Raw genomic sequence first — 72,089 nt, forward strand, 5'->3', positions numbered from 1 at the left:
ATCACGAGTGAGGAAGGTAGACTTGCATATTCGCATCTTGAATGAATATGCACCTATCAGAGAAAAGAATGTCTAAACGCACAGAAGAAGCAAGAAAGAAGACAGCAGGGTCATTGTAATGTGGATCTTTGGGTTGATGGGTATTTATATCCTAATGATCCTTCTTCAAATTTCTCTCCACCTTTCACAGACCTATCCTCATTCATTCATTTTGTTGGAGAGGGTGAGAATGGGCTCCTTGGATATTGCAAATGCTTAATTATATGTGATGCATGGAAGGTTCAATTTCTAAACTCACAAATTCATAGCTTGCAAGTCACTTTGAGTAGTGTGCAACAAGCTCTCAAAATTGCACATAATAATATTTTACAGTACTACAGAGAGAGGGCAAAGAGAAAGAGGACCACATCCTCAAGTTACAAGATACAATCTCACGTATGAAGAGCACACCCATGGGAGCCAGAGAGCGAAAGAGGACAATGAACAACATTTAGACACTTGAAATTGGTGGTGGTGCTCTCAAGCGTTTGATTTTTGGTTATAAGTTATTCTTATTAGAGTGTATCTATTGTTTGATTTTTTTCATTAACTATTAATTCATTATATAATATTGCTACTATAAGTAATATTTGTTAGTTCATTACAGGACCTTTCTTAAAGATGCGTGTGGTGATAATGGTCCTCAAGATATTGGAGATATGCTATGTAGCTGCGTGAGAAAACATGACATTCTTTCCATAGTTTGAGATCCATGCTACAAGAAGATACGACAGATACTTGAGATAATGAAAAATATAACTAACATTTTAGGCATTGAGGAAGTTCAGAATGCATGCGATGAAGTGGGCATAAGCACAAAAGGATACCAGGATCTCCGTCAATTATTGCAAGATACACTTCGTACGAAATATTTTTCCTACCCCAAGAAGATTGAGATTAGCAAAGAGGACATGCAATGAAGATGTGCAACGTAAGATTGGAGAGTACCACTGCGTCAATGATGTGCTGACCACTAGAGCTTGGGGAAAAAAGTGAGGCAACAATGGTAATATTGTAACAAGTTCAACTATATATTTGTTGATCTGCAACGTCTTCAGAAAGTTATGATCTTATTCTATGGATTACCTAATAAAGTAACTTTTATCTCTTGCAAAGTGGTTGAAAAAGTCTATGAAAAATCAAAGCTTATTTAATTTTGTTTGTTATGCAAGGTTTGCTTTGTGTTAAAAATGGACGAGTGTCAGATTGTGAAAGGAAAGCGAATAGAGCGAATGAGTATCACACTCATGAATGAGGCTATAGTATATGCAAAAAGTTCAGAGTTATCATCTTTTCTCAGTGAAGACACATTTGAGGGGAATACTGAGATCAATTAAACTCTTGATAGGGAGAGGATTTGCAAGCTAGACCTTCCCTCATATAGTGTCTAATTTAAGAAAGAGATATGGTGGCTTCGCTTGGATGTTTGATAGGATACCCTGGATTACCACTGTCATCAAAGCATAGATTCAGGGAGAAAAACTTGAGGTAGAGGGCAAGGGCAATTATACAATAGATTGGCATTTGGGGAGTGACCTGAAGACAATAAAGTGCTTGCTTGGGTGTCCAGAAGATGCCAACACCCCAAATCCTTGTCCGTGGTGCATGAGAATGTGGTGAGGGAAAACAAAAAAAAGTCAGGAAAGAAGAGGATGCTTGAGAATCAAGATATTGAGCACGACCCCATGGACGATGTTGCTGGCAACTGGGAGGTGTCTTGCCTGCCAACATGCTAGCTGTGCCAAACATGCATTTGAGAGACCTAGAATGGAATCCTATAATTCCATTTGACCTGAAGAATGTCCACTTCTATACACTGCATGCATTCATGCATGTGTTTGACCGTTTGCTCAAGAGTCACATAGATTATGCATTTACCATGCAAGGCAAAGAATGACAAGAAGAAGCTCTTCATAAAGTAGAGCAACTACTCAACTCAATTGGGTGCCATGGTGGCAATGTGCAGATTACTGCTAACAAAAAGACCTCTGGCATGAATCATGAGGTTGCACAACAAGTGTCCATGAGTGGAAATAAAGCAAGGCGTTTGTTGGAGAAGCCAAAAAATGTCAAGGACTCAACCAAGCCTTGGAACTTGTGGAAGGATTTATGCAAATGTATAACATTTGATTGCACCAATTCAAGCCTTGTAATTCTACGTGAGAAGGTTTGGTCAGACTTCAATAAGATGGTGAAACTTTTGACCAAAAGCAGGACAACCACAAAGGAGCAACAAAAATTTCAAGACGAGCTTTCTAATTTTACAAAGTCCATGGGGTGAAACCAACATTACGCACTACATGGGGTGAAACCAACATTACGCACTACATGGTAAACACATTTGCTCCTTCCTACTAGATATTAAGAAATGAGTATGAATAAATACTGACTCTCTTAATTTTTTTGCAGCACATTCTTTATGCTCATGTTGCATACTTCATGATGAGTATGGTTTTCTGGACATGTGGAGCACACAAGGAATGGAGAAATCTCACTATCAAACTAGAGGAGTATATTTCAAAAACACCCAGCATGGACGAGGGAAGACTCGTACAAATTACCTCAAGGAGATGTTTAACTAGCTTTACTGATACACTTTTGGGCAAAAATTATCCATGGAAAGGGCACGTATGAGTAATCTAGCAAGGGCAACACAAAATAATGCCAAACAGAGAAGATCACTAAAGTGGAAAGCTGGCACAGGACCAGCACGTCATGCAGCATAGAGATCTTCACGAAGACACATAGGAAGAATTTGGAAGTAGAAACAGCACTTTGAAATTGAAAGTATTTGGAATAAAGTTGTAAAATTTTTTGACTTAGGAAGTAAACATTTAGAAGAAAGTTGTAAAGCTTTTTGACTTGAAAATAGTAAATAATTGCACCATTCCATTATATTGAAGATTTACAGCAGTGAAAATATTTACAACAAAAAGAGCTAATTGCTCTTGAGTCTCTTCTTTTCTTGCTCCCCCTCTTCGGTAGGCATTTTTTCTCTATAATGCAAAAACCTCTACGACTATAGCCCTTGAGTGACTTTATATCCTCCACTCCTGCACCTAGGACATAGCTTGAATAACATAGAAAGTAACCTGCTCGCGAGAAGGCCAAAAATCAGGGCCGTATCCAAAGATACGGATGGTAGTACACTTCTCTATAAGCATGACTTTATGTATATTAAAAGGTATAAATGCATACCCTGTATACCTAGATAGGGCTTTTAGTGTAAGGATTGTAATCTTTGCATCTGTGGAGTACTTGCTATGATATATAATAAATATATTTTTGTCGATAGAAGAGACGTAGTGTGCAAGAGCGGCATCTTGCCCAACTCTTACGCACGACCAGCACCACCTCGTCCAAGAAATCCATCGGCACCGTCAAGGTCTATCTGCATTGACAAAGAATCAGGAGGGATCAAACTAAAGTAAGAAATAATTCAAACAGACTGAAGCAATAAGAATTAAACCAGACAAACTAAAGAAATAATTAATTTAGGTAACAGATGCAATAATTTACCTTCTGGTTCTCATCCTCCTTCAAATTTGCCGCATCCCAAAGGTTGATGGAGCCCTCTTCATTTTCTTGGTCAAGTTCGGGAACAGGTTCCTTACCAAACTCAGAAATGCCCATATCCTTCTGAAGGGCTTGAACTTCTTCCTTTGAAGGAAGAGAAGCTTCATTCTCCTTGGCTTTTTTAAAGCACAAGGACATTGCTTCCGAGGCCTCTAAGAAGTTTTCTGTCACTTCTATGTCCAATGCAAGAAATCATCCTTATGCTCATTCTGTACATCGAGAATACCGGATGCAGCTTCACAGACGTCTGCTATTATAGCAAGACAATAATCTTTCTCCCTAAAATTGTAGAGTTTTTGAATGTGGGAGAGGAGGAGGTAATACTTCCCATTAATAATGAAGGACAATAGCCCAAGCATGACAAAATTGGACGTCAATCGCTCCCCATGGACGGACGACGTTCCTTCATCAATGATGGTGGAGGCCTTAAACTCTACCACATCAAAATTTGTGCTGAGAAGTTCCTCCTCCTTCTTGGACACAAGGTCCAGGACCTCTTCTTCTGCAGACTGAGCACTTGAAATAAAGGACTGTTCTGATTTATCAGTCCTTCCTTTGAGCTCCTCTTTTGTGTAATCCTCTCCTTATCAGCATGAAGAAAGAGATAGGCAACAAACCCAAAATGATATTCTAGCAACCTGCATTTCTTGCCATGCACTGGGCACATGTCAACATAAATATTGATACGTTGATCATCTGAGTAAGTGTCTCACCTCTTCGACATGCTTGAATTTTGAGACGAGGTGACTGTGAGGCTTGACATGTGGACATACATAATGGACCCACTGACCAACCTGCAATAGTCTGTCCACTCTCGCTCCAGAGATGTCCTTGCCATGTCCTTGATAATCTCCTCTAGACTGAAAGGAACGTTGAACATAGGCTCTACATGGCAAAGGGATTTCTCCTACCCAGCCCTCCTCAGTAGATCAAAGAGATGCTCTGTGGCGCTAGGCTCATCCTTAATCTTCTCCAGGAATAAATCATCCACATCATCTGTAGCATTGTACAAGTGAGAACCCTTAACCTCCATCGCTTCTCTGATCCGGGTGGAATCCATTCACCGTTCGATAAGGGGAAAGTAACGCCGCAGGAATGCACATATCGCACCATGGACAGTATGGCCGTGGAAAAAGTTGACTCGCACCGTGGACAGTATGGAAAGCGAGAAAATTTCGAGCGTAGAGAAAAGCAGAAAAAAAACTCGCACCATCTTTATATAGGTCAAATAATAGGGCTAATGTCACATGATTGAGGATTGAATGCCACGTGTTGAAGCGCTTATGTCATCGTTGATTCACAAATTGGCACGTGTAGGGCTACGCAGTCAACGCATGATTGCGTTTTGCTCTATAAAAAGGAGGAATATTTTCTTTTCCACACTTTTTCTTCCATGATTTTTTTTCAATTGCGTTTCTCCTGGGTAATTACTATGCCTTCTCTTTTCTAGTGCTGTAATGGCACGCACAAAACAGACCGTCAGGAGAGTTTCAGTGCCAGAGCTAGATCCAGCGCGCGATCCAGTGCCCGATCCAGTGCCAAATCTAGTTCCAGTTCCAGATATTCCAGAGAAAATTTCAAAGGACGTCTTAAGTGAACCTATGCTTCCTGATGTCAAACCCAGCACCAGTGCAGGAACATTTCAAAGGCTAGGGTCACTTTGCAAAGGCAAAGAAAAATGTTTGCGGAGATAAGGAAGGTGCAGGCGACTGTGAGATCCCACTACCCCCTCCGCGCACCGGATTCCTGGTAGAGCTGATAGCGGAAGTAATCCCCTCATGCGCGGGGCAGGGTTTCTCACTCGGGGCCTCGCTCACGAATGTTCAGGCACGAGACTAGGCTGGTGGTCACTCCGAAAATCGAAAACAAGAAAATTTCCCATGCCCGAAAAGCCGGGACGATTCCACCTTTTTGAATTTTTCTTAACGAGTTTTCTAACGAGATCAAAATCTAAACTATCCTCCACCTGAATAAACCAGATAGAAGGAAACTATCACTGATGTAATTTGATCATCTGAGCAATTCAATGCTTTTTTCCTAATCAAGATTCGGCACAACCGTTGATCCACTCAATCGAGAAATTTATCAGGGAATTAACTATCTACTCGAATCCTAGTGTAATCCTAAGATTTTTCAGTTTGATTATTAAAGCTCCACTGATTCCAGCCTACCCATGGGTTAGCCACCACCCTGCCACTGGAATCGGCAGATCAAAACAAGTACTCACCCACCCATAATTGAATTGCCTTTCTTAACTTTAGCTTTAGAAAACAGATACGCACACACTCCTCTTTAGAACTTTAATATAAAAATAATTCATTGATAAAACAGATATGATCACAGATTTCATAACTCAAAATTTCCATTCAATCCCTTATTTCACAAAAACAGTACCACTCTGGGCTCTCCGTTGGGACCAACTGGTCAGCAAACGAGATCCAGTAACAGATTATAATAATCACTTCATCATCATACATATATATATCTTCCTCGACATACGAATGGGTGTCCTAAGCACCGCGAGCCTGTGCATTGCCTGGTCAGAACCCTCCAGGATCCTCCTTAGGTGTCGTGGTACTTCACTCAGGGACCGCTTTGTTGGCCCTCGCCCATCGTACCGGAAGCACACCATTTTTTACCATACCCAGGCTGGTCAAGACTTGGGCACGTTTTTGTCGCGTGAGCTGTCCCTCGAACACTCCCCACCAGCTGTTGCAACCAAACTTCCCTTAGATAAACATATATGCCAAATGCTCCCTCCAGCATTCTGGCGTCAGACAGTCCTTTAAGAAAACAGGGTTTCTATGCAAGTTTACAGTTTTGATTTTGTTTAAATACCATGAATAAATCTTAAATCCGTATCCCAATACTTCTAGATCCAGGTCTGAATTCCAAACAGAATTCCTCGAATTCTGTTAACTTGATCCTCAGATCAAAATCAAAAGTCTTAACTTAGTTTTAGATTCGGTGGGTGTTTTGAGTGCATTTTTCCTGAACTAAGCACATCGTCATTGACGAAGGAATTAGGTCTTGGTCAATAGTCTGAATCAGAGTTTGGGTCTGGAAAGGTTCTCCTAAACTATCTTTCTCGAAAGGTTCTTTTTCTAAATTTCGTTCGACGAATATTTGTTTACAGATTTCTAAATAATTTCTTATGAGGAATAAAATAATCATTTATCTCGATCTCTGACTTCGATAGTTTAATTGAATTTTCTCATTACCATCTTAGTGAATATGAAACGGTAGAATTTCCTCTCACATATTATCTACTTATTCATTTTTTCAATTTTTACGAAAATCAATAGCAGAGGATTAAAGAGAACCCTTATTTAATTATAAAGATTATATATGCATCTAATTATGCATAAAATCTAATTCTGATGAAAAGCACACTTTTATCATCATAGAAATCATTTATGATGAAAATCACTCTTTTTTAAAAAAAATTCTTTTATACAACCATTTATGCATAAAAATCATTTATGATGAAAATCACTCTTTTAATATAAAAAAAATATCTTTTATGCATATGTTTATGCATACAAATCATTTATGATAAAAATCACTCTTTTAATATAAAAGAATTTCTTTTATGCATCCATTTATGCATAAAAATTCATTTATGATGAAAATCACTCTTTTAATATAAAAAAATATCTTTTATGCATAGGTGAATGCATACAAATCATTTATGATAAAAATCACTCTTTTAATATAAAAGAATTTCTTTAATGCATCCATTTATGCATAAAAATTCATTTATGATGAAAATCACTCTTTTAATATAAAAAATATCTTTTATGCATATGTTTATGCATACAAATCATTCATGATAAAAATCACTCTTTTAATATAAAAGAATTTCTTTTATGCATAAAAATTTATTTATGATAAAAATCACACTTTTAATATAAAAAAATATCTTTTATGCATATGTTTATGCATAAAAATCATTTATGATGAAAATCACACTTTCAATATAAAAAATTATCTTTTATGCATATGTTCATGCATAAAAATCATTTATGATGAAAATCACACTTTTAATATAAAAATATCTTTTATGCATATGTTCATGCATAAAAATTATTTATGATGAAAATCACACTTTTAATATAAGAAAATATCTTTTATGCATATGTTCATGCATAAAAATCATTTATGATGAAAATCACACTTTTAATATAAAAAAATATCTTTTATGCATATGTTCATGCATAAAAATCATTTATGATGAAAATCACACTTTTAATATAAAAAAATATCTTCTATGCATATGTTTATGCATAAGAATCATTTATGATAAAAATCACACTTTTAATATAAAAATCTTCTATGCATATGTTTATGCATAAAAATCTTTTATGATGAAAATCACACTTTTAATAAAAAAATATATCTTCTATGCATATGTTTATGCATAAAAATCAATAATGATAAAAGTAACACTTTTAAAATAAAAAAAAATATTCTTTTATGCATACTTTTATGCATGAAAATCAATATGATGAAAGTAACTCTTTTAAAATTAAAAAAACAATCTTTTATGCATTATTTTATGCATAAAAATCAATATGATAAAAGTAACACTTTTAAAATAAAAATAAATTTCTTTTATACAAATAATCAAAATACATCTTCTATGCAAGAAAGTGACACTTTTAGAATATAGAAATCATAAGGATTACTCTTTTAGAATAATAAAAGATAATACTTATTTCCAATTTTTTGAAAAATTTTACCATAACCTCCTTTGTATGGCTGACCATTTTTGAATTTTTAAGTCTCTAAAATTAATTAGAAATGCACCAAGAGTATTTAAATCATTCTAAAGTAAACATTTTTCACAGAGAAACATTGAAAAACTTGAGTTTATTCATTAATCATTCATCTAGGATAAAAAATGGTTAGATTTACTAGAGAAGAGAGGGGAATGCCTTTTTGTAATGAGGCATAACATTATTTTTAATTTAGAGAAGACAAAAATCATAAAAATCCATAAAAACCATAAAAAGAATAGAAAAGAGAAGAATCTCCAACTTACATAGATAATTTGAGAGCTTTCCTTTGGCTTGATAGTTTGAGGGTTCAACTCTTGTTTGAAACAAGAGTGGCCACCAATCTTTTGGAAGAGGGAAGGTCAAAAACTAATGAATTATGAGTAAAATTCACTGTTTTTGGCACTTGGGAGAGGCAGGGTAACAGAGCAAAACACTATTAAGTTTCAACAAAGGAGAGGGCTTCTATTTATAGGAAAAATTGAGCTTCTAACCAAGCCAACTGATTCTAGAATTTTTCAGATCAGTTTGGTCAATTTTTGACCATTTTTGGGTCAGTTTTGCTCACTTTTTGGATCTAGTTCAAACAGGAGAGAGGAGAGATAAAAATATCTCATTATTTGGGAGTTTAAAAATCATTCAAGCATGTGAAATAGGCGCCTCCTTCATGAGGGGAATTCCCCCATATTGAGGTGTCAAAAATGCATCATTTCACCTAAATATCGCTCTTTTTTAACTATTAATCTTGTCCTTAGTCAACTCTTCATCTTATGTGAGTATTTACTCATTTTTGGGGGATTTTTTTTTATTCTTCTATTTATCTCCTCCCTACATTTGGATGAATCTTATTGGTCCATAGGAACCTTAATTTAAAATTTCAAAAAAATCTTGACCTTCAGGATAATGCCTCTTGAACAGATTATACTTAATTTCTAATGCACCTTCTGAAAATCTTTTTGAACTTCTATTTCAGGGGAACTTATTTTAATAAGATGAGATATTTTTCTATCCAAAAATATTTAAAAATTGAATTACCACTCTCTAGAAGATTTTCTCTCTCTAGGCCAAAACTGGTAGAAATAAGATCTTTTATATTTCTGAAGAGGGATTTGATTACAAGGGAAGATGCTGGACATGTTGAGAGGTTGGGGAGGAATCTTACATTCTCTCCTACTTGAAAAACGCGAGATGTCCTCATCTCGCAAATTGGGGGTAATCCCGCAACAAATTAGCTTCATTCTCCCAGGTGGCATCTTCAAAAGGATAGAACTTCCATTTTACCAATAATTCTTTGAGAATTCTGTTCCTAAGAATCTTTTCTCAAACATCAAGAATTTCTTCAGGTTGGAGTTCCATCTGCCCTTGGGTTGAAGAGGTTAGGATTTCATCATCAAGTACATGATTTGGGCTTGGCACATATTTCTTTAGAAGGCTTACATGAAATACACTATGAACTTTGAGATGAGGAGGCAGAAGAAGCTCATAGGCTAAGTCACCTACTTTCTTTATAATCAGATATGGCCCACAATATCTGGGGGATAACTTCTTGTACTTCCCAAGAGTTTCATGGGCAAGGTGTGTCACTCACCTCGTGAATGCTTGTGCTTGGATTCTTGTCGGAGACGATGTTCCTGCACGCCACATGACAAAGCTCCACTCCAACGACACCGCCACCACACTCCAATAGAAGATCGACCCTCCTCGCACCACTCAATATCCCTCTCTCTCACATGCACTCACACATACACAATGAGCATATAGTAGCTCTACATTAGGGGGCATTTGGATATATTTTGGGCCTTTTACTAATGAAAGTAATTAGCAACGGACCAATAGGAATAAAGGATTGTGCACATTTGGTCTCCTTTGAATATAGGGAGGGAGACTAGGCTATAGGGAGGGGAACTAGGCTTTCAGTACTAATAATTACACTTGTCCCTTTAAAAAAGTAGGGGGTTTAGGGTAGGTATGGTCCCACCATTTTTCGTGGCTTAAAAAATCCTTAAAATTTTGAAATTCTCGAGATCCCCCAAAACTTACATTTCTCCCCAAAAACCCATCTCAAATTTCATTGTAATCAAAAATTCCATTTTCAAGTCCGCTTTCCCTCTTGAATGTCCAAATTAAACTCTTCCTCCCTTTCTCTTCCATCTCTATCTCATTTGCCTAACCCTAATGAAACCATCAAAGCCCAAAATCCTAAACTTTCTCCTCCATCTTAATCTCCCTCCCTTCTCGGAGCTCCATCTCTTTCATCTTCAAGGCTCCCGTAAAACCCTAGCTTGCACATCTCTTTCCTTTTTACTCTAAACCTAACCTTTCTACTCTAGCTTCCAAGAAGATATGGCCACACTAAGAAGACCAAAATACAAGATTGAGGAGATATCCTTGCACAACAAGAAGGACGATGATGGTGCTTGGGTGGGAGAAGCATTTCGTAAGAGCGCTTGGGTTTATCTACAGCCTACTGCAATCGGGCCTCACCGAGTTCAACGGCGAAATGTACTGGAGCACCATTGGAAAGGTCATTTACAAGGCTTCAAGAAGGCAAGCAATGGAAAACTAGTGGCCATGGTACAACATGTTTACACAGCACAAGATATCCATCTTCGCCAACAAACTCGATTTTCATACAATTGTAAGTATCGCAGGTAGGTAAGCACAATACTGTCATTGATCTCTCTATTCTTTTCAACGAGCATATAAACATCCATTGGAGTGATATGGAGGTACTCCTCCTGCTCGACGCCGTACGAGACATTGCATATAATCTGCCCAGGCATCGCCTTAAGTCTTTCGTTATTCTCTGCCCAGGCACCGCCTTAAGTCTTTCGTTATTCTCTCCCTCCAACTTTAGAAGGTTTTCTGCCAAATCATCCCTATCAACATTCTCTTCTAATAATGTCTCCTTTCCCTTCAGATCTGTCCCCTTTACAAGCCTCTTAAGACCTTGTGGACCCTGGTGTTGTCACCTCTTCAATAACCACCTTGTCACAGAAGCCCTGTTCCTCTTCAAAGCAGGAGGAATGGAGAGGATTTCTGCTGCCTTCCTCTCCCTGAATGGTAGAGGTCGCATGAACTTATCATACCTATACCTAACTTTGCTTACTAATGTCATGTCCTTGTCCATTAGTGTGACCCTCCTGGCATGGGCAGCACAAATGTTACTATCATTTAATAAGTCTATAAGGAAATCCTCGTATGACTCTTGAAGACATGCGAGGGCGCTACTCTGCCATTTAAAGTAACCTTTCCACTTTATTATGTCGCTTATGGATCTAACAATCCTCAAGAAAGGAGCTTTGGGGAGATTGACAGCCGCTGTAAGATTGACAGCCGCTGTAAGATTCCTCCCCAACCTCTCAAGATGTCCAACAGCTTCCCTTGTAATCAAATCCCTCTTCAGAAATATAAAAGAGCTTGTTTCTACCAGTTTTGGCCTAGAGATAGAAAATCTTCTAGAGAGTGGTAATTCAATTTTTAAATATTTTTGGATAGAAAAATATCTCGTCTTATTAAAATAAGTTCCCTTGAAACAGAAGTTCAAAAAGATTTTCAGAAGGTGCATTAGAAATTAAGTATAATCTGTTTAAGAGGCATTATCCTGAGGATCAAGATTTTTTCAAAATTTTAAATTAAGGTTCCTATGGACCAATAAGATTCATCCAAATGTAGGGAGGAGATAAATAGAAGAATAAAAGAAAAATCCCCCAAAAATGAGTAAATACTCACATAAGATGAAGAGTTGACCAAGTACAAGGTTAATAGTTAAAAAAGAGAGATATTTAGGTGAAATGATGCATTTTTGACACCTCAGTATGGGGGAATTTCCCTCATGAAGGAGGCACCTATTTCACATGCTTAAATGAGTTTTAAACTCCCAAATAATGAGATATTTTTATCTCTCCTCTCTATTGTTTCAACTAGAGCCAAAAAGTGAGCAAAACTGACCCAAAAATGGTCAAAAATTGACCAAAATGATCTGGAAAATTCTAGAATCAATTGGCTTGGTTAGAAGCTCAATTTTTCCTATAAATAGAAGCCCTTCCCTTTGTTGAAACTTAATAGTGTTTTGTACTGTTACCCTGCCTCTCCCAAGTGCCAAAAACAGTGAATTTTACAAATAGTTTTTGACCTTCCCTCTTCCAAAAGATTGGTGGCCACTCCGGTTTCAAACAAGAGTTGAACCCTCAAACCATCAAGCCAAAGGAAAGCTCTCAGATTATCTATGTAAGTTGGAGATTCTTCTCTTTTCTATTCTTTTTATGGTTTTTACGGTTTTTTATGATTTTTGTCTTCTCTAAATTAAAAATAATGTTATGCCTCATTACAAAAAGGCATTCCCCTCTCTTCGCTAGTAAATCCAACCATTCTTTATCCTAGATGAATGATTAATGAATAAAATCAAGTTTTTCATAATGTTTCTCTTAAATAAGTAGAAAAATGTTTACTTTAGAATAATTTAAATACTCTTGGTGTATTTCTAATTAATTTTAGAGACTTAAAAATTAAAAAATGGTTAGCCATACAAAGGAGGTTATGGCAAAAAATTTTAAAAATTTAGAAATAAGTATTATCTTTTATTATTCTAAAAGAGTAATCCTTATGATTTCTATATTTTGAAAGTGTCATTTTCCTGCATAGAAGATGTATTTTGATTATTTGTATAAAAGAAATTTATTTTTATTTTAAAAGTGTTACTTTTATCATATTGATTTTTATGCATAAAATAATGCATAAAAGATTATTTTTTTATTTTAAAAGAGTTACTTTCATCATATTGATTTTCATGCATAAAAATATGCATAAAAGAATTTTTTTTAAATTATAAAAGTGTTACTTTTACCATTATTGATTTTTATGCATAAACATATGCATAGAAGATATTTTCTTTATTAAAAGTGTGATTTTCATCATAAAAGATTTTTATGCATAAACATATGCATAGAAGATTTTTGTTTTATATTAAAAGTGTGATTTTCATCATAAATGATTCTTATGCATAGAAGATATTTTTTATATTAAAAGTGTGATTTTCATCATAAATGATTTTTATGCATGAACATATGCATAAAAGATATTTTTTTATATTAAAAGTGTGATTTTCATCATAAATGATTTTTATGCATGAACATATGTATAAAAGATATTTTTTTATATTAAAAGTGTGATTTTCATCATAAATGATTTTTATGCATGAACATATGCATAAAAGATATTTTTATATTGAAAGTGTGATTTTCATCATAAATGATTTTTATGCATAAACATATGCATAAAAGATATTTTTTTTATATTAAAAGTGTGATTTTTATCATAAATAAATTTTTATGCATAAATGGATGCATAAAAGAAATTCTTTTATATTAAAAGAGTTATTTTTATCATAAATGATTTGTATGCATAAACATATGCATAAAAGATAATTTTTATATTAAAAGAGTGATTTTCATCATAAATGAATTTTTATGCATAAATGGATGCATAAAAGAAATTCTTTTATATTAAAAGAGTGATTTTTATCATAAATGATTTGTATGCATTAACATATGCATAAAAGATATTTTTTTTAATATTAAAAGAGTGATTTTCATCATAAATAAATTTTTATGCATAAATGGATGCATAAAAGAAGTTCTTTTATATTAAAAGAGTGATTTTTATCATAAATGATTTGTATGCATAAAAGATTTTTTTTATATTAAAAGAGTGATTTTCATCATAAATGATTTTTATGCATAAATGGTTGCATAAAAGAATTTTTTTAAAAAAAGAATAATTTTCATCATAAATGATTTCTATGATGATAAAAGTGCGACTTTCATCAGAATTAGATTTTATGCATAATTAGATGCATATAGAATCTTTATAATTAAATAAGGGTTCTCTTTAATCCTCTGCTGTTAATTTTCGTAAAAATTGGAAAAATAAATAAGTAGATAATATGTGAGGAAATTCTACCGTTTCATATTCACTAAGATGGTAATGAGAAAATTCAATTAAACTATCGAAGTCAGAGATCGAGATAAATGATTATTTTATTCCTCATAAGAAATTCATGTTTTAGAAATCTGTAAACAAATATTCGTCGAACGAAATTTAGAAAAAGAGAAATTGAAATAGTACCTTTCGAGAAAGATAGTTTAGGAAGAACCTTTCCAGACCCAAACTCTAATTCAGACTATTGACCAAGACCTAATTCCTTCGTCAATGACGATGTGCTCAGTTCAGGAAAAATGCACTCAAAACACCCACCGAATTTGAAACTAAGTTAAGACTTTTGATTTTGATCTAAGGATAAAGTTAACAGCATTCGAGGAATTCTGTTTGGAATTCAGACCTGGATCTAGAAGTATTGGGATACGGATTTAAGATTTATTCATGGTATTCAAACAAAATCAAAACTGTAAACTTGCATAGAAACCTTGTTTTCTTAAAGGACTGTCTTACGCCAGAATGCTGGAGGGAGCATTTGGCATATATGTTTATCTAAGGGAAGTTCGGTTGCAACAGCTGGTGGGGAGTGTTCGAGGGACAGCTCACGTGGCAAAAGCAGCCTGCCCAGGTCTTGACCAGCCTGGGTATGGTGAAAAATGGTGTGCTTTCGGTACGATGGGCGAGGGCCGACGAAGCGGTCCCTGAGTGAAGTACCACGACACCTAAGGAGGATCCTGGAGGGTTCTGACCAGGGGATGCACGGGCTCGTGATGCTTAGGACACCCATTCGTATGTTGAGGAAGATATATATATATATGATGACGAAGTGATTATTGTAATCTGTTACTGGATCTCGTTGCTGACTAGCTGGTCCCAACGGAGAACCCAGAGTGGTACTGTTTTTGTGAGAAGGGATTGAATGGAAATTTTGAGTTATGAAATCTGTGATCATATCTGTTTTATCAATGGATTATTTTTATATTAAAGTTTTAAAAAGGAGTGTGTGCGTATTTGTTTTCTAAAGCTAAAGTTAAGAAAGGCAATTGAATTATGGGTGGGTGAGTACTTGTTTGGATCTACCGATTCCAGCGGCAAGGTGGTGGCTAACCCATGGGCCGGCTGGAATCAGTGGAGTTTTAATAATCAAACTGAAAAATCTTAGGATTACGCTAGGATTCGAGTAGATAGTTAATTCCTTGATAAATTTCTCAATTGAGTGGATCAATGGCTATGCCTAATCTTGATTAGGAAAACAACGTTGAATTGCTCAGATGATCAAATTACATCAGTGAAAGTTTCCTTCTATCTCGTTTATTCAGGTGGAGGATAGTTTAGATTTTGATCTCGTTAGAAAACTCGTTAAGAAAAATTCAAAAAGGTGGAATCGTCCCCGATTTTCGGGTATGGGAAATTTTCCCGGTTTCAGTTTTCGGAGTGACCACCAGCCTAGTCTCGTGCCCGGATATTCGTGGGTGAGGCCCCGAGTGAGAAACCCTGTCCCGCGCATGAGGGGGCTACTTCCGCTGTCAGCTAACCGGGAATCCGATGCGCGGAAGGGGCAGTGGGATCTCACAGTTGGTATCAGAGCAGAAATTGCCTAATTTTTTTAAAACAAAAATCTAGGAAAGAAATGTTTTTTCACTTGTTAATACTATGTGAATGAACTTCAAAAATTGAAAACTTATAAATTGAATTGGAAATTTATAAATGGACACCCCAAACCTATCTGGAATTCCTGGACTCTCTCAGAGTCAGGATATGATAGCTTTTGTGTTTGATCACCTCATCAACTCTGCTACGACCCGAATGAGCAGAGTGAGACTCGCTCGCCATTTTGAGAGTCTTTACTTTCCTGATCCTCTTGAGCGACGTCGGTATATGTGGTTCAATGGAGGACGGTGTATTAACATCAGTACCAGTCAGCGTCAGAGGCTCAGGCAAAATATCTCCTTGGCCATGATTCTGATAAGACTAGGGCTTGTTCAGCATGTTCAACTCTTTGATCATTCACCCAGGAACTTTAGAACTTCATGCCGATTTTTTAGACTTCTTAGCCGCTTTATCCTGAGAAATAGAATTTCAACACCTCTTTGTGTAATGAATCGTGTGTACCATGGTATGTCTTCTTCACAGTTTCACTTCTTTATGCGATTACGACTGAGGCGGTGATTCTGGAGCTGAGCTACTCTATGTACATATTGTAACTTTTATATAAATAAAGAAATGTTTTCTGGAGAAAAATTCCCTATTGTATAAGTGATTGTTTACGGACGATCTGATAAAGAAAAATCTATTATCGGACATATGTAATAGATCTCCAATAAGATCATTGTCTTGTTTAAGAAATTGTTTTCCGAACCTCTTAAGTCTTAGGATCTCGTGGATGATATCAAAATAAAAAGTTAATAATATATAATTTTTTGGCAGAATCATGAGACAAGGAAACCGTTGGCCATCAGCCAGACCCTCTCTCTAAAGATGACGAGCTTGACCCTGATGTTCGCAAGGCTCTTCATAGGACTTAGCCAAGACCCTTCAAGGGAGAAGGGGAGAACCTGGGCGAGGCTGTGGAGAAATGGGTGGAAGCCATGGAAGAATATTTTGATGTCAGAGGCTACAATGAGCGGAGCAAAATGGCTCTTGCCCGGCTGAAAATAGTGGAAACAGCCAGGGTAGCATGGAGGAACCACTGTGACACCAACCGTCTGGATAGAAATACTTAGTCCTGGAACGACCTAAAAACCTATCTAAGAAAGAGATTTTGTCCCCCTGAATTTTTGGAAACCAAAATGAACGAATTTTTAGAGCTAAATTAGGAGAGAAAAACCATCGAGGAATATCACCAGGCCTTTGCTCTTCTACTCAAATATTTACCACCTCTAGATGAAGAACAACTCATGGCCAGGTTCATTTGGGGAATGAATGAATCCTTGGACACATTGGTCAAAAATGCCAAGCCAATGTCCATGGGTGAAGCAATAAGAATGGCAAAAGATTTTGCCAAAGCCTTTGTAGTAAAGGTCCCGCCAAAGCCTGCACCCTCTAACTTTAAGGAAGTACTTCAAACTTTCCACCCCCAAAGAGGCAGCAAGGCCCAAATCAAAATCAAGATGCAGGAAGATTCTGAAGTGAAGGAAGACCCTTTCCCCAGAATACTTTCTCAGGAGACCCACCTCTTTCAAGAAATCAGAGGGATGAGCTCAGAAGTGAAAACCGATGTTTTGGGTGCCAAGGTTTTGGTCACCAACTAAAAGACTGCCCGACTCCTGCCATGACAAGGGGACAGGGAAGTCAAGGACCCCGAGTTCAGAGACCAACCCCTTCATACCAGTCTAATCAAGGTCCATCTCGCCCAAGCCAGGGAAACCCTAGAAGAACTCGAGCATCTGCCTCTGTCCAGAGTAACCTCAGAACTCCTTCCCAGAACTAGGGCAACCAAAGAGAAAGAGTTCTGCCTCAGACTGCAGCAGCCAGAGTAGTCACAATTTCAGATGTAATAGAAGAGGAAAGAGGGCAGATCTATGCTGCAATTGAAAATCAAGGGCCTAACCATCAGTTCTCAGTCATCCATACTCCAGCAGAGTATCAGGGTAAGCCCTTTAAGCTTTTGATTGATTCAGGTAGTTCTCATTCATTCATTTCCCCTGGATGCTTGCGTAAGCTAGTCTTAGAACAGAAATCAAGGAAACCTATGCAAGTTGAATTGGCCAGTGGGAAGACTCTTTTCACTCACCATGAGACAGATCTTATCCAGTTCAATCTAGATGGTAATGTAACCGACTGTCAGTTTAAAGTCTTACCTCTGGGAGTTTTTGACGGGATCCTTGGAATGGATTGGCTCCACAAAAATCAAGCTGACATACACTGTCACAATGGAACCATTTCCTTCCATGACCTTCACGCGAACAAAGTTCAAGGAACTGGAGTTTCCGGATCCCCAGACCTTCAATTAGTAAAAGCTTCCAGGTTGCTGAAAGGACTTAGGAAGAAGCAGCAAATTTATGTTGTCAAAATGAACCTAGTAGACTCAAAGCTTAAGGCTAAAGACCCAGAATGGTTAAGTGAATTTGATGATCTATTCCCAGCAGAGCTAACTGAAATGCCTCCAATCTGGGAAGTAGATCATGTGATTGAATTGACCCCCGGAGCTCAGCCAGTAGCCCTATGCACGTACAAAATGCCAGTTCTTGAAGCCATCAAACTCAAGGAACAGCTTAGGTAGCTATTAGAACAAGGGTTTGTAAGACCCAATGTTTCACCTTGGGGAGCGCCAATTCTCTTTCAGAAAAAGAAAGATGGAACGCTTAGACTCTGTGTGGACTACAGAGGTCTAAATCAACTGACAGTTAAGAATAAGTATCCTATCCCAAGAATTGATGAGCTTCTGGACAAGCTAAATGGAGCCCATATCTTCACAAAGATAGATCTCAAATCCGGGTATTACCAGATCAGGATCGATGATCAAGATATACCAAAAACAGCCATCAATACTCGCTATGGGCATTATGAGTTTACTGTCATGCCGTTTGGATTAACCAATGCCCCAGCTACATTCAATCGCCTAATGCAGGACATCCTCAGAGAATACTTGGATGATTTTGTTCTAATTTTCTTTGATGACATTCTGATTTACTCAAGGAATGCAGCTGACCATGAGACTCATGTCTGAAAAGTTCTTGAGATTCTAAGGAAGCATCAACTCTTTGCCAAAAAGAGCAAATGCACTTTCTCTTCCGACCACGTTGAATACTTGGGCTTTCTGGTATCCAAAGATGGAATTTCTCCAGATTCCGCAAAAGTCCAAGCAGTCATAGATTGGCCGGAACCAAAGGCAATGAAAGAAGTCAGAGGATTCTTGGGATTGACTGGTTGGTATAGAATTTTTATACCAAAGTATGCTCTCATAGCTTCCCCCCTAACTAACCTTCTCAAAAAGAATACCCCATTTCAATGGTCTGCCAGGTGCCAGAGCGCTTTTGATAAGCTGAAGAATGCCTTGGTAACCAGTCTCGTTTCTGAAGCTGCCAGATTTCTCTCTACCCTTTGAGGTAGTACTGATGCAAGTGGTTTTCCCATGGGAGGTACACTCATGCAGGAAGGTCATGCAGTGGCCTATGAATCCCGAAAGCTCAGAACGCATGAGAGGAATTATGCTGTCCGACCTAGAATTACTTTCAGTAGTCTATGCCTTAAAGTTGTGGAGACATTACCTACTGGGAAAAAGATTCACTTTGATGACAGATCATCAGAGCTTAAAGTGGATCTTTACTCAGAAGGACCTCAACATGCGCCAAAGAAGGTGGATGGAGACCCTGCAGGAATTTGATTTTGAAATCAAGTACCGCCTAGGCAAAGAAAATGTGGTAGCAGATGCCCTCAACAGAAAAGCCTCCTTGCTTGCAATTACTGTAATATCAAATCCTTTGATTATTGAAGCAAGAGAGAAGATCATGCAGGATAGATTCTTTGGCCCTATTGCTAACCTACTTATGCAGCAGGAAAGCAAAACTCCTTAGGAGTTGAAAAGAGTTCAAGGGTACAGCCTGGATGATGGCATTATGTATTATAATCGCAGGCTATGCATTCCCAATGATGAGGGAACCAAGGATCAAATCCTGAATGAAGCCCATGACAGCCTTATAGCAGGACGTCCAGGTTTCATCAAAACCTACATGTCTGTAAAGAAAAGCTTCTTTTGGCCTGGTCTGAAAAAGGATGTACTGAATCATGTACGTCTGACATTTTCAGAAAGTCAAAGCTGAAAGAGTAAAAATGTCTGGGAAGTTACATCCATTAGACATTCCCCAGATGAAGTGGGAATGTATCAGTATGGATTTTATTACTGGATTACCTTCAGTGCAACCAGGTTACAACTCCATTTTCATGGTAGTTGACAGACTAACCAAAGTTACCCATCTAATCCCAATAACAGAAACCTACACTACAGTGGATGTGGCCAGAGTGTTCCTCAAAGAAATCTTCAGATTGCATGGCCTACCCAGAAGAATAGTAAGTGATCGAGATCCCAAGTTTACTTCAAGGTTCTGGACTACATTTTTCGAAGCCGTGGGAACTTTTTTGGATCTCAGCACAGCTTATCACCCTGAGACCGATGGTCAAACTGAAAGGGTAAACCAAGTAATCGAAGATATACTTCGGTCATGCTGTGGTGGCAGGGAACCCAAGAAGTGGCTAAGCTATCTGCACCTAGTCGAGTTCACCTACAATGCTTCTTATCACCGAAGTATCGGGATGAGCCCTTTTAAAGCTCTCTATGGACAGGATTGCTTAACTCCATTAACTTGGTTCGACCCATTGATTAGGGTCGAGATGTCCAGACAGATGCTTGACGACATGGAGCAGCAGATGCAAGTAATTCATAAAGATATAAAAGCTGCCCAAGATAGACAGAAGCAGTATGCAGATAAGAAGAGGACAGACAGAGAATTCAAAGAAGCAGATATGGTCTTCATTCGTGTGCGCCCCAAAGTTACCACTAGATATTGTGAACTTTTTATATATAGCTTCATAAGGCTAGAACAAATCTAATCTTATAGATTTAAGTTTTTTAAGAAACTTAAAATTAAACAAAAACCAAATTACATAACGAAGAAAAAACAAAACAACATTTTTAAAACAAAAACCAAATTACATAACGAAGAAAAAACAAAACAACATTTTTAAAAAAAGAACCTCAACAATTATAAGTGTAGCAACACTTATGTTCTCATTAGTGTCCAAGCATCTCTGGGTTTCTTGCTCTTGAAAAAGGCTAGTGAGGTTGCTTATAGAATAGAATTACCTCCCCTTTATGTCAAAATATGTTTGGGGCTGGAAACAAATGTTGTTTCACTTGGTGAAATAGTGTACATCGAGGATTTGACCTACATTCCACATGAACTAGAAAGAGATGCTAGTTTTAGGGAGAGAGTACTTAGGAACAAATTGATTCCTAAGTTTAAACTTAAGTGGAAGGATACAAACAAATAGAATTCAACTTGGGAATTGATTGCTAAATTGCAAAGGGCCTTCCTCTCTTTTGTCTTAAGAGTAAACCTTTGAAGAGGGGAGGAATGTTATGTACCTAGATGCTAATCCTCGGATTAGTGGACTTGAGCCAATGGGGCTTGGGAGCCTTGGGATCCAGAGTCAAGACTGGTAGGGTATTGGAGCCATGAGCACTAACATAGGGTTGACTGACTATATTTGGCTAGGGATTCTATTTATGGCAAGGTGCCTACTCTGTATATAAGAGCGTGGCTATAGATTATTGCCGGAGTTTAGTGTATTGACACCACTAGATGGTTTGGCTTGGACTGAGGGTTGACATGTGTGTGGTGGTTTTAGGATGATCCTTGGGGATGGAATGGTATGCTAGAGTTATATAGGAACATGCTTGTGGGAGCCTCAACTCTAGCAAGGCCCGGGTGGATCGTGGTAGCTTGCATATGTTCTCAACTTGTTTTTGTTCATGTTCGTGTTACTACTAACTAAGTTCTAGTTTGTCCAGGGTTTGATTGGGCTGGGATTCAACAGCAAGTACAAGCAATAATGGTCAGCTGGAATAGCAGAGTTGTCACCAAGTGCAGTAGGGAATTATGTCAGGTAGTAGAGCAGGGCTTGGTTGAGCATATGACTAGCAGAAAGGGCATATTCTAGGCCATAGAATTGGAGTAGTAGGCTGCCTACAGACTGGTATGGTAATCCCAATGCTCTTCATTCAAGTGTGTATATTTGCAGGCTGAGTAGTCTATTGTGTCCTCTTCAGGCTGCTCTAGGTGCAGCCTAGTCCAAGGTAATTGAATTTCTATTTTGGCCCCTACTTGTGGCTCTTTCTATAGGTCAATAAGCCCCCAACCAGTAGGTTCCAAGGGTGAGACTACAATTGACATGGGTAAGGTTTAGATCCAATGTATGAGACCTAATCCATGAAAGGAAAAGCTCAATTTAGCAATTTTGGGAAAAGCATGGCTTAAAAGGAAAAGCAGAGGCCTTTGTTGAAGTCTCAAGGTTAATCAATCGCTAGAGATAGCTAAGGACACGCTTATAAATACAAGCCTATAACTTCATATTGAAGGGTCTTTGAGGATTCTAGAGTTGGTTGTCTTATGTGGAAGAGATGTGTGGTATGGGGTGCATGTTTGCTGTGGCTAGCTCTCCTAGTGTTCTATACCTCATGCTCAAAGGTTGTTTTACATATTGAGCCTATAGCTCAAGGATGAGCTGATTGTGTTTCATTAGAATATGATTCTTACTCAAGGGCTACACCCTAATGAGGTCACTTGGTTGGCAATGTTTCACATGTGATGACCCATCTGAATTTCAGCCTGTTGGGTTGCCAGTAGAGCCCATCAGAAGCTACAGTTGCCCACCAACATTGCTGGCCCATAAGGGGCTACGGTGGGGAGTTAGCTGCGACAGATGGGACAGGACGGGCAATGCCATATAGGTCAACAAGATGAGGAGTCCCTGAAGCACTGCCTTTGGGGTTGTACACACACCCAGGCAGTGTGGAAGGGTGCAATGGGGATCCTAGCACGGGCTACACCTGAGGTAGGACCGATCACCGAGGGGGCCTTCTGTTGGTGCAACACAGAGGTGGGGCATCACCTAGCCTACGAGTCTTCGCCACAGGACCCGGTTTTCCTCATTACCCAGGGTACATGGGCATACATGGAGAGCTTCCCGTGGTAGCTTGATAGAGACAGATGCAGGTGCGATGACCCGGCACCCAGTTTGGGAGATCATTGGGAGCATTGTGGGCTGGCACGTTTGGACCTCCCGCCGATGTTCATAGATTCTAGGAGACCAGGCACCATCTGTGACTCAGATCTTTGCTGACACCTGGAGCACGATCATTCACACACTCAAGGGTCAGTGGGATTGGGCAGGGAAGCAAAAGAGACATCGTTTCCTTCACGATCATCAAGAGCTCTTCTTCCAGCACTCCGCTCAGAGTCTTTAGTGGCGATATTTGCCCCCGCTGTGGCTGTTTGTCCAGACATAGCTGATTACGCCTTGAGAGGCTTGTATATCTGTTTTTGGGTTTCTCTCGGGCTGCATCCATTTTGTGACAGCAGCCCGCCGACTATAAGGCCTTCTTGTATTCTCGTCTTCAAAGTAATATAGTCAACACTACTTTTTGCCAAAAAAAAAAACAAGTATGTATATAGTTAGTATCTAATTGCTCTAGCAATTAGAATAGTGGATCATTAGAACAATAGATCTACTGGCTAGAATCTGGTCTCTAGTTAGTAGTTAGTGTCTAGGTCTACCACTTAGTATGTAGATCTAGTTAGTAGCATTGTTGTTGTTTCTAGCTAGTAATATCTAGTTACCAATACTAGTAGTATCTAGTGGTAGTAGTAGATAGCAGTATCTAGAAGTACTACTAGTTAGTAGTATCCAATTACTATTTCTAGTACTAACAGTGTCTCATAGTACTAGTATCTAGTAGGACTTGCAACTAATAGTATCTAGCATCTTATTACTAGTGGTTAGTAGTATCTTGTTACAACAGTTGTAGTTATAGTAGAATTAGTAAGTAGTATTTACTAGTAGATACTAGATAGGAGCATCAGTAGAGTTAGTAGTGTTAGCATTGAGTTACTAACTACTAATGACTGAAGGAACTGTAAACATGGTGGGGATTCAAGGAGGTTGGAATGGTAGAAGCGTATTGACAAGAAGATGGGAAATTGAGTTATCATTCCATGAACAAATTGTTACATATATAGACTTCCAGTCTTGTCCATATGTCAGTCACCACATGATAATCACATGGGTACACATGGTGTGTCCACATGTCCAGGCACATGTCCATTCCATACTACAAAGAAACCTGACATCTCATAGGATAAGATGCCTTTCAAAAAGTCAACATCTTCTAGAATTCAGGAGAATCTCTCCCTAATCACACACACCTCTAGCATATGAACAATACAAAGGATAATGCTTACTCCAACATACCCCCCCTCAAGCGTTATCCTAATTCATGCTCCAAGATAAATCTAGGTTTATGGTTTCTCATGCCTTTCCACTTAGGTCAAGGATAAATCCATGGCTCTAGTTTCATAGGATGTCATGACTGGTTCAGTCCTTGGGGTATTAATAGGTGTTAGTAACTACTAATGTGACTACTAATGTTCCAACTATTGAACACTTTTCTAATTACTAACCACTGATCAACTAGGTCTACTATTGACAATCCATTACTGACTAATTACTAGTTTGAATATTAACACTTTGAGTACTATCAAGTGCTAATGTTCTAACTATACTAGTTCAAATACTAATACTAGATACTAGATAGTAGTTCAAATACTTTGAATACTAGTTTGAATGCTAATTGTTTGAATACTAATTCAAATACTAATACTTAATACTAGAATAGTAATAGTTTGTACTCATCATTTTCAACTAGTATTTAGTATCTATATATACATTATATATATATATATATATATATATATATATATATATATATATATATATATACGCTGACTAACATATAATTGCTTGTTTCTTCAATCAGTTTGTGTCCATCTCATGTCAGAGAACTCAAACAGGGAGTGCGACACCAACATTTTTTGGACTTGGGTGCAACTCTTATTCTAATTGAATGCGGTCTGCAATCTTTGGACATATAGTTGTTTACAGGTGTGTGCTGTGTAGCCCTGTGTCCCAATCAAATGTAGCCTACCCCAATGTGTCTCATCCTTGCAAACGGTCAATTCACCTTCTTTTTGCATGCGTGGACAATTTGAGTAACACACTGTCCTGTTTTGAGCATGTAGTGTACGCTTGTCATGAATGTGGCAAGTTAAGGTTTTTAAGTCAGCAAAATTTTGTACTTGATGATGTCTGCTACATTTTGTAGGCTCTCACGATTTCTTGAAATTTGGGAAGCATGTGCACTGATAAAGCACTTGACTTTATCAAGTACATATTTGTTGTGGCTTTAATTCTTGAATGTAAGCGAGGTTACTGTTCCAGCTTTTTCAAGCTGGGTCTAGAAATTTGATGTGTCAATCTTATTGTATTCTGCAAGAGTATCACATTTTATTTTACAGATGAGCTCCTAGAAAATGCATCTGTTTTTTTGGAAGACCTTGCTGTATACAGTTATTGTATATCAATTACTGATTGTAGACAGTATATCAGTCATCACTAATAGATATACAGCTAGCTAGATTTATATTCTAACTATATACAGTTAGTATGTATAATATATACTAACCATATACACACAAAAAAAGAAACATTAGCAAGTTGTTAGCTCGATGTGAGCTCCTCCTTTGCCCTTGTTACTGACCCACAGGCTTCACATCGATGTTGTGCGCCATTGCCTAACCAGCCCTGTGCCATTTTTTCACAAGACTTGTGCATTAGTCCAGCCAGCCACATTGCCACATATTCAGCCACATTGCCACATATTCAGCCACATATTCAGTGCCAGATATTCAGCCAAGAGCATTGCCACATTGAAATTCTGCCTACCATTTTCAGCTATTGTTCACGTAGAAAAGCATGCCACATTTGTGCTCAACTAGCAAGGACAACAATGTCAAATTTATGCTCATTTAGCCAACACAGAAGTGCGCATTTTTCGGCTCTTAATATCCTATAGTCTTCCTGTGTGTGGAGGTCAATGGCTACCGTTCTATGTATTCAAGCTATGTGTTCTAGCATGCATTGAAAGAATGTTTTGAACCTTCAAAGCTGAGAGAGAGAGAGAGAGAGAGAGAGAGAGAGAGAGAGAGAGAGAGAGAGTGCTCTAATCATTGTAAATTTGTAATTGGGAATTTTCAGCTCCAGGTTTATTTTCATGTACATATGGCTCCAAAAAAGAAGAGTGTTGGAACAAGTGCTAGATGTTTAACACAATATTTTAATAGCATGGCAGAATCCTCAATGGGTTCAAGTAAGTCAACAAGACTTGAGCAAGCTGATAATGGTCCAGATTGTTTATCTAAGGAAAGCCTTAGTAGCAATGAAATGTTACACTCATTGAAATCAACTAAAGTTGTTGCATCAACACCATCACAAGATGTCCAAAGTGTAGGAGTGGATGCAACACAGTCAATTACAAGGAGCAACCACTCATCTCCAACAAATCCAAGAGAAGGAGAGTCAATTAGAAAGGAAAGTAAGAGGAAGAGAGGTCAATGGGATATCGGGAGGACATTCCAAGCTGATTGGGTTTCAAAGTATCCAATCATATAGCCTTTGGAGTCAGAAAATGAGGAGTCATCAAAGTTTTCTACTTGTATAGCTTGTAGTTGGAGGGTCGATCAATCAAGCTGCAATTAAAGCTTGACACAATAGAGAAACACCTTGGAAAAGTTTATGAGAAAGAGATGGTTGATGGAAATACAAAAATTGTTGCTCGTTGGAAGAGTAGTGGGTGAATGCAGGCATATACAAAACATGGCTAAATATGAAGCTCACTTATTGCAATTTTAAGAGGGTTTGAAGAGGATAGAAAGGCTGGAGCAAGCATTCAACACTTGTATGAGAAAAGGGTCTTGAAGGATTTGTTGAAATTTGAGCATAATGATGAGCTATGGTAGATCAAACACTAGAATCAACATCATTAACAAAGTGATTAGCAAATGATTAAGATGTAATTAGTGAATAATTAGCAAGTAGATTAATGTAGGCATGGATACTCAAAAACCAGCAAATTCTCATTAGGGCTATGTCTCAATTTATAGAGTTTACATCAAGCATCTAATCCCATTGATTTCTCCATGATTTACTCCCTGAATATCTCCACCTCTTGCCTGATTTCTCCACCTCTTCTCTTTTCCCTGAATATCTCCCAGAATAACTCCACACTCCTAAATTCCCTCATGCTACCCATTATTCTCTCCCAGTAGATTCTTCTAACCTTTTCACAGGTTCTTTCATAATTACATCTCCTCTTTTACAGCCTCTATCCAAGAGCTTGTTCCCACACACACCCTATTCACTTGTATTTTTCAACACCTCCCCTCAAGTGAATACTCCTAGTACACCTAGACCCTATACCAAGTTTGCCTCCCCTTACTTGGTAGTCCGCGACCAGTGTCTACTCCTCCCCTAAACTCCATAGTCCTTGACACTCTCTCTCTCTATGTGTCCAAGGCTACTATAAGTGCCCGCGACCTTGACTAAAGTGCTCACACATACATCTACCACGTGGCCTACATCATCGGTGGCTCAGAGGTGGTTTTACTTTATTGGGGCAGGTTACATTGGGTTGTGGGGTCTCTCTCTCTCTCTCTCAGAGATTTTCACATGGCTCCTCACTCTTTGGAGCCTCACATCTTCTCTTGTCTTCAGTCTTCTTGTCGTGGCAGCTTCTCTCCACGCGTCCGTCTCTTCTTTCAGTCTTCTTGGGGCAGCTTCTCTTCTTGTGGTAGCTTCTCTTCTCGTGTCCATGTCTTCCTTTAGATCTTCTTGGTGTGGATCTTCCTCTTGGAAAGAGATATTCTTCTTCTTTCATGGCTGGGGCCATGAGCTCGTCCGTCAGGTCATTTTGCTCCATGTGAGCAACATGTTTCAATGTTTTACTGAAAGTTCCTTTGGGCTTTTTATGTTTATTTTGTATCATTATGCAATGCAAACCCAAATTTATGTGGGAGGTCTTACCTCTTGCCTTATTCTGGACAAGGGCAGTGTCTGTTCCCATTTTTACACTGATGTAATGTGCCCAATACATAATGTGTATAGCATTCATTCTTATGCACATTCCCAAATGCAACTCTGGTTGTGAATAATCTTGATTTTGAGTGTAATTTATAGGCATTAACCAAGGGTTAAATGCAAAATGATGATTATCACAAATTTATCAGCACAATTTTCCCAGAAATTACATTAAATCAAGGGTAACCAATTTGTACGAGATGGTTGGAGTATCAAACCAACTCCGATTTGCAATCTAAAGTTATAGGGATCTGTACCAGATACCTAATGGTTAATTTGAACCCTCAATTGCACCAAAATACAGTGATTAGCACTAATTAGAGCAAATTAATGCTCTGTTTTGTGTGCAAAAAATAGAGTATGCGGGGAGTCCAGATCTGGTTCCTTCCACTTCAAATGAGCTCAAATGCTTTCAAAGGCATCAATAGCAATGAGTCTAGTAGAGGATTGCCAAGAAACACAAGATTTGACCAAATAATGAAAGCTTAATCTCTGTTTTACCAAAGTCACCTGCAGATTTGATGAAGAGCTTTGATCTCAATGTAGACTTGATGAAATTGAATTCTGTCTAAACCAGCTTGTAAAGCATGCTTGATTACCCCTTGGGCTAGGAGGAATTAGAAGGATTTGACCTGATGGAGTAGCAATGGCAAAAATTCCTCAGAAAAACGGCGCCCTTCATTCTACAAAAATCTGCAGTTCTGTGCTAAATTGGCCCACAAGATTTAAGGAGTATGTAGCCCTATGAGTCTACTATAAGTATCTAAAAGGGCTTAGCCTAATGTTATGTGTGCAAGGAGAATGGATTCCTCCACTGGCTGGGGGTGAAGGGGAGAAGTGAAAACTCACTAAAAATTTGATTTTTTTGCTAATTATCTATTAATCCTAATTAATTAACTAATGGGCTCATAAACCTAATTGATTCTAGGCATGGCTCTGATACCATGTTGAAATTTGAGCATAATGATGAGCTATGGTGGATCAAACACTAGAATCAACATCATTAACAACGTGATTAGCAAATGATTAAGATGTAATTAGTGAATAATTAGCAAGTAGATTAATGTAGGCATGGATACTCAAAAACCAGCAAATTCTCATTAGGGCTATGCCTCAATTTATAGAGTTTACATCAAGCATCTAATCCCATTGATTTCTCCATGATTTACTCCCAGAATATCTCCACCTCTTGCCTGATTTTCTCCACCTCTTCTCTTTTCCCTGAATATCTCCCAGAATAACTCCACACTCCTAAATTCCCTCATGCTACCCATTATTCTCTCCCAGTAGATTCTTCTAACCTTTTCACAGGTTCTTTCACAATTACATCTCCTCTTTTACAGCCTCTATCCAAGCGCTTGTTCCCACACACACCCTATTCACTTGTATTTTTCAGCAGGATTGCCAATCCACGCTTGCACAATTTGCCATTGTATTGCATATTCTCTCCATAGGGAAGCCCATGTCAGAATATTCCAAGTGGGAGAGCCCTTTGAGCTTCATTGGACTTCGTGTTCCACATTTTCCAACAAACCATTGGAGTGAAACTACAGGTTGGGAGTTTGCCTACTACATGGCAAAAGTGGTCAAGGGACGCTTACAAGAGAAATTAGCAAATGCCAAGTTCATTGTTGTCTCACTTGATGAGGTAACCACACGAGATAATGGACCATGGGTGTGTATAAATGCATATTTTGTGGAAGAACATATGAGAAAGGTATGCTATGTGGGAGTCTCCAAGTTGGAATGTAGTGTGACTTCAAATGCTATATTGAGGTTGCTAATTGAAAGCATGACAACAAATGGTGGGATGAGCTTGAGAGATTTGTCTCAAAAGATTATGTGTGGGTGTTGATGGATGTTCGGTAATGCATGGGATTCGAGCTGGATTTTGTGTCCAATTGGAGAGGCTTTATGCTCCTTACATGGTTGGCATACATTGTATGGCTCACCGTACAAACTTGGCTTATAAGATTCTCCAAAGTTTTGATTGTGTGCAGAAGATAGAGGATTTGGTGAGAAAAGCATATGCTTTTTTTTCAAGGAGTCCTAAAAGATCCAATCAGTTTAAGGTGTTTGCAAAAGGAGTTAGCCAAGGTAAGAAGCTCTTGAAGCAAGTTGATACCAGGTGGATTTCACTCATTGGTCCAGTTCAGCACCTATATGAAGAATATAAATCAATCATTGGGACTGTGCATGCACTTGCTCTAAAGAAGGGAAAGGGGCGAGAAAAGGCCATAAGGCTGTTAGATCTCCTTAGTGATGCAGAAACATTTTTATGTCTTGGTGGATTACTTCCACTGTTACGAGAGATGAATCATCTAATAAAAATAGCACAAGCACGGGACTATTACATTATGGAGTATACTGTAGCACGAAAGCTTGCATGCTTGCAATTAATTACCCTCTATGGAGAAAGCTCAAGCTTCTCAAGCAAAGATTTTGAGGAATGGAATACTAGTTTGGATATTGAGAATGAGAATAGCTTTTTATGCTATAATAAAAAAGGATGTTTGTGCATGAAGTCAAAAGGAAAATTGATAGAACTTCATCTCATGAGAAAGGTGAAGGGAGTTGAAAAGCATCGAAAAGTCAAACAGTCAACTTTTCCACAACTCATAAGCTTTGTTAGGAAAGAGCTTATTTTTTTGTGTGCCACTCTAGTTGATGAGATCTAACAACGGTTTCCCAAAGATGAACTCCTTGAATCATTTGCAATTGTTCACCCCATGTATTGGAACAATGAAAAAGACAAAAGAGTATTGATGATTGACTTCACTAACAAAGTCCAAGTCATTTCAAATCAATTTGGTCAAAGTGTGGAGCTGAATGACAATAGAGTGAATGCATTAATCTGTCCCAAAGAGCTCATAAATCAGTCAGGCACCTTTGGGCAGACTATATGGGAGCAATATAGCAAGCTAGAAGAACCATCAAAGCCTGGATCCATGACTAGATTGTGGAGGAAATTAGAGACAAACTTATATCTAAAGGAGAGAATGTCTGAGTACTTCAAGCTTGTTGATCTATGCCAAACAATGATTCTTGGTTTAGTGGAAGATGAGTGGGTGTTTAGTAGCTTGTCCTTCATAAAGAACAACTTGCGAAATAGACTTGAAAAGAATTTGGATACATGTTTGAGATTGTATACTACCAAACATGACCTTAGCACATTTCCATTTGAGGAGGCGTATGCTTTATGGGACTCAAATTGTCATAGAAGGACTATTAACAAGAATGCATTACAAGATGAAAGAGCATTTGAGCATGTCCAAAGCTTCCAAATCTGTGACAAATTTTCTGGCAAGTTTCACTTGCTTTGTTTCTTATCTTATTGGCACACTCTCTTATCTTGTTTTTATACTTTTCAAGGTTTAGGGTTGCTGATGGTCTCCCTCTTTGATTTCATTGCTTGTGTGGTACAGTCTCTTACTTTATTCTATTGTTTTGCAGGGTGATCATCGCTTCCTGTTTTTTGCAATATTTTTGGTTTAACTCCTAACTATTGCATGAGCTAACACTAAGACTATTTACCAATATCTAACACTAATTATATCTAATCCTAATAGTATTTAACAAGAGATCTCCTAACCCTAAGAGTGTAAGATGTAAACCCTCCGCTCTTGCTACTAAGACTCTGAGCAGCCCTAATGTCAATCCAACTCCCCTTTTAGGGAGATGATAATATCTTGTTAGCAGACAGTGAGGCAAATGTCGAGGTGGCATGAATCTTGATGTTGTCGACATAGCGTCACATGTGAGAGAGAAGTGTTGATATTGTCTTTTGTAAATAAATTCAATTACTATATTTTCTAGGAGTTCATGTTTGCACTTATTTTGGACAAATCTTTATGTTTTTTACTCTCAAGGAAATGGTTGTAAGAGCTTTTGATGGATATTACATGCAAAATAAAAAATGTTGATCTTATCTTTTTAAAATACAGGCAAGTACTATATGTTGTAGGAGCTGAGATCTACAGTTGTTGCTGCATATTGCTGCATATTGCACAAAACTTTTGGGTGGTGTACTCCAACCGGACCTTTAATTTTCTTGAAGAGAATAATCAAAAACTCATAAAATTTATCAAATATGAAAACAACTACTTGAATTAAATTGAAAATTAAAGCACATAACAAACATAAGGCAAGAGAAAGAAATACATCACCATCAACACAAGGCAACACAAGACTAGGTGCAATCTTCCCCCCCCCAACGTGAGTACTCCTCGCGTGGGTATTTGTGATATATATCAAAAGTAGGCTTTCAGCCAAAAATAAAGTATACATCCATATTTGGACTTTGCCATTTAATTAGCCTTTGTCCTCAATTAACCTTTGTCCTCAAACCTTCTAAGGTTTGCACAATTTTTCTAATTCAATAATCTAACTTGTGCACATATGCACATTACAAAATAAATCAACTAGTGCTCGTACGCACACTGTACAATAAATTGACGCGTGCCCACACACACATCACACTGATGTCAAAATAATATCAAACGCCATAGTACAGCCACAAAATATTGCGAACATAATAATGAGATCTGTCCACATGCCACGACTCAATCCACCATCCGTGCGACACCTAAATCGGTATCCTCGCACTGTGTAACACCTAAATCGGTACCCTTGCACACCTCATCACCTAAACTCATAAACATAAACCACGTCAGTAGTAACAATCAATTGACATCACATCAATCAATCCTAACGTGTTCATGAGAAATAGGCATCATAAAAAATATATAAATCAAATATTAAATGACCATGACTAACATGGGTCATAACAGTCCCCCCTGTTGGGAAGCAACTGTCCTCAGCAGTTGTGCAATCAATGAGTGGATGGCTTCATGGCACAAGTGGAGGACAAGATCATCACATCAAACAATTGCTAAAAATAAAACCAAACAAGTGAACGCATGTAAAAGGGATCTAAGTGTCCCATACCACAGAGGTACCTTTCACATACAAACACTCACTGGTGAAAGATAGAAGACATAGATACGTCTGGGGTAGGCATGTAAAACCAATCTAATGTCCCATACCATAGATTAATTCCACACGACACTACCTTAAGAACAGAAGTTTGAGACGGAGTAGATAATTCCCTCTGACACTTTCATTCTGACATAACTTTTCTCTATCCTCAAAATTAGACTACAAGTCTTATTCCAAAAATGAATTAGGTCGAAATAGAAATTCTTGTCAACTTAAGATTGACAAATAATCACTTACATTACTGTCAATAACTTGATGAATTCTGGGGATTTGTTCTTGATCTTAATCTTGTAATTGTCTAACTAAATTCTTGGGATTTGTTTTTGATCTTAATCTTGATGAATTCTCGAGATTTGTTTTTGATCTTAATCTTAATCTTGTAATTGTCTAACTAAATTCAAAAATTATAGTCTTTGAATAGGTATATAATTCTTGAATTTGTAAATCTTACTTGTAAACAATGAAATCTAAAGGAGATGTTTATCTTAATCTTAATCTTAAACTTGAAATCAGAACTTGAATAATGATAGACATCTTGCGCCCTAGTTGATAGTAAGAACTTGATATACTAGTAATGAATCTTGGCTTAGATTAAAAATACTTGAATAGACAAAAACTGAGAGATTAATCATAATTGCAATTCTTGAATAAATCTTGTTCTTAAGAGGTTTAAATCTTGTGGTTGAATATATCTTTGACTTAGAGCAATTCTTGGTCTAGAAAGAATCTTGTACTTGGATAGATCTTAAACTAGAACACTTGAAAATTCTTTACTTTCTCATCATCACTAAATTCGATGGTGAAGCAATTGATAACTTGAATGAAAGACTCGAGAAACTTGCTTGGTTCTTGAATCTTCAAATTGGTCTTAATCTTCTATGAAATGTCTAATAATCATTTTTTAACTTGAATTTGGGCAACTAGATCTTGAAGATAACTTTTGCTAATCTTGTCTCGATCTTTCTAGTTAGGTCACGATATCTAAAATTCTTTTCAGGAGCTAAAGTTTTCTAACTAGGTCTAGAAGCAAAGAATATTCAGAAAACAGATACAAAAGCAAACAAGAAATTGTATACAATAAATAATTTTTTTACACATACCTCCACCTTTGGTTAATGTGTCGAGTGCGTTAACCTCTTCGGTGTCAAGCTGTTCCTGAATAGTACGATGGTGCAGATATTCACCCATTTCTTGACAATTAAAAGAATAGAAAAAATTTAAAACAAGAGAAAAGATAGGGTTTCTTATCTCATATGGAATGTCGAGCTAGATGTGAATCCTGCCAAGTTAGCTCAATACACAAATGCATAATTTTTCAAGAAATAATCCATGTACTCTTTAAAATTAGAAAACTAGCCATAGGTTAAAGCAACATTTTAATGATATCTTCACTAACAAGTTGTTTATATTATTCGTACTTCATGAGGATTTAGAAAACAACATTATTCACAAGAATTTGACAACTCTCAAAATTTCTCTTGAGGTAAATTCTAAAAATCTGTAGAATAAATCCAAACTAACTATATGCACATGGGATTCTTTTCCATAAAATATGATGGGAATAGTCAAAAAATATTTTCAATTGTAAAACATTTTATTGATCTCATTTAAGCTTATTTTAAAAAAAACTTATCAAAGCTTTATAATAAACGTTTTTTTTTTCAAGCATTTCTCGGCATGAAACTATCAGCTCAGCTAACCCAAATTTAGAGAAGAGCTCAGCTAACCCAAATTTTAGAGAAGAGATGATATATTTATAGATATGGTCTCTTTAAAAAAAATCAAAACTTTATACTAAGCTTTATCTCATAAAGCTTTTAATATTAAACTTATTAAGCTTATTAAAGAGCTTATGAAAGCTTTACTATTAAAGCTTGTAATCTGGTCAATGCCCAACTCCAACGCTGGAGAAAAAGTCACCCACCACAGCATCAAAATATAAAAATAAAAATAAGCATTTTAAGCTCATAAAGCTTTTAGCTAATTTAAGCTTTGTAATAATCAAAGCTTTAAGCATCAATAAGCGCAATTAGCTAATTTGAGGTCTGAAAATTCCTCCATCCAACCTGAATTCGCAGCCCTCTGCGCCGCCGGTCGGCGGATGAAGACAGAAAAGAAAAGCGGTGCCGCCCGCCCGGGTACGAAGGAGAGAGAGAGGGGGAAAAGAAATCAATTGGAAAATTATATATATATATATATATATATATATATATATATATATATATATATATATATATATATAACTTTAAGATTTGCTCCCAGCGCATCAACTGAAGAGGAGAAGGTAAATAAAAAATTAAAAGTAATTTTTTTTGAAAACAACTCTTGGACAATTCTCATCTCTCTATTATAGAAACTGAGCAAAGGGAAGGTTTAGCAATTCTGCTTATGGCTCTCCATGCTCCTCTGCTTGCTCTTTCCATCTGTACAGACAGATTAGGAAGAGGATTAGTGAAGAGGAAGGTGGTTTTATGGTTTTGGGAAACCCACTAATGGTTTTCCACCTAGTTTTACCCTTTGGGCAATAGATTGATGGAGATTGATTACCCAATGGTTAAAAACAAGCTTTATTTCATCCATAAATAAACAAAAATCCCTAAACGTCTTCTTCTTCAATTTAAATTCAAGAAAATTACCAAAATCACCTCTGTTTTTGTCTCTTTCACCTCTTTTGACCGCCTTCAAGAAAATTAAATTACACCAAAGCTCTGATACCACTCCAACTGGACCTTTACTTTTCTTGAAGAGAATAATCAAAAACTCATAAAATTTATCAAATATGAAAACAACTACTTGAATTAAATTGAAAATTAAAGCACATAACAAACATAAGGCAAGAGAAGGAAATACATCACCATCAACACAAGGCAACACAAGACTGGGTGCAATCTTCCCCCCCCAACGTGAGTGCTTCTCCTCGCGTGGGTATTTGTGATATATATCAAAAGTAGGCTTTCAGCCAAAAATAAAGTATACATCCATATTTGGACTTTGCCATTTAATTAGCCTTTGTCCTCAATTAACCTTTGTCCTCAAACCTTCTAAGGTTTGCACAATTTTTCTAATTCAATAATCTAACTTGTGCACATATGCACATTACAAAATAAATCAACTAGTGCTCGTACGCACACTGTACAATAAATTGACGCGTGCACACACACACATCACACTGATGTCAAAATAATATCAAACGCCATAGTACAGCCACAAAATATTGCGAACATAATAATGAGATCTGTCCACACGCCACGACTCAATCCACCATCCGTGCGACACCTAAATCAGTATCCTCGCACTGTGCAACACCTAAATCGGTACCCTTGCACACTTCATCACCTAAACTCATAAACATAAACCACGTCAGTAGTAACAATCAATTGACATCACATCAATCAATCCTAACGTGCTTATGAGAAATAGGCATCATAAAAAATATATAAATCAAATATTAAATGACCATGACTAACATGGGTCATAACATGTACCCTCAAGGTAATTTTGTAATTCAAATGTCAATGTGGAATAAATGATGATGCATTGTGCTATTGTTGTTTGGGTTTCTCACAATTAATGCTATGAAGAACTTGCTACAATTATAGGTATTTGCTATGTGTTCCCTGATTTGTAGTTTAAAAGGGACTGTTTTGGACAAGAGCATAAAATCATGTATTGGATACACGGCTATGATAAATGGCCATGAGCAATGGTGTTGGCTGGAGTATATGTCCAAATTGCAGTAAAGCAGAAGTGAACATGAATTGCAGGTATGATTCTTCATTGCCTCTCTACATGTACATCATTCTCTTCTTTCTTCTCATCATGATGAATCATAATCTATTATGCTATTGTGTAAGGTCTCATCTGTTGTTTGATTAATATCATGTAAATTTTTATGTGACTATAACTAGTTGCTATGTGTATCATGATGTGTAGTGTAGAAGGGAAGGGAGGAGTTTGCCAACACTTTGCTGCATGGAGGCTGCCAAGGAACTCCCTTCTAGCACCCTTCCTACTAGAAGGGAGTAAAATACCAATTTTCCCAGATCCCTTCATGGTTAACCATCTAGGAACACCCTTTGGAGGTGAAACCTGAGCTCAGCTACTACCAGTGTGTCATCAGTGCACATGACAGGTAGTCATGAGATGGATCTATTCAGTTTAATTGGCTAGGCCTCATGTTGTTCTTATTTGTTTGACATATTGGTTGTGTGGTTTTTCGTGAACTAGGACTTGCAGCATCCACTTTTTAATTGTCCTCGACATTACCCCTGATGATGTAGCAGAAGTCGTAGTCTTGGGGGACATATCAACATAAGCTCCATGTGGGAAGGTAGTCTTGAAGGAGGCAAACATTGAACAATGAAATTTGAAATCGGGAGTTGGAACAACATGACACAGCAACTGTGAGAGGTCCAGATATGCCCAATGGTAATAGACATTATCCTTCTCCCCATGTGTAAGATCCGTGACTCAAATCTGGTATATACTTCTCCTATGTGTCACTCCCATTATGACAATATGCAAGGTTGCATGATGCTTTATGAACCATTTCATTTTTTGGTAAATTTTGCAGAATTTGCAGCAAGTATGACTATTTTTTGTATATCATGATGTGTATTGTAGAAGGGAAACATAATCAAGTGCACTGCTTTAAACAAGCGGATACAAGCATGCAGTGGTGTGAGAAAGGCACTATGAGCAATGGTATTGTCTAGAGTGTAAATTTGAATTGCGACAAAGCAGAGTTGGACATGAATAATAGGCATGATGCTTCATTGCCTTTCCCCCATGTATTTCTCCTTGTCATTTTAGGGCTTCCTCACATATGTTATCATAACAAGAACAATAATTAGTTGAATGAGTACATGGTTTTATACCCCAATTGTCCCTTTTCATTGTGGGAAGGTGAACTGATGTCAAATATGTCTTTCTTTTGTTGCAAGGACACTTACTTTGATCTACTACAAAGGTACCATGATGAGCTTGGATACCCATTTCCAAAAGAAAAGGAAGGATTGATCTACTACAAAAGTACCATGATGAGCTAAGATACCCATTTCCAAAAGCAAAGGAAGGATTGTATGAAAATCTTGTTAGCAGTTCTTTAGTTGATATATATGTACTTTGTACATGTGCTAGGAAGTGCTTCACAAGTTTTCGATTTGAAATTTGTGCAAGATCCAAGCTGAAGGTGAAAGTTTTTCTTATTGATGTATGATGATTCATGGTTGCACTAATTAAGTGGTATGTAACAAATGACAACATGCAACAAAGAGGCAAACATTAGAACTATAATAAAAGTTGGTTTGAAATATGTTTGCCTCTTTTGTGTGTCTTGGTAAGTCAACATATTTTGAATTGGGCCATTCTTAATGCAAACAATGATCAAGTATTGGATTTAATTTGGATCATAAGGTTAAATGCATTGGAGGTGCATGAGGTTAGTTAGTTGAAAAGTGTTTTGACTATTATTTTCAAAGAGCTTCTAATGTGTTTTGAAGAAAAAAAGGTATTGAATTACTCTTCAACACTAGAAAAAAGAAAAATCACATTCAACTTTTAAAGGTTGAAAAATAAGAGCTTGACTGAATTCAATTGCAAGCATGGGTTGATAGTAGGGTTCTAGAATTGATTATGATCAAATTAAAACTATTTGAGGGTGTTGTTGGATTTGACCATGTTGTGGACTCACATAGCACACACACAGTGAAGCTGCCAAGGCAAGACTTGTTGGTGATGGTCTCAAATTTTGTGGACTCACATAGAACACATATAGTGAAAGTGCCATGGAAAGACTTACTGGTGATGGTCTAATCTTCTATGGGTATTTTTTACATGGTTGTTTTGAGGGTAGGGTGCACACTGCATGCATACAAAGAACTGTCGTAGATCCTTACATAGATTTATGGTTTACTTATGTGTACGATCTTAGGATCTATAGTTGTAGTCAATGAATAAATTTTGAGATGCTTTTAGAGGGAAATGCTCTCATCTTTTTATGAGAAGTGAAATTGTATCCAAAATGGAGTGCACTTAATAAGATCATTGATATTTTAAACATAAAAATGGAAAAGGTGCAATTGAGTCAACAATCGGGGCGTAGCCTCTTTTTGAATAAATTTATGTGTCATAATCATTGTTATGGGTAGAGAAATAAGTGCTAAGATAATCAAAAATTGGTTTCTAGGAAGGATGTTTGAATATTGAGAATTTTTATAGTCATGTGCATTGCATAACTAGAAACATGCATTCAACAAGATGGCACCTTGGGTGTTGTCTATATAAAATTAGAGAGAGAGAGAGAGAGAGAGAGAGAGAGAGAGAGAGAGTTCACAAAAGTTGCAAATGAATTATAGAATCACACAATTATGTTTGGGTACATGAACGTATCTATCACTTTGTAAAAATTAATGTAGACTCCTTAAGTAATGAGATAAATTTTTTTAGTATACATTTGGAAAATTGACTTCAAAATTATTCGCCTAGTAGCGACACTTCAACATTTGATTTTGAAATTATTCGCCCAAATGTCATAGTGGGATTTTAGAATTTTAAAAAATAGCCCAATCATCTACACTTAAGCTCTAATTGTTGCTTGTTAAAATTTACCTTGTTTGCAAAGAAGAGCAAGTGTTCTTTCTCTGTCGACCAGGTGGAATACTTGGGATTCATAGTGTCAAAGGATGGGATTTCTCTTGACCCCGCAAAGATCCAAGCGGTTGTAGAATGGCCAGAACCAATCTTTAGATTGCATGGCTTACCCAGGAGGATAGTAAGTGACAAAGATCCCAAATTCACATCAAAATTCTGGACTGCATTCTTTGAAGCAGTAGGAACTTTGTTAGATCTCAGCACAACCTATCACCCCGAAACAGATGGCCAGACTGAAAGAGTAAATCAGGTAATAGAAGATATCCTTCGGTCATGCTATGGCAGGGAACCCAAGAAGTGGTTAAGCCATTTGCATCTGGTCGAATTTGCTTATAATGCTTCTTATCATCGAAGCATTGGGATGAGTCCTTTCAAAGCTTTGTATGGACAAGATTGCCTTACACCGTTGACTTGGTTTGACCCATTAATCAGAGTCGAAATGTCCAGACAAATGCTTGATGACATGGACTAGCAAATGCAATTAATCCGTAAAGATATAAAGCCAGCCCAAGATAGGCAAAAGTAATATGCAGATAAAAAGAGATCAGAGAGAGAGTTTGAAGAATCAGATATGGTCTTCATTCGAGTACGACCAAAAAGAAGTTCCTCATCCCCTTAGGGAAGTACAAAAAGCTCTCTCCCACATACTGTGGGCCATATGCTATTATAAAGAAAGTGGGCGATCTAGCCTATAAACTTCTTCTGCCTCCCCATCTCAAGGTACATGGCCCACATACTGTGGGCCATATGCTGTTATAAAGAAAGTGGGCGATCTAGCCTATAAACTTCTTCTGCCTCCCCATCTCAAGGTACATGATGTATTCCATGTTAGTTTGCTTAAGAAATATGTACCTAGCCCGAGTCACGTGCTTGATGATAAACAATTGATCTCTCCGACTCAAGGCCAGATGGTACTCCAACCTGAGGAAATCCTTGACGTTCGGGAGAAGATTCTCAGGAGCAGAGTCCTTAGAGAATTTTTAGTAAAGTGGAAGTTCTTCCCTCTAGAAGACGCCACCGGGGAGAAAAAAGAAGAGTTGGCGAAAGACTACCCCCACTTTGCGAGATGATGAGGACACCTCTCGTTCTTCAAGTGGGAGAGAATGTAAGATTCCTTCTCAGCCTGAATAATGAATAGGCTCTACTTCAATCCCCTGTAATCATTCCTTGTTTTTTAATACAAGAAAATATTATTTTTCCTTGTTTTTGCCTAGTGAGATGAAAATTTCTAGAGAGTGGTAATTCAATATTGAGATATTTTTGGATATATAAATTCTACAAATATCAAAAATATGTTTCCCTGAAACAGAAAATCAAAAAAAAATTCTAAGGTGCAATTGGAATTAATTAAAAATGATTTAAAAGACCTTAGTGTCTAAGGGTCAAGATTTTCTGAAATTTGTGGATTATGATCCAATTAAGGTTCCTATGGACCAATAAGATTTATCCAAGTGTTGGGATGAGATAAATCCAATGAATAAAAGAAAATACCCGAAAATGAGTAAATGCCCACATAAGATGAAGAGTTGACTGAGTACAAGATTTATTAGTTAAAAATTATGAAATATTACTAAAAAAATGAGATATTTTGGAGTAATCATACCATTTTGACACCTTGGTAAGGAAAGGGGGAGCCTTCAAGGAGGCGCCTATTTCACACGTGAAGGAGTTTTAAACTCAAAAATATTAATATATTTTTATCTCTCCTCTCTCTTGGATCAAACCAAATTAAAAAAAAGTAAGCTAAACTGGTCCAAATCTTATCCAAATTTAACCAAACTGAAGCTTTCTCCTCTATCCTTTGTAAGTGGTGGATGTCAATGATGACCAGGGATTTAGTGCCATTGTGTGGAATGGCTTAATTGCTCTTTGCGGTTCCACAAGCTCGTTGTTTTCATCCTCGGATTCCACCTCTCGTGGAAGAAGCATACAACAACAGCCACTCAAGCTGCATAGCCTTCCTGAGGCTACGTGGCGACCTTGGTCCTCTTAGTTGTGTTAAATCAACATTTGAAGCCTTTGCAGATAGCAAGCCAGACGAAGAGGATGAGCAGAATGGCAATCACAACAACTACGAGCCTCACTTTCATGTTATGTAGCCACATTCTCCGCCTCAGCTGCTTGCCTTGCCTATCGAAATTTTCAGCCTACACGTGCAAGAAAGCAACCCTCAATTAAGACGCGCCTTTTTTTTTCTCTTGGGTTTTTTTCTTCTGGTCAAAAACAAGCATACCGATGCCTTCTATTGTCGTCTAATTTTTGTCTGTTTTTGAACGTGGTGCTAAGTAAGTTTAATAATCCTTAAATTTCATGGCACATACATGGACCCTTAAAATCTCTGTATGGTCAATTAGCACCTCCATTTTCTCTCTTCCGTCAAGAATCTACATTCAATTTAAAAAAAAGAGAGAGAGAAAAGAAACGTGAGTAGGAGAAAAGAACTTTTGTAAAGGACAGCTTTTGTTAATATATTAATATATATATAACTATTGTTTTATTTAAAAAAAACAAGTTGCTAAAGATGAGGCGATCAAATCTAGTTTACAACATCATCTCTTTCCTTTCTCACGTCTCAAATACAATATTTGTGCTAATGTTTCAAATACAATATTTGTGCTTACATCTTTAACTTCAGCACGTAAGCACAAAGGCGACTTTCATGCTTTTTGTCACGTATGAGAGAGAGAGAGAGAGTAAGAGTAAGAGTGACAAACCTTCTCAATGTTTGATGGTAAGAGAAAGAGAGGGTGTGTGAGAGGAAACCTTGGGTCTTGACAAACCTTCTCAATGTTTGATGGTTTGATGGTGGGAGAGATGTGTGAGGGAAAGAGAAAGAGAGAGAGAAAGAGAAAGCGTGAGACATAGAAACCTCCTCAATGTTCGCCATCATGATGTCTTGTACTTCTGAGACTTGAGCATTTAGTGTGCTCATCTCTTTAGCATGATCAACACAATATTGCATATGCTCCTTCAACTTAGGCCTAGCAAATACATGGCATATATTACATCTACAAGTCATCAATCAAGGTAACACAAGGGGGGAAGGGGGGGAGGGGGAACAAACAAATAGCGAACATGTTCTCATGTAATATACACACCCAAAATCTCTGTCAAGGCCATGTGTGGAAACCATATGGGCCACGTTCTCCTCCCCATACCGCTTCTGAAAGTCCTGCTTGATACGCTCCAAGAATGCTAAGGGGACTTCCCTCCCAGTTGAATCGTTGGAAACAACCAAGTAAACTAAAATAATTGGCACAAAAATTTGCAATGAATTAATTAGTACAAGAAGGTTTTTAGATTATTGATAGTTTTTTTTTTTTTGGGGAAATTTAATGCGAGACAATTGCATACTGAATCCGTCCTCAACGAGGAAGTTGAAGATGTGGCGGTCGCAGGTGTAGGAAAGCATGTTGTTGCCGCCGCCGCCGCTGTCGCTGTCGCTGCTGGTGGTGGTGGTGGTAGTGGTGGGGGGGAGGTTGGGCAGGCAGTGGGCGGCGATGGTGCTGTAGGTGGCGCCCGTGAAGGCGGAGTAGTCCGCCAGCACTACGCTGCCCCTTGCCACCAAGCTGTACATGAGCGACTGCTCATGCCTCGCCATCGCGCGCTCGCACACGATCAACCCAAGCCAAAGCTTCTCAGGATCTCACAAAAAGGAAGAGCTATCTCAACTCGCACGACCAAACACACACACACACACACAGAGACGATCACAAAGCTACTCAGGATCTCACAAAAAGGCAACTCGCACGACCAAAAACACACACGCGTGGGGATCGTTGATGAACGTGAGGAGATGAATTAGTATAAATAGGGCGGAACATCTTCCGCCCACAGGAGGACCTCTTCAGCTCAGACATCCATCACTCCTTTTCCTTTGTCCGGTTCAAACGAGTGAATTCTTTATTGTCATGTATGCGCTTTTTTTTCTTCATTACCTAGACATGAAAGAGACAGGCGTAAAATTACCTTTCTCTTTCATGTCGATGTAATGGAGAAAAAAAGCGCATACATGACAATACGGAGCATGTGTACCTTCACTTGGGGCTTGGGGTTTCAACACTGAAGGAGAAAAGCAATTAGGAGCATGTGTACGAAACATGTGACCAACCTGTAGCTAAGAGGTTGCTTATATTGATGCATATTATTAGATCAAGCTTAATAACATATTTGACTATTATTTTGTCTCATATTGACTTGGGAGTTGTCCCATAAAGAGGCGGAGTGGCTATTAACTTGGGAGTTGTCTTTTATTCACACTTTACCCCACTTGTATCTGTCGTGTGTTCATCCACTTTACCTTGTCTCTCATATGTGCATAGGGTGCCATGGCATGTACTCATGGACTCATGATGCCTCCATTTCTTATGTAAGGAGGGCCACTTCTTTGTGTTCATCACCAAACCATCTTAGTGAAGCTCTTGTTCTAGGAGCCCTCATGTTTTTAGTTCTTCTTTCTAGATGTGAGAGTGGAAGAGATCCAAACCATCTTAGCGAAGCTCTTGTTCTAGGAGCCATCATCTTTAGCCATGTTTCTAGATTCGAGAGCGGAAGAGATCCCTTGTATGGTTCTTTTCTTACTCTAAATGATGAAGTGTAGTGGTGTACAATCATCTCTCTTGAAGTCTTAGCTTGTACGTACTTTAGGTAAATGCCATCATGAGTGTGATAGTTATAATTATGTTTGTCTATGGGATTGAAAGTGCATATGGTGCAAGATAGAGTGGTTGTGAGGTGTTGAGAGGTGAGAGGAAAGGTAGGAGAGGAAATCCACTAGTTTTATGAGAGTTCTCTTCTCTTATGAGAGTGCTCTCTTTCTGTATAAGAGAAGAGAGAGAGTGCTTGGTGAGATGGCACCTGCTTCTGCTTCTCACATCAACAGAAGAAGGTAGATCGACCAAATAAGTCGTTGGTGGGCTCAATGTAGTCACTGGTTAGGAAGAGATTGTTTACACCATGAGAAAGAAACTCCGGTAGTGTGTTCTTCTCAAGAATTGTTCTATAGCCTCCAATTGCTCATGCGCACACAACGTCAACCAGAGGGACCAAGACGTGTGGACCCACTAGCTCTCCAACCCCCTCGGCGTCAGAAGTTTTCCTCGTCGGATCGCCAGGCGCTTTAATCAATCTTGTTTCTTTTTATTACACCCTATTAAAGGGTGTCTTTTCTTAGGGGTCGTTCATATGCAGGTTCCCTTAAGAACATTTAAGGTGGAGAGGGGTATCATTTGGGATTCTCCTTCTTATTGCATAGTTGCAACTTCAACTTGGCAAGAGTTGTGTGGTAAGTGTAGACTTGCACGTATTTGGGTCTTCATTTGAGGGTCACATCACAAGGGTTAATACAGCTTAGAAGCTTTCACATAAGAGTAAACTTAGAACTCTTCTTAAAGCCCTAGTCTCATCCTTTAAGGAAAATAAAAAACTCTCGCCTCGTAAACTCTTTCACATAAGAGTTAACTTAGAACTCTTCTTAAACCCCATCTTTCAAGGAAAGTCCCAAAATCCCACCTAGCAAGCTCAACGTGAAGAGAGAGCGAGAGAGAAAAAAGAGGAGAAGAATGATTGATGGATACTCACACACAATCCGTCGTGCAATCACCATAAAATCAGTTGGAAATTGCCTATTTTCAGGTTTTTTTGGATAAAAGGCTGATGTTTATAAGCTTAGCTTCGTTACTACAACAAAGCCTAGTTCAAGGACAAGCATTTCAAATCCTTGTCAATAGCTTCTCCCACAGTGTTGTTTAGACCTCAACAACCCTTTCCATTTAATCAACCATTCCAATCTCAATGCTAGCTCTCAATCAACATAATTCTGGACCTTAAAATTCATTATCATCAAAGGTTGATTCTTCTTTTTTGGTGCACCAAGGATGGTAGAAGTAAAGCAATCTTCTGGACCATTCATCCTTCCCATTTTAGAATGCAATGGTCCTTGCACTTTGATGGGGCATATTCTAGATCAAAGAACAAGGGGAGTGCTAGGGTAGTTCTCACATCTCCCAAAGCTAAAATCTTCACTTTCAGACCTTCAAATTCCTCTACAACTTGTAACCAAGTAGAATACTAAGAAAAACTACTAAGCTCTCACTTTTGGTCTAGAGTAACCTAAGGACTTATAAATTTAGAGATTAAATGTATTTGGTGATTTCGTAAACTAATCTATATACAAATAAAAGGCGAGTGAAAAGTAAGAAGCTTATCTTTTGCATCACTTCATCAACAAACGTCCAACAGTTTGAAGTAGTGCACATCCATCATATTCCCTATGGTAAAAATCATGGAGTAGATCATTTGGCCAAAAGTGGATGGCCAAGATCCTTAGAGCTTTTAAAAGATACTACAAGACTCGTGGGGAGATAGAATTGTAGTACAATGGCTTGGTGGGACTACCTACTTCCAAACTTCTTTGAAGGCCCACTGAAGAAGACAAATGGACTAGGGAAAGTTTAACCAAGAGGTTTGTTAGAGAGTTTTGAATTGTTGAAAATTATGATGATGTAATGAATGCAATGGTCAATTCGAAACAACTTGTGGGAAAAAAAGTGGTGTGTTATGTTGTGATCGAGCCACACCACTCTTTTGAAGAGGTTAATGAAGTCAATATATCTAGGTGTAATATTGACAAGTAATGCTATTCTAGAAAACAACAAAGCACAAATGTGTGAGGGCCTCTACTTCTCACACAAGTATTTAACAATGGATTTGCATTAAATATTTGAGTCTTGTTTTTGTTGGCTTTAGAATACCATCATTTTAAGAGAGATTCATTCTTTGTTGGTCTTTCCTTAGTAGAAATATAGTGAAAAGTATGCAAAAGAGTGATTTTGGTACACATGAATCAAAACCATACCTTGGGCTATGATTAGTTTTTTATTTATTTATCACAAGAACGAATACAATCTTCACAATACTAATGTTATTTTATGTTTAACTTTAACTTTATTTATGTTAATATAAGTTTTATTATGTGAGGGTTATGAATATAAATGTATAATTATTATAATAAGTATCATCATATTGCTAACGTTCTCCATGGAATATATTTGTGGATCTTGACCAAAGAGGCTTGGCTAAATTTTTTATAACACTAATGTGGTCACTAGACATTAAAGTGTCCCAGGATACTTTGTGGAACTCTTTTGACACATTGGTGGTGTTTTTTTTTTGACACTTTGTGGAACTCTTTTGACACTTTGTGGAACTCTTTTGACACATTGGTATTGTATTTTTTTCTCCCTTTTATCATATAATAAAAGTATGATGGAAAAAACTTAACATTTTTTAGGTGCATAGTTTACACCTCTAGGGTTTGAAATTTAATAGCATTTGTGAAGGTAGAGTACTGATCAATTTTGAGGCTATTTTGGATGTGTAGAGTCACAAGGTTTAAATGCGCCAATAAGCCTTTGACTAATTAAATTTTTTGGAGGACTTATAATCTATATATATCATATCTATAGCATAATCCACCTTATGTTACCCTAAACTCAAAGTGACCTTAGATTTATAGCTTTGAAAATTCTTTTCTTTGAAGACATATATTTTCATTAAATTTACTTGTTTATTTTTTTCTTACATTAAAAGAACCAAATTTTACACATAGTTTCTATAGAATATTGTAAATCATTTATAAGTTTTGGGAAAACAATCATGTCTACAACTCTAGTTTGAAGCACTTCTCTTTAGAGTGAACTGAGTAAAACATACATTACTTATAAACAATTACACAGTTTCTATAGGATGTTGTAAATCATTTATAAGTTTTGGGAAACTGAATCATGTTTACAACTCTATTTTGAAGCATTTTTCTTTAGGGTGGACTAAGTAAAACATACATTACTTAAAAAACTTTACACATAGTTTCTATAGGATGTTGTAAATCATTTATAAGTTTTCGAAAAACTAATCATGTCTACACTCTATTTTGAAGCATTTTTCTTTAGAGTGGACTAATTATAGCATATAATACTTAAAAAATTAGAGCATTAGGTAACATTTTAAACATTTCAATGACTTACATACATGTTCAGGTGAGAAATGGATCGTTCCAATGTGATTAAGTATTTACAAGAGTATTATATTGGGAGCTCCAAATATATATAAATTGATCTCTAGCCAACTTTATTATACATATAGGTTTAGAGCTTGAGACTCTAAACTTTGAATTTTATTTTATTTTTATTCTTTTCTTGTTGGGAGCTACTATTATGATGGGAATATAATAGTGTAAGTCTTACGATTTTGGACCATCATATAAACATGTTGCAACATGTCAAGCATATGTTGTGGCACCACTTCCATGACCTTAAATCCATGCAGCAAGGGGAATTTTATCTTGCCATTGAGAGCAAAGTCAAGATATTTCAAATCATTATGAGGTTTTTATTGTAGCTTTTGCTAGCTATAATGACCTAAAGTGGTTACCTTGACACAAATGATCATGCACTATCACAAATAATAATCATTTGAATCTTCAGGTTAATGTTCAAAAGGGTATGTTTATCTTATAAAAACATAATCCCTTGGAGCTACTTGCAACTCGACGAAGGGGCCCATCACCTTAGGTGGTTCACACTAAGGGTAGGGAGTTTTTCTTGGTCCTACAACCTAGTGCACAAATCATGATGGTAGAAAAAATGTACGATTCACACTACAAAGATGAAACTTTCATGGTGCACTTTACATGGAGTGTTGGATATTTTGGAGTCCAGTAAGTGTCCCGCTAGTATGTGAACACTCTCTTATTAAGAGAACTTTACATTGAGTGTTGGATATTTCAGAGTCCAATAAGTGTCTAGTGGTGTGCGAACACTTTAGTTATGTTAATAATAATCATGGATCAAGCTCTCCTAAAGACAAGACATCTCCTAATCAGATTATTGGCGCAATGTGCATCGGAAGTCTTCTTTATCGGGTAGGTGAGCATCACTAGGGAGAAATACGCTTTAATCAATCTTTTTGCTTTTATTACACCCTATTAAAGGGTGTCTTACCTTAGGGGTCGTTCATATGCAGGTTCACTTAAGATCGTTTGAGGTTGTTTTTCTTACACAAGGGTTCCTCCTTGAGAGGCGTATCATTTGAGATTCTCCTATACAAGTGGGCATCTAAGGAGGTGAGGAGGTGCCATATTTAAAAATTTATTTAAAGTTTCTACAAGTGGGCATTAGCTTGTATATACTTGAGAGTGGAAGAGATCCCTTGTATAGTTCTTTTCTTACTCTAAATGATCAAGTGTAGTGGTGTACAATCATCTAAGTCTTAGCTTGTACATACTTTAGCTTAATCTCATCACGAGTGTGATAGTTATAATTATGTTTGTCTATGGGATTGAAAGTGCATGTCTTGCAAGATAGAGTGGTTGTGAGGTGTTGAGAGATTGAGAGTGATTTACTATTCCGTCCTCCCTAGAGGGATTTTTGATCTACTCCCTCAATTGTGAGGTGTTGAGAGATTGAAAGATTGAGAGTGATTTCTTATTCTGTCCCTAGAGGGATTTTGGATCTACTCCCTCAATTGGTGACGAAAAGAGTTACTACATCAAGAATCAAGCTACTCATCATCTATTTTTGGTGCTTCATACTTATGGCTACAAGGCAAGTACTAAATCTCATGAGTTTTGGAAGTTGGCTTCCAATGGCCATCTATAATTATGGTTATGGAATGGACATTGGGTAATGGATTACGGTCCGTGAAATTAGACATGGGAAAGATGATTTTATGGCTTTAAAGAGGCAAAGTTCAAAGGTTATTGTTGTGAGCGTAAATGTAAGGAGGAGTAGAAGGATGAATGCCAAAGTTAAAGGGTAGGTTCCCTGCTTGATGTAAAAAGAGAAGCCACATGGGATGATTGGGAGAATCATCGAAAAGTGGAGAGAATCAAGGAGAAGAAAATGGATCTGGATTCTTCTACATGGAGCTATATAATGATGTACTCACACACTTGGTAAAAAATGATTAATGAGATTGATGCTTTCTTGTTTAGCTTATCTTCTTTGCATTAAGTTTTGTGATTAGTCTCTAATTAGCGAGTGTATTAATCATGAGCCTCCTTAGATCCACAACCTCACAGTGGTATGAGAGAAGGATGATTCTATTTAGGCGACAACATCACCAGAGACGAGAATAGAAGGCTTTCAAATAGAGCACAAGTCAAGCAGCCCAGCTAATGCCACATTTTCAAGGTCAATCCACCCATGCTAATAGAAAGTTAGCCATGCAGCCGATGCTGGCTGTGCGCATAGTTGATCAACTCCTCATTTTTCAAGTGGGTAAGCGGCTTGGAAGCTAGCTCAAACGTGCACACATTGACAACTATAGTCTCAAGGCATTCTCAAGCAGGTGTGGGATTCAGAGGTGTACTTAAGTTTCTATGTATGACCACTAGTGCCTTGGTGGTCAATAAAGCGATGACCTCACCTATAAGCTTGCTAATTCTAGATAAGAGCTTGTTTAAGAGCTTCGCCTATTCACTAGGCACGTTTTTATGATGCTTTGATAGCCATTGTTTGTACAATTTACAAGGTCTGAAGGTTTGGTCTCATGCGAACTAGAGTCTCGAACTACCCGCATGTGCTCCCGCTAGGGTTTAGCAGAATCCCTCGCTTCTTCCATCTCCTCTCGCCGTGCGGCTACTTTCCTGGCCATCTCTTCTCCAGCAAGCGTCCCTCCCTTGGGTGCATGGGCACCGAGTGGAGGGGAAGCCCCACTTTTCTCAGAGTGCAGGTGTCCGCCGCCGCGCAGAGCTTGCTTCCAGTCAAAAACGTTCAAATTTCGGATTACCAGTAGTTCCCTCAATGGCCTCCTACCATGGACCCGAATCGAGATGCACTGATGAAGTACAACTAGGTGATTAAAGACTTCTTGGTCACCAAGAAGAAATTGGAGGAATCCATGCTAGAGTAGAAGAACTGAACCTATTGCTGTGTTGCAGAATCAAGTAGAGGAAGGTGCATAGACTGCCAAGAAGACACAAGCAAAAGATACCCTCCATTCAGGTAATCTTGTTTCCACTAAACCTCTGGTTTGCTTGCCACCAAATTTGGTTCATTCTATGGAAAAGGATTACACAGCCAGATGCATGGTAGGATTGCTTTTTGGTCCTAGGCCCCCCGTAGATTTCCTGAGAAACTAGGTTAGAGACAACTGGTTAGCTATTTGAATCGAGGTTGAAATTATCCAAGCACTCCCCAATGGTAACTACATTTTTCTGTTCAAAGACCGGAGCATGGCACTCAAAGTCATGGGGCCTGGCCAATGGATGTACAGAAACATCCCCTTATGCTTCTTCAGCTGGTCCAAAGATCTCAACCCCCATGGTTCCAAGTCCTTAGCCTGTCCCATGTGGGTGGAACTCCCCAATCTACCTTTTTACCTATACCGTGGATTAAAAAGATCTTGTCCCCTTTAGGCAAAGTCCTAGGTATGAGACCAAAAAATGAATACAATCCTGCATTGCATCCTCAAATATTAGTGGAAGTGGATCTAGACAAACCCCTAATAGATGAAATTGAGATTAATTGTGGTGATTACAACATTCAGTAGAAAATTTTATACAAGCACCTTCCCGATGCCTGCTTCCATTGTGGAAAGCAAGGGCATGTTATCAGCGAGTGTCCTTCCAAATACACCAACCTGACCACCACCAGTTCTCATGTCCAACAACCACCAATTCTCATGTCCAACAACCTACCAACATCAAAATCCAACCCATTAGAGTAAGTAATAGTCAGGCCATTCCCCCCCTCCCAAGCTCCCTCTACTTCAAAGGACAAAGGAGATAAATTCATCATCCCCAACAAGAGGAAGACTTTCAAATAGAATAGGTCTGGCCACCAGAAGGCATTTGCTAACTCCTATGCCTTACTAGACAATATCTCTGACCCACAGGACTCTGTAGACTCCCAAGAGTTTATCCAAGCCACTCCCCTGGATAGATCCAGAATTCTAGCTGAAACCAATCAAATGAATCATGATCAACTGCTCCCTACACAACCAATAGTGGCAAGGCAGTTGGGAGAGGACAAAAACAGGGTTTATCATTATCTGTCTGATATAGAAAATGTCAACCCTAATGAAATGGAAATAGTAAAAGAATTGAAAAGAGTTCATACCTTGGTTGGTTCAACCACCCCACAATCTAGCTCTAAAGTAGGACCTAAAAAGGTCAACACTCATAAAAAAAACAAGGCAGACTTGACTTCATAGCCTTATTTGAAGTCAAAGTCAGTGGGTCATAGCTAGAGAAAAGGCTACACATCATCTCTAAAGACCTCATTTGGATCTACACTGCCCACTCTCAGGGCTCTGGAGGAGTGGTTGTGGGAATGCATATAGACCATTCAGAATGAGTGAAGGATGTAAGGATTGACATGTTTGCTCTCAGTGGGCTACATTTGAACTGACTATTTTCTCCTACATTGGCATCTATGTTGGAGGAACACAAGCTAATAGAATCAGAACTTAGATAACATTGAGAATTGTCCTTGAACCAATCATCTTAATGGGGGATTACAATATGGTGGAATCTAGAGAGGATACATTCAAAGGTCTGGGATAAATCCTCAAAGGGGCTCAGCTCCATGAATGGTAGTGCACTATTGACCATTTTGGGTTGTGTGACCTGGAAAATACTGGGGACTTCACGTGGCAAAATTATGCATAGGGGTAATTGATCAGAAAGGCTGGGATGGATAGAGGATATGTTAGCAAGAACCTTGGAAACTCTTTTGTTGTGAATGCAAATCTAATGTCTCCACTGCCTCTTAGATCATTACCCCATTATCTTACTCTTGGACAATCATGACAAAAAGGTGTAAAACTAGTGGTTCCACACCGATCCTGCTTTGTTCAAGATGCCTATTGTGAAAGAGGAAGTGAAATGAATTTGGATTGACTTCTTTAGATGTGATCTCACTCCTTCCAAGGGCTTGGAGTCTGGCCATCAAATCTATTGAATCTCTGCTGATATGCACCAGAAAAGAGGTGACAAGAATCATAAGAGAAATGCTATGCCTTAAACTAAAGGAGCTGGAAGATACTGCAAATAAGGATGATGCTGTGAAGAGTTCTAAAATTGTTCATGTAGTGAACGATTTTCTGCACGTTCATGATTCTTAATTTTTTCAGACCTCGTGGCGTCAGAGGTGCCAGGATAAGGCCACCTATTTTGGCAAGGTAATCCTGTTAATCGCACCGTTGATGTTGTCAGGAGCGGTTCACAGCATGAAGTTGCAGAAAATGGTTCACGTCGTGAACATTTTCCTGTAGTTTCACGTGAACTTCCTACATCGACTAATGTGATTCTAGGTGCAAAATACTTATCAAATAGTTTCCAAAATTATTGTGCCACGTCTAAGGAGTGGAATACAAGTTTAAGGCACAGTTAATGGCTCTTTATTTTTTAAATTTTTGTGAATTTTTTAAAAGAAGAAAAAAAGAACAACTTACTCGTTCACGTTGATGATTCCAGTGATGCAAATATCAAAATTAACTAGAAAAAATAGTGAATCTCTATTCTAAGACCACTCCACCACACACATACACAACAAACACAACCAATTTCTCATGATTTTTTACTTCCACACAAATCTTATCCATTTATTTCCTACACAATTAATTACCAGAATGTAAAGACAATCATGAATTTTATGCAATGGGAGCTAAAACTCCAAGAGGAAGGAAGCAACAAAGGTGTTTCCCCGACAGCGACGCAAAAAATGTTATGGGTGTGGTAATACCTCCAAGATGGAACACTATTCACCTAAAGATGGAAGAGCAATAGAACACAACTGTCGTAGGGTACTTACCAATGCTTCAAACTTGAGTCCCTTGAGGCCTCCAAGCTCACCTGTTAAGCTCCAAACCTCCAAGCTCCACCTCCACGCTGTCACCAATAGAGTCGCTCACACCGTCGCATAAGGCAATCGCTCTCCCATACAAGCATGAATCATACAAGCACAGAAGAGGTGCAAATGCTAGAACGCTCTCTCTTAATCTCTCTTAAGACACAAAGAAGAGCTCTCAATAGCACAAAGGGGGATTGTCTCTTTTCATTATGAGAAAATGCCTTCTATACATTTGGCCCTTATTCACACTTGGGCGCCCAAAACTTATTTAACTAAGGCCTTAGGTGGCCAATATCTCACAATGTACAACTTTTATAGTGCCTTCTCATGAAACTTACTCAATTGGAGGAGCATACTTGTTAATCCAAAATGGGATTAACACTTGCCACTATATTGGTTGTGTAGGGAGCAGCTGATCATGATCCATTTGATTGGTTTCAGCTAGAATTTTGGATCTATCTAGGGGAGTGGCTTGGATAAACTCTTAAGAGTCTACAAAGTCCTTTGGGTCAGAGATATTGTCTAGTAAGGCGTAGGAGTTAGCAAATGCCTTCTGGTGGCTAGACCTATTCTGTTTGAAAGTCTTCCTCTTGTTGGGGATGATGAATTTATCTCCTTTGTCCTTTGAAGTAGAGGGAGCTTGGGGGGGGAATGGCCTGACTATTACTTACTCTAATGGGTTGGCTTTTGTTGTTGGCAGGTTGTTGGACAAGAGGATTGGTGGTGGCCAGGTTGGGGTATTTGGAAGGACACTCTTTGATAACATGCCCTTGCTTTCCACAATGGAAGCATCCATTGGGAAGGTGCTTGTATAAAATTTCCTTCTAAATGTTGTAATCACCACAATTAATCTCAATTTCATTTATTAGGGGTTTGTCTAGATCCACTTTCACTAATTTTTGAGGATGCCATGATGCAATATCATACTCATTTTTTGGTCTCATACCTAGGACTTTGCCTAAAGGGGACACGATTTTTTTTATCCACGGGCAAAGATAAAAAGGCAGATTGGGGAGTTCCAAGATTGTACTCATTTTTTGGTCTCATACCTAGGACTTTGCCTAAAGGGGACACGATTTTTTATATCCACGGGCATAGATAAAAAGGTAGATTGGGGAGTTCCATGGGATAGGCTGAGGGCTTGAGACCTTGGGGGTTGAAATCTTTGGACCAGCTGAAGAAGAAAAAGGGGATGTTTCTGTACATCCATTGTCCAGACCCCATGACTTTGAGTGTCATTCCCGGGTCTATGAACAGAAAAATTTAGTAACCATTAGGGAGCGCTTGGATAAGTTCAACCTCGATTCCAATAGCTACCGAGTTGTCTTTGACCCAATTTCTCAGGAAATCTACGAGGGACCTAGGACCAAAAAGCAATCCTACTACTAGGCATCTGGTTGTGTAATCCTACTACTAGGCATCTGGCTGTGTAATCCTTTTCCATAGAATGAACCAAATCTAGTGGCAAGCAAACCAGAGGTTTAGTGGAAACAAGATTACCTGAATGATGGGTGTCTTTTGCCTTGGCAGTCTCTGCACCTTCCTCTACTCCATTCTGCAGAATAGCAACAGGTTCAATTCTTCTACTCTATCTCTAGATTCCTCCAATTTCTTCTTGGTGACCAAGAAGTATTCAATCACCTAATTGTACTTCATCAGTGCATCTCGATTCGGGTCCATGATGGCAGGAGGCCACTGGGGCGCTCTGAGTAAAGTGGGGGTTCCCCTCCACTCGGTGCCCATGCACCCGAGGGGGGGGAGCTTGCTGGAGAAGAGTTGGCCAGGAAAGTAGCAGCACGGCGAGAGGAGATGGAAGAAGCGAGGGATTCTGCTAAAACCTAGCAAGCAAGTGCATGATGCAGGTAGTTCAGGACTCTAGTTTGCATGACAAGACCAAACCTTCTGACCTTTTAAACTGTACAAATAAAGGCTATCAAAGTGTGGTAAAAATGTGCCTAGTGAATAGACGAAGTTCTTATTTAAAATTAGCAAGCCTATAGGTGAGGTCATCGCTTTGCTGACCTAGGGCACTAGTGGCCATGCATCAAAACTTAAGTGCACTTGCAAATCCCACAACTACCCAAGATTGTCTTGAGCCTATAGCTGTTAACGTGTGCAGGTTTGAGCTAGCTGCCAAGCCACTTACCGAGTTGAAAGATGAGTAGTTGATCAACTATGAGCACAGCTAGCATGGGCTCCATGGCCAAAGGGGTGCTGATTGCAGATGCCAAAATGAGGCGCTATTTGATTTCTATCAACATTCGATTGACCTTGAAAATGTGGTATTAGCTAGGCTACTTGACTTGTGCTCTATTTGAAATCCTTCTATTCTCATCTCTGGTGATGTTATCGTCTAAATAGAATCATCCTTCTTTGATACCACTATGAGGTTGTGGATCTAAGGAGGCTTATGAGGTTGTGGATCTAAGGAGGCTCATGATTAATAAACAATGCCATGATTAATAGACTCGCTAGTTAGAGACTAATCACAAAACTTAATGCAAAGAAGATAAGCTAAACAAGAAACCATCAATCTCATTAATCATTTTTTACCAAGTGTGCAAGTACATCATTACATAGCTCCATGTAGAAGAAGCCAAATCCATTTTCTTCTCCTTGATTCTCTCCACCTTTCCATGATTCTCTCAATCATCCCATGTGGCTTCTCTTTTCTATATCATCACTTACATCAAGCTGGGAACCTACCCTTTGACTTTGGCATTCATCCTTCTACTCCTCCTTACATTTACGCTCACAATAACCTTTGAACTTTTTCCCCTTTACATCCATAAAATCATGTGTCCCATGTCTAATTTCTAGGACCGTAATCCATTACCCAATGTCCATTCCATAACCATAATTGGAGATGGCCATTGGAAACCAACTTCCAACACTCATGAGATTTATTACTTGCCTTGTAGCCATAAGTATGAAGCACCAAAAATAGATGATGAGTAGCTTGACTGTGTTGCTGTAGTAACTCCTTTCATGTTTCTTTCATTGAGATGCTTCCATGTCATAGTGTTGATCATGCTCTTAACTCTTACCATTTGACACCTTGGGTTCTTTTCACTTCGGGTTCACCAATTGAGGGAGTAGATCTAAAATCCCTCTAGGGACGGAATACGAAATCACTCTCAATCTCTCAACACCTAACAACCACTCTACCTTGCAGATTGTACACCACTACACTTGATCATTTAGAGTAAGAAAACAACTATACAAGGGATTCCTAGAACAAGAGCTTCACTAAGATGGTTTAGATCTCTTTCACTCAAGTTAAGTCTAGAAAGAAGAATTTAAAACATGGCTAAAGATGAGGGCTCCTAGAACAATAGCTTCACTAAGATGGTTTGGTGATAAACACAAAGAAGTGGCCCTCCTTATATAGGAAATGGAGGCATCATGAGCCCATGGTTACATGCCATGGCATCCTATACACATATGAGAGACAAGGTCAAGTGAATCAAGCTAATCTATACATGTGATAGATACAAGTGGGGTAAGGTGTGAATAAAAGACAACTCCCAAGTTAATAGCCACTCCACCCCTTTATGGGACAACTCCCAAGTCACTATGAGACAACCCCCAAGTCAATACTCACTCTACACCTCTTTACGATAGATACAAGTGGGGTAAGGTGTGAATAAAAGACAACTCCCAAGTTAATAGCCACTCCACCCCTTTATGGGACAACTCCCAAGTCACTATGAGACAACCCCCAAGTCAATACTCACTCTACACCTCTTTACTAAAATGAGATTTTTTTCAAATTGCATTATAATAGTGAAAGATGTTATTAAGCTTGATCTAATAATATGCATCAATATAAGCAACCTCTTAGCTAGAAGTTGGTCACATGCTCCTTATTGTGATATATATGCTTTTCTCCTTCATTGGTGAAACCCCACATACATATATATATGCTTTTCTTATTCATTATTGTACGTGAGGTTTCAACAATGAAGGAGAAAAGCGTATGAAAGAGAAAAGTGTATACATATATAGGCTTGGTTTTAACAATGGAGGAGAAAAAAATATCGTGAAGAAGATTTCTTTTTTAGTTGGCCCAATTCACTTGGTTGAAGTGGACAAAGGAAAAGGAGTCATGGATGTGCAAGCTGAAGAGGTCCTCTTGTGGGGGGGCGGAAGATGTTCTGGCCTTACTCCCTGTTTATACTAATCCATCTCCTCATGTTATCCCCACGCCGCCACCTTCTCCTCAATCACTCTTCTCCTCTCTTTTTTTTTCTCTCTCTCTCTCTCTACATGTTGAGCTTGCAAGGTGGGATTTTGGGACTTTCCTTAAAAGATGGGATTTAAGAAGAGTTCTAAGTTAACTCTTGTGTGAAAGAACTTACGAGGCAGGAGTTTGGGATTTTCCTTAAAAGATGAGACTAGGGCTTTAAGAAGAGTTCTAAGTTTACTCTTATGTGAAAGCTTCTAAGATCCATTAACCCTTGTAATGTGACCCTCAAATAAAGACCCAAATACGTGCAAGGTCGACACACCACACAACTCTTGGCAAGTTGAAGTTGCAACTATACAAGAAGCAAGAGAATCCCAAACTTGTGTGTTAAAAAAACAACTTGAACCGTTCTTACGTGAGCCTGCATATATGAACGACCCCTAAGGTAAGACACCCTTCAATTGGGTGTAATAAAAATCAAAAAGATTGATTAAAACGTATTTCTCCATAGCGATGTGGACCTTCCTGACGAAGAAGACTTCTGACGCACATTGCACCAATAATCTGATTAGGAGATGTCTTGTCATTAGGAGAGCTTGATCCATGATTCTTAACAAAACTGAAGTGTTCACACACTACTAGACACTTACTAGACTCCGAAATATCCAACACTCAATGTAACGTTCTCTTAATAAGAGGGTGTCCACATATGAGTGGAACACTTACTGGACTCTAGAATATCCAATGCACCATGAAAGTTTCATCTTCATAGTGTGAATCATACATTTTTTCTACCATCACGATGTGTGCACTTGGTTGTAGGACCAAGAAAAAACCCCTACCCTAAGTGTGCACCACCTAAGGTGAGGGCCTTTTGGTCAAGTTGCAAGTAGCTCCAAGGGAGTACGTTGTTATAAGATAAGCATACCCTCTTGAACATGAACTTAAAGATTCAAATGGTTATTATTTGTGATAGTTCATGATGATTTGTGTCAAGGTAACCACTTTAGGTCATTGTAGCTAGCAAAAACTACAATAAAAACCTCATAATGATTTGAAATATCTTGAATTTATTCTCAATGGCAAGATAAAAATCCCCCCTACCACATGGATTTAAGGTCATGGAAGTGGTGCCACAACATATGCTTGACATGTTGCAACATGTTCATATGACGGTCCAAAATCGTAAGACTTACACTATTATATTTCCATCATAATAGTAGCTCAGAAGAAAAGAATAAAAATAAAATAGTAGCACGACTTGTTTGGTTGATCTATCTTCTTCTCTTGGGTGACAAACGCATGTGAGAAGCTGAAGCCATTGGCTGTGGCTTCTAGGGCTATGGGTGGCCCTATTCTTCAAGTTAAAGAGACCATGAGCCTTAGCTCTTGACAATCATTTCTTTAGCACGTGAAGACTCGCCAATCTCAACCTCACATACACGCACACACACACACACACACTCAAAACACGAGATGAGCTAGAAAGAAGAACTAAAAACATGGCTAAAGATGAGGGCTTCTAGAACAAGAGCTTCACTGATATGGTTTGGATCCCTTCCACCCTTAAATCTAGAAAGAAAAACTAGAAATGCGGCTAAAGATAAGGACTCCTAGAACAAGAGCTTCACTAAGATGGTTTGGTGATGAACACAATATAAGAAATGGAGGCATCATGAGCCCATTAGTACATGCCACATGTGGCATCCTATGCACATATGAGAGACAAGGTAAAGTGAATGAACACGTGACAATAAAGTGTGAATATAAGACAACTCCCAAGTTAATAGTCACTCCATCTCTTTATGAGATAACTCCGAAGTCAATATGAGACAACCCACAAGTCAATACCCGCTCTACACCTCTTTCTCATATTAAAATGAGATTCTTATTATAATAGGCAAAGATGTGATTAAACTTTATATTATAATATGTACCAATATTCTACACCTCTTTCTCATATTAAAATGAGATTCTTATTATAATAGGCAAAGATGTGATTAAGCTTTATATTATAATATGTACCAATATAAGCAACCTCTTAGCGAAAGGTTGGTCACATGCTCCTTATTGCTTTTTTTCCTTCATTGTTGAACGCCACCTACAAACGAAGGAGAAAAGCGTATACATATATATAGGCTTGGTTTCAACGATGAACAATGAAGGAGAAAAGCATCCAAGCATTGTGAAGAAGAAGAAGATGTTTGTTGAACTACTCGTTTGAAGGAAAAGGAGTGATGAACGTCCAAGCTGAAGAGGTCCAGCAGCGATTCAAGCGTATCTCTCCCTAGCGTTGCTGACCTGCCCAACGAAGAAGACATTGCGCCAATAATCTGAGAAGAACACACTATCGGAGTGGACAATCTCTTCCTAGCGAATGACTACATTGAGCCCACAAACGACAAAGTGGATTGGGTGACAAAGCCATGTGAGAAGCAGAAGCGATTGGCTGTGGCGGCTTCTAGGGCTTACTTCAAGTTAAGAGACCATGACCATTAGCTCTTGACGGTAGCACGTGAGGACTCCCCAAGCTCAACCTCACATACACACTCACATTCTCTCTCTCTCTTTTTTTTTTTTTTTTGAAATATGATAATCTCTCTCTCTCTCTCTCTCTAAATCAACCTCATATACACTCACATACTCTCTCTCTCTCTCTCTCTCTCTCTCTCTCTCTCTCAACTGGTGTGAAAGGGTGAAGCTTCATATCTATTCCTCTTAGGTATGCCATCTCTCTCTCACCAGGCAGTCTCTCTCTTCTCTTATACTCTCATAAAACTAGTGGATTTTATATATCCTCCAAGAATCTCCTCTAAGAAGCCCGGGTGAAGCTTCCTATCTATTCCTCTTAGTGAGTGATATTATGCCATCTCTCTCTCACCTCTTATACTCTCATAAAACTAGTGGATTCTATATATCCTCTGAGAAGCCCTTTCCTCTCAGCAGCCAACTCTTCTCTTAAAAGAGTGGATTTCCTCTCATACCTTTCCTCTCACCTAGCTTGTCTCTTAAAATCAAAATCCCAATTTCATATGGAAAGGTAAAAAGTAGGAATTCTCTTTTAGTCTCTCAAGTTGTTACAACTCCCCACCCTCATGTCTCCAGAGGTTCACCTAAAAATATGTAAGTATACCACGTGAGTTGAAATGAATGGATTTTTTAATTCAAAATTTTAAGGTAAATTTACAAAAATACATTTACAAAAAGGGATTTTTAAATCGATTTTGGAAAAAACACGTAAGTCCATAAAAGAAAGGGGTCATTTTATTCATTAAAAATTCACAAGTGAGGGGGTTTTTTAATACCTCTTGAATGCATGTGATACATAGAGTTTCTTAGTAGTACACCCCTCGAGTCTCACGTTCTCTCTTTTTTTACTACTTATCAACCTTCCTTCCTAAGCTTGTGAATAGATTTATGAAATGATGCTCAATGTGAGGTTGTGGATCTAAGGAGGCTCATATTAATCAACAATGCCATGATTAATAGAGTTGCTAATTAAAGGCTAATCACAAAACTCAATGCAGATAAGATTAGCTATTTAGAAGAGAGCTTTAATCTCATTAATCATTTTTACCACTGTTTGAGTACATCATTATCTAGCTCCATGTAAAAAAAACAAGATCCACTTTCTTCTCCTTGATTCTCTCCACCTTTCCATGATTCTTGCAATCATCCCATGTGGCTTCTCTTGCCTACATCATCACGTACATCGAGCTCGGAACCTACCCTTTGACTGGCATTCATCCTTTTACTCCTCCTTACATTTACGCTCACAATAACCTTTGAAATTTTGACCCTTTACATCCATAAATTCATGTGTCCCATGTCTAATTTCATTAACCATAATCCATTACCCAATTTCCATTCCATAACCATAGTTGGGGATGGCCAAGCCAACATCCAACACCCCCCCTTGGTTCCAACCTGGCCATCTTTGGGCTCTAAGTGGACTTAGGTTAGGTTTTTACAAATGTCAAAATCAAAATGCCAAGGACAAAATTTTGATCCCTCCTACAGCTCTCCATATTCTACTCACCTAATGACAAGACAAAATCAAATGTGCTATGCACTCAATTGTGGGACAGGGCCACTAGGAGCCACATCACCACAACATATGTCCAACCCCCCCCCCCCCCCCCCTTTGGCTCCTAGATGGCCATCATAGGGCTCTTACACAAGGAGACATCAAGGAAAATCAATTAGGAGGCTAGTAAATAAAAAAAATGAGTAGCCAAAACAACAAGATGACAGGGTATTTCCAAGTCCTAGCTTAACAAACCAAGCAAAATTTTGAGGTGCTAAATCCACCTCTCCAAGGTCCATGCTATCTTCAAATCTTCAATGTAAGTATGTAGTCCATAGGTGATGTAAGTCTTTGATTTGTCTGTGAAGTTTATCTTTCAATCCAACGTCTTCAATTCCAAGTTATCTTCTCCATGTTCCATAAGCATATGTTGATGTAGAAGCTCCATTTTGAAAGGCCAAGCATTTTCTATGCCAATGCTCAATGGCAAGCACAAAAAGTGACTCCAAAGAATGAGAACCCAATTGCTGCTGAAGCTCAGCAATGGATAGATCCAGTTTTGATTTGTTGTCCTCATAGAGACACATGAAGCACACGAAAAACATGTTGAAAAAGGATTCATGTGGAGGGCATCCCCTTCTTCACCTATGTGAACCACCTCTTAATCTAGTGTGTAAGAACCTTTTGAAGCTTTTTCTTGTGTACAAGAGCTCATGCGTCATGTGCTCATGCCCAAAAACCTTTCTAACCTTGTGAAATGTACGAACAAGGACTATCAAAGTGTGTAAAAAATGTGCCTAGTGAATAGGTGCACGTGTGAAGAAGCTCTTATCTAAAATTAGCAAGCTTGTAGTTAGCTGATTGGTGAGGTTATCGCTTTGCTGACCTATTGGCTTGGAGGCAAGCATGGGTTGTATGCCGGGTAATGGAGTATGGGGAGCGTACCAAGGATGGAAATGCATTGAAACCCAATTCGAATGTCAGGTCAGGCTCATCTTATATCATGTAAAATATGCAGAAAATTGTACCCAGAGTATGGTTGTGGACAAAGTCATTGGCCCTTCTTAAAAATTAGAGCAGAGCATTCATTTCTTACATGAAGTAAAAAAGGTATTCAAAGTACCATCTTGGCCACCTTTAGAAGATAATTGGGAGGCTAGGATTGCATGAAGGTGGGAGAACACCATGGCTGTACTTCCCAAAGAACTCACAACACAAATTTGTCACAAAACCATATGATCTCTTCTAAAACAAATGCGATATCTTGAGGCTGTCATCCAATAAAGGTGGAATCATGGGTGGATTGACCTTGAAAATGTGGCGTCAGCTAGAATGCTCACTTATGCTCTGTTTGAAAGCCTTCTATGCTCCTCTCTAGTGATGTTATTGCCTAAAACGAATCATCCTAATCTGATACCACTGTGAGGTTGTGGATCTAAGGAGGTTCATGATTAGTGAACAATGCCATGATTAATAGACTCACTAATTAGAGACTAATCACAAATCTTAATGCAAAGAAGATAAGCTAACAAGAGAGCATCAATCTCATTAAGCTTTTTTATTAAGTGTGAGAGTACATCATTAAATAGCTCCATGTAGAAGAATCCAAATCCACATTCCTCTCCTTGATTCTCTACACCTTTCCATGATTCTCTCAATCATCCCATGTGGCTTCTCTCACCTACATCATCACTTACATCAAACTCGGGACCTACCCTTTGGCTTTGGCATTCATCCTTCTACTCCTCCTTACATTTAGAGGTTCCCATTGGCATTGGTATTCATGCTTCTACTCCTCCTTACATTTAGAGGTTCCCATTGGCTTTGGCATTCATCCTTCTACTCCTCCTTACATTTACGCTCACAATAACCTTTGAACTTTTTCCCCTTTACATCCATAAATTCATGTGTCCCATGTCTAATTTCCAAGACCATAATCCATTACCCAATGTCCATTTTATAACCATAATTGGAGATGGCCATTGAGAGCCAACTTCCAACACTCATGAGATTTATGACTTGCCTTGTGGCCATAAGTATGAAGCACCAAAAGTAGATGATGCGTAGCTTGATTGTTGCTGATGTAGTAACTCCTTTCACATGCTCTTGACTCTTGCCATTTGACACCTTGGGTTCTTTTCACGTCGGGTTTACCCATTGAGGGAGTAGATCCAAAATCCCTTTAGGAATGGAATAAGAAATCACTCTTAGTCTCTCAACACCTCACAACCACTCTATCTTGCAAAATATGCACTATCAATCCCATAGACAAACACAATTATAACTATCACACTCATGATGATGAGATTAAGCTAAAGTATGTACTAGCTAAGACATAGATGATTGGACACCACTACACGTGATCATTCAGAGTAAGAAAAGAGCTATACAAGGGATCTCTTCCACTCTCAAGTATATACAAGCTAAGACTTAGATGATTGTACACCACTGCACTCAATCATTTAGAGTAAGAAAAGAACTATACAAGGGATCTCTTCCACTCTCAAATTTGTAAAAAAACGGCTAAAGATGAGGGCTCCTAGAAAAAAGAAAGCTTCACTAAGATGGTTTGGATCTCTTTCACTCAAGTTAAGTCTAGAACGAAGAACTTAGACATGGAAAAAGATGAGGACTCCTAGAACAAGAGGTTCACTAAGATGGTTTGGTGATGAACACAAAGAAGTGGCCCTCATTATATAAGAAATGGAGGCATCATGAGCCCATGAGTACATGCCATGGCATCCTATGCACATATGAGAGACAAGGTAGAGTGGATGAACACATGACAAATAGAATTGGGGTAAAGTGTGAATATAAGACAACTCCCAAGTTAATAGCCACTCCACCTTTTTACGGGATAACTCCCATGTCAATATGAGATAATCTCCAAGTCAACACCCATTCTACACCTCTATGATATTAAAATGAGATTCTTTTCAAATCACAGTATAATAATCAAAGATGTTATTAAGCTTGATTTAATAATATGGATCAATATAAGCAACCTTTAGCTAGAAGTTGGTCGCGTGCTTTGTACACATGCTCCTTATTGTCATGTTTACGCTTTTCTCCTTCATTGTTGAAACCCGAGGTACATATATATACGCTTTTCTCCTTCATTATTGTTGTGCCCAGTAGCTCAGTGTTGTAGCACCCAGTAGCTGAGTCTGACCACCTTACACGTCATGGGCACCACCTCAGTATTGCACGTGTGAAGATGGCAGGCTATAACCACCAGGGTAGCCATTACCAAGATCAAGAAACCCAAGCTTAAAAGGATGGTGCAAGGCATGCAGCGGGAGAGTTAGAGCTAGAGGTTGCAGGAACGCATGCCACTGATAGTCACACCTAGTGAACAACCACCAGTGATGTGAACCATGCTATTGTCGTAGTTCTTAGGAGATTTTCAGTTATGCCTTGAGCAGTTTCTCTGTAGTGAATTGTACTGGTTCTGAAAGTAATACATCTATCAAAGAGCAATGTTACATCTCACTTTATTTCTGTGTGTTTTCTGCTATGTGTTGACTTGGAATGTTGTGTCTCTGTTTTAAGAAACATGAATTTAACTTAAATTAACCCAAATTAGAACTCTAATCTACACAATTTTCTAAATTCAAGAGAGTAAACAATAAGAAGAGTTTAATTAATCCTTTAGTCAATCTTTCTAGGATTGAGAAAGGTTGGGCAGAGTAACAGTGCATAAACACCATTAAGCTTTTACAAAGATGGACAAGTGGAAGAAGCAGCCAAAGAAATTAAGTAAAAAGAATCAAATCTTGCTAAACCAGAGGGCTCAAGGAGAGAAAAACTGAGCAAAACCATGTAGGAGAAAGCCTTGGAAGAGGCTGAATAGGCCTGAAATCTGGAGCAAGAGGAGGAAATTTTATGAAGTTGACCTAATTTGGTGTCCAGATCTTTCAGCCTCCTTTGTATGTATCTTTCACCTGCAAAAACCAAGTTCTCTTTCAACCAAATGTGGTTTGTAGGATTACTGTTAAAGATGAACTCAAGTCTATGTAGCCAAAGACACCACCATAGCATTTCAGTTCTCAAGAGACACCCCATAATTCCATGGTGCATCCAATGCTTTCTTCCAGAGTAACAAGTTTTTCCAGCCTAGGGTGTATCCATTCCAACTCTGAATGCATTTGGCCAAAGCATTAAAGAACAAAATTTCAAGAGGATAATGTATTAAGATGTACAGGTTATCCTCCAGATCATGGCATCTGTGACACTTCCCATCCCCAATATTTATTTAATCTAAGGTCTTTTTGTTGAACCCTTTGTAAGAATATGGCCCAGCGGAAACAGATATAGCAAGAGAAAGTACACTAGACAATGCAATAGAGAGAATGGAGAGAATTTTAAAATTCTGATTATACCAAACAAGAGATAGGTACAATATGATGGTGCTATCCACCTGTGCGCTCTAGTGTAGAGCTTAGATGGCAATATAGACAGACTCTGGTATGGAGTACGTATTGAGATTATAGGGAATATATGCTCACAATTATTGGATACCTTTGCTTGTGCCAACTATGTCCATTTATAGTGCTACAGGTAGTGCGATGGACGTGCCCAAGACATGGGCGGCTACGCTGCATTGATGCGGCTCACTGCCCGCGTATTGATCCATTGAGATATGTCCATACATACTCCCCATCTCTTGTTTAGTTTGCAGTGAATAGGGGGAGTACTCCGTTTGGGGGGAATGGGAAACAGATTGTTCCAAGTCTTCCACTGGAATGCATTGGGGTGTGGAAGATCTCTGATTAAGAGTAGCCAAATGTCTGAGTGGTTCCACAAACTGATCCTTTCCTCGATAAGGTCAATCTCTACATTGGATACATTATAAGTTTTGATTAGATCAGCTTTAGACATCCAAGACTTTTTATCCCTATCCCAGATATCCCACCAATTGCATATGCCAATCTTGTGCATCCTAAGAGCACTCTCAGCCTGAGCATCATCAACTGGGGAGAGGAGAGGAGAGGAATGCATGGTCACCAAATGGAATCTTTGCCATGGATTCCCCAAGTGTTACTAGGTTTCTCAGATAGGACAAGGTCATCCTTTGCAGCATTCCAAGCAGAGACAAAGATGAGACAAGTTGGCTGCCAAAGCAAGCTTTATCATAAATTTACTTACCAATGATTGTGAGTGCAAGGAGGTTCTTTCATTTGAGGAATTGTTTGAGTTGGAACTCGTCAAAGTTCCTATTGATTAACCAAGCCCAGTCTTCAGAGGGGTGGAGAAAACTTCTCAATATCCATTTGGCTACCAATCTATCAGCAAGGTTGGTAACATCTTTGAGGCCTAGAACTCCTTTGCCAGTTTCCAAACAACACCAGTCCCACCTAAATTTAGGGATTTTTTAAATCCAAGGGTCCCCTCCCCCCACACAGGAAATTCCTACATAGCCTGATGAATTTCAGTAAATCAGAGTTAGGGGGTCTCTAGTATCTTAGGAAATAGATGACAAAGGGGATGATGAAGTGGTTGATTACCGTCTTTCTGCCTCCAAGATTGAGTTGTCTTTTCTGCCACCTTGTGAGCTTGCCTTCTATTATGCTTAACACCCATTGCCATCTCTAATGTTTAAGAGTAAATTTGAACCCCATAGGAATGCCCAGTAGTCTGAAGATCACTCCATCCTCCAAGTTATTGCATCCAGCTTGGATCAGCCAATCAGGAGGTTTTTCAATAAGAGTCCTGATCCCTGATTTCTTGTGGTTAATAATAGAGCTAGAGGCTCTGCAGTAGATGTCCAGACACTCCTAGAATCACCTTATACTTTGCTCATTGTTGGCAACCATGGCATTGGTGTCATCAGTAAACATTTGGGTGCATAACTTTTACCATTGGGAAGAGCAATTCCATTCAGTTCTCCTTTGTCCATCCTATCTTAATCAGCCAATTCAGCCCATCTGTAGCAATAGCATAGAGAAGAGGGGCTAAAGTGCATCCTTGTCTGATGGATTTAGCTAGGGAGAAGGCCATTGACACCAATTACAAGGAGATGAAGGGTGTACCACTTGAGGTAGTGTAGTATATGAGTGCTTGGAGGTATTCATTGATGATTTGTGTGCACACTCGTGATGGGCAGACCATATGGCTTGCTTAAGGAAGGTGTTCGAGCAATGCCAATTATATCATATATACTTAAACCCTTTAAAGTGCCAATTTTGGGTCAAACATGGTGTGATATTGGGACATGTTGTCTCAAAGAAGGGTATATCCACGGATGATAGCAAGGTTAAGTTGATATTGGAGTTGCCACCACCCACTAATTACAAAGGTGTGCAAAGATTTATGGGCCACATTGGGTATTACCGCCACTTCATCATTTTCTATGCTGAAATCGACGGGTCGTTGTACAAGCTACTCATTATCTTTGAATGGACCGAGGAATGCCAAGAAGCATATGATCTATTGAAGTAGGCATTGGATAGCGTGCCAATTCTAAGAACCCCCGATTGGGACCTCATATTTCATGTGCATATTGATGCATCAAACTTTGCTATTGGATGCGTAGCCCAGCCCGGTGAGTTTAATTTGGACTATCCAGTCTACTTCGCTAATCGTCAGTTGAATGATGCGGAGGTGAATTACACAACCATAGAACGAGAAGGATTGGCCGTGTGGTTTACACTGTCAATAAGTATCAACATTACCTATTGGCCAATAAATTTGTATTCTTCATGGACCATCAAGCCTTATTATACTTGGTGAACAAGCATTGCACCACGTGAAGAATCACACGATGCTAGTTGCTATTACTATTGGAATTCGTTGAATCATGAAACTCCCTCTTGCTCATGTGGTGTTTGTAGAAGTTTTTGCACTATCTTCTTGGTTGGAACAATGTGAGACACTCCTAACTGCAATCTTCCAAGAGGGTTTCTTGTAAGGCATTACTTTTCTCCATTCTTAGGTTCACCATCATGCAAAAGGCATGCCAGAATCTATTTTTCTTGGTTTAATTGGGTGGTGAAAGGTTCTCTACACTGACTTTCCCATAAAGTTCTCTCCATGTTATGGCTTTCTGTGGACTTGTTTTGGGGATTTATTTCTAGCCAAATTAGTTTGTGCAGAACTAGAACTTTCTTTTTCCAAGATTTCCTTAGTTTGAAGGTATATAATGTTGCTTAGGGAGATTTTTCACTTTGCTTTGCGATTTTCCCAAAGGGAAGATTCATGGCCTAGTTGTGGTGGAGGTTTCCTTCAGTGGGGAATTTTCCTTCAAAATTGCAGTTGTGTTCCCTAGTAGGATCGCTAGGTGTTTCTCGCTGATTTCCCTCTTAGTGCAATTGCAAGAAAGCAGTACATGGTGTTAGACCAGTCAGAGTTAATGCCCGTGGGGGAGACATGTAGCCACCCGCCAGAGCTTCTGGATTCAAACACCAACACTAGAGTGGACATGGAGACACTCATAACTCAACTCAGCCTTGGAACTTCTCACACTCTCACTCTCACTCTCTCTGGCACACACACATCATGTTTCTTAAAATAGAGACACATCATTCCAAGTCAACACATGTGGCGGAAAACACACAGAAATAAATTGACATGCAACATTGCTCTTTGATAAATGTATTACTTCCATAACTGTCTTTCTGACCTTGTAAACTATACAAACAAAAACTCTCAAAGTGTGTAAAAATGTGCCTAGCGAATAGGCACGAGTGTGAAGAAGCTCTTATCTATAATTAGCAAGCCTGTAGAGTCAACTGATCGATGAGGTTGTCGCTTTGTTGACCGCCGAAATTGAGGTTGTATCTAGTGATGTTATTGCCTAAAACGAATCGTCCCAATATGATACCACTGAGGTTTTTGATCTGAGGAGGCTCGATTAGTGAACAATTCCATGATTAATAGACTTGCTAATTAGAGACTGATCACAAATCTTAATGCAAAGAAGATAAGCTAAAGAAGAGAGCATCAATCTCATTAAGCATTTTTACCAAGTGTGTGAGTACATCATTATATAACTCCATGTAGAAGAATTCAAATCCACTTTCTTCTCCTTGATTCACTCCACCTTTCCATGATTCTCTCAATCATCCCATATGGCTTCTCTTGCCTACATCATCACTTACATCAAGCTAGGAACCTACCCTCTTTGACTTTGGCATTCATCCTTCTACTCCTCCTTACACATGCTCATAATAATCTTTGAACTTTTTCCCCTTTACATCCATAAATTCATGTGTCCCATGTCTAATTTCCAAGACCGTAATCCATTACCCAATGTCCATTTTATAACCATAATTGGAGATGGCTATCGAGAGCCAACTTCCAACACTCATGAGATTTATTACTTGCCTTGTAGCCATAAGTATGAAGCAGCAAAAGTAGATGATGAGTAGCTTGAGTGTTGCTGATGTAGTAACTCCTTTCACCTTTCTTTCATTGAGATGCTTCCATGTCATAGTGTTGATCATGCTCTTGACTCTTGCCATATTTGACACCTTGGGTTCTTTTCACAGGGTTTACCCATTGAGGGAGTAGATACAAAATCCCTCTAGGGATGGAATAAGAAATCACTCTCGGTCTCTTAATGCCTTGCAAGCACTCTATCTTGAAAAATATGCACTTTCAATCCCATAGATAAACACAATTATAACTATCACAGTTATGATGAGATTAAGCTAAAGTATGTACAAGCTAAGACATAGATGATTGTACACCACTATACTTGATCATTCAGAGGAAGAGAAGATCTATACAAGGGATCTCTTCCACTCTCAAGTATATACAAGCTAAGACGTAGATGATTGTACACCACTACACTTAATCATTTAGAGTAAGAAAAGAACTATACAAGGGGTCTCTTCCACTCTCAAATCTAGAAAGAACAACTAAAAAAGTGGCTAAAGATGAGGGCTCCTAGAACAAAAGCTTCACTAAGATGGTTTGGATCTCTTTCACACTCAAGTTGATTCTAGAAAGAAGAACTTAGACATGGCAAAAGATGAGGACTCCTAGAACAAGAGGTTCACTAAGATGGTTTGGTGATGAACACAAAGAAGTGGCGCTACTTATATAAGAAATGGAGGCATCATGAGCCCATGAGTACATGCCATAGCATCCTATGCACATATGAGAGACAAGGTAAAGTGGATGAACACATGACAAATAGAAGTGGGGTAAAGTGGATGAACATATGACAAATAGAAGACTTGGGGTAAAGTGGATGAACATATGACAAATAGAAGTGGGGTAAAGTGTGAATATAAGACAACTCCCAAGTTAAAAGCGACTCCACCCTTTTACGGGATAACTGCCATGTCAATATGAGATAATCCCCAAGTCAACACCCATTCTACACCTCTTTATGATATTAAAATGAGTTTCTTTTCAAATCACATTATAATAGTCAAAGATGTTACTAAGCTTGATTTAATAATATGCATCAATATAAGAAACCACTTAGCTACAAGTTGGTCACGTGCTTTGTACACATGCTGCTTATTGTCATGTATACGCTTTTCTCCTTCATTGTTGAAACTCGAGGTATATATATATGCTTTTCTCCTTTATTATTCTTGAGCCCAACAGCCCAAGAATAATGAAACCTTTTTGTCATGTATACGCTTTTCTCCATTATTGTTGAAACCCAAGGTACACATATATACACTTTTCTCCTTCATTATTCTTGAGCCCAGCAGCTCAGTGGCGGTGCTCAGCTGCTCATTCTGACCACCTTACACGTGGTGGGCACCACCGAGGTACTACATGTATGAAGATGGAGGTTTGTAACCGCCGGGGTAGCCATTGTTTGCCAAGATCAAAAAGCCCAAGCTTTAAAGGATGGTGCAAGGCGGGCAGCAGGAGAGTGAGAGCTGGAGGTTGCAAGAATGCATGCCGCTGATAGTCACATCTAATGAACAACTAGTGATGTGAACCATGCTATGGTCGCAATTCTTAGGAGATTTTTCAGTTATGCCTTGAGCAGTTTCTCTGTAGTATTGAATTGTTGTTCTTATACAATAGATTAAGAGGTGGTTCACATACTTGAAGAAGGGGATTCCCTCCATATGAATCATTTTTCAAAATGTTTTTCGTGTGCTTCATGTGTCTCTATGAGGACAACAAATAAAAAGTGGATCTATCCATTGGTGAGCTTCATCAGCAGGCAATTGGATTCTCATTCTTGGGAGTCACTTTTTTGCTTGCCGTTGAGCATTGGCACAGACAATGCTTGGCCTTTCAAAATGGAGCTTCTACATCAACATATGCTTATGGAACATGGAGAAGATAACTTGGAATTGAAGACCTTGGATTGAAAGATAAACTTCATGACAAATTGAAGACTTGCATCACCTATGGACTACATACTTACATTGAAA

General features: G+C 38.4%; 1 protein-coding gene across 2 annotated transcripts; it reads right to left on the bottom strand.

Moving 5' to 3' along the window:
* Positions 1 to 41,506: 41,506 nt before the first annotated feature.
* LOC147613366 (vesicle-associated membrane protein 721-like) lies at positions 41,507 to 43,493 on the bottom strand. 2 transcript variants are annotated; one of them, XM_086782099.1, is made up of 5 exons: positions 43,023 to 43,489; positions 42,767 to 42,911; positions 42,538 to 42,649; positions 41,990 to 42,052; positions 41,507 to 41,815 (listed from the first exon to the last, which is right to left on the bottom strand). In XM_086782099.1, exons 1-5 carry the CDS (start codon positions 43,267 to 43,269, stop codon positions 41,672 to 41,674), a joined length of 711 nt encoding a protein of 236 aa, XP_086638225.1. In that variant the 5' UTR covers positions 43,270 to 43,489; the 3' UTR covers positions 41,507 to 41,671. The 2 variants fall into 2 exon arrangements, with proteins under 2 accessions (XP_086638225.1, XP_086638224.1); XM_086782098.1 differs by lacking the exons at positions 41,507 to 41,815; positions 41,990 to 42,052 and having other exon boundaries at positions 42,206 to 42,649; positions 43,023 to 43,493.
* Between the last annotated feature and the right edge of the window lie 28,596 nt (positions 43,494 to 72,089).

This window comes from Cibotium barometz, chromosome 44, assembly GCF_041138505.1.
Source record: "Cibotium barometz isolate CiBa-2024 chromosome 44, ASM4113850v1, whole genome shotgun sequence".
In the NCBI taxonomy this organism is placed as follows: Eukaryota; Viridiplantae; Streptophyta; class Polypodiopsida; order Cyatheales; family Cibotiaceae; genus Cibotium; species Cibotium barometz.

Excerpts from the sequence above, each read along its gene's own strand:
- LOC147613366 (XM_086782098.1), bottom strand. The coding sequence starts at position 43,269 with ATGGCGAGGCATGAGCAGTCGCTCATGTACAGCTTGGTGGCAAGGGGC. Across the intron at positions 42,912-43,022 it reads CCTCGTTGAGGACGGATTCA|TTTACTTGGTTGTTTCCAAC; the intron begins GTATGCAATTGT and ends CAATTATTTTAG. Across the intron at positions 42,650-42,766 it reads GGCCTTGACAGAGATTTTGG|GCCTAAGTTGAAGGAGCATA; the intron begins GTGTGTATATTA and ends TGTATTTGCTAG.